This window comes from Strongylocentrotus purpuratus, unplaced genomic scaffold (genome assembly GCF_000002235.5).
Source record: "Strongylocentrotus purpuratus isolate Spur 01 unplaced genomic scaffold, Spur_5.0 spur5_scaffold_6, whole genome shotgun sequence".
NCBI classification, from domain to species: domain Eukaryota; kingdom Metazoa; phylum Echinodermata; class Echinoidea; order Camarodonta; family Strongylocentrotidae; genus Strongylocentrotus; species Strongylocentrotus purpuratus.
The window spans coordinates 60,932,220-60,995,803 of record NW_022145612.1 but is presented as its reverse complement, the minus strand read 5'-3'; the positions used below and the strand labels follow the sequence as shown (position 1 = coordinate 60,995,803).

Below are 63,584 nucleotides of genomic sequence, written 5' to 3'. Positions count from 1 at the left end.
AAGACATCGATAGATTTAGCATTTTGAAGAGCCAAAGGTAAACCATTCCAGAATGTCCATCAGCGTATCTAAAAAAAACTCTTAAAACATTCAGGAGTAAGCTTGGTTAAAACAACATTCAACGTGTTGGCAAGTCTAGTGAAAAGCCATGTCTGTCAAAAACCATTTCCACTTCATCGCATAATCATACCGGGACTTTTCCATGAATACAGTTGTACATAAAAACATGCTAAGAAATAGTCACGTCTAGTACTGTCAATGGATTGCCATCTCAATTCAAGCTATTACCATCATAATCAAAATTCCTACATAACAATACATTGATGCAACTCTTTTCTGTAGTCTTAAGAGAACATTTCTGTTTTAAAAGAAAGAGTTCCCCACAGGACGGTACAAGAACAATCTAAGATTGGCTATATGGTACATTTGTTATTTATTAAAAATGGAAGAGTTTTAAACTTTCTGAGCTTTCTTAAATTAACATCTTAAAACTTACCGATTTGCAAAAAGATTTAATGTGGATATTTCCTAAATAATCTATCATTAATTTAATCCTTATATAACTGATACTTATAACTTGTTCTATTATCTTATTATTAATATGCACCTTCAGACTAACTTCATTGTTACCTCGTGTGCTACTACTCAACGGCATAGCATTACTCTTATTGGTATTAATACGTAATTTATTTTTACAATACCATTCATTATAGCATATAGATCTGCTTAAAGCTTAGATGTAACGACATTAATATCCATATCAGAAACGTATATGACAACATCATCAGCGTATATATTACATGTATGTAACGCCCATATCCGGTAACAGGAGAGCTAGAATAATAAAATGAAGAGCAGAAAACAGTTGTCAAATTGGTGTCCATATGTTGCATGACTTTTATTTCTCATAATACCATCGCATCGCAATAAGCAAGGTATACAAACAACAATTATGAACACATGTTCAGTTTTATACAACCATGAAGCTATATCATATCAAGTGAACACTTTGTTTGTTGTTTTTTGCCCCCGGAAATGTGAAGATTTTGCCACCGGAAAATTGAAAATCGCTCAGACCCGCTATTTTTGCTCAGTGTGTGTGTGTGTGTGTGGTGTATGTGGGGGGGGGGGTAGTGCTCTAAATTACATAGGAAAAAACTCAACTCCACCCAATCTTTAAAAAAAAACTTTTTTATGGTGAGGGGTGGGGGCCCGTATTTTTTAAAGCTTGATTTTAACCAAGGGGGTCGGGCCCGTCGCCCCCACCCCCCACGTTGATCCGCGCCTGAATCCATCAACAGCTGCCCTTTTCAAAACAAATGATCCCATCTGGCATTACACAAATTACGAAATGTTACGCAACGCTGTTTGCTTCCATAAGTTCTCTATTCACTCGGTCGTTAAACAAAGCTTATAAGTCATCCGTAGCACCTCAAAAATGACGTCATGTTCAGTGAAGATGGATAGCTATAACAGATTTTTTAAAAATACAGAATCCATCTCATCTAATAATTTATATTTTCCGAAAATTTCCAAATTTGTACATGGCTAGGAAGGTAGTTCAAGGTTTATCTCCCAAAAGGCCTAAACGAATTGTTTATATGTTTGCGCATTTGTTGGATGACTCAGTGTTAGAAGTTGTGAATTCATCACCACTTTTCACCCCGCATAAGCCGCCCTGCTCGCTGGGTTGGGCTGTAGGTTGAGAGGGAGGACTTAGTGGCACCAGAGTTAGGTGATAATAGGTATCCAGATAATAATAAGGATGATAATAAGGTTTTAACAAAATAATAATACCCAGCCCCCCCCCCCCCTCACCCCGTTTCTCCCCTAAACAGGGAAGCATACAACTTTCTATGCTATCCTGCTATGAAAACCCTTTCCTCTTGTCTGTTCTTTACCCACAGACCTGCCTTGATCTGGGTGTTGCCTCTCTTGATTTCGACGTCAGGATGAACAACCAACGAGCTCGACATTTTTACTCGAGTCTTGGAGTGACTAACAACACGGAAACGAAGGGCTGGGAATATTGGCAATTCCGTGATACGAACATGAAAAAGTTTTCTTCAGAACCCGAGTGCCTCAACGGAGTGAATACACAACTTTAAGATAGTGAAGAGGAGACGAGTTTCAATTTAAAAGATTGTTTTTAAAATATTATGAAATCATGGGCTTGAGCTCATGCGTATACAATTGATGTGAATTAAATGAATGAATGAATTAATGAATGAAGTTCATCATCAATCTTTGCATTTGCCTTTTCGAAGAGAGAGAGGGGTAAAATAAGGTAATCACTATAGTGCAAACCTTATAAGAACCTTAACCTTAACCCCCCCCCCCCAAAAAAAAATAAAATAAATAAATAAATATAAAAATAAATAAATAAATAAAAATAAATAAATAATAAATAAATAAATAAAAAAATAAAAAATAATACATAAATAAAAAAATAAATAAATAGATTAATTAATAAATTAATAAAATAAAAAAATATAATAATAATAAATATGTAAATTAAAAAAAAATTGTCATTCATCTTATAAGGAATGCACTGCGATTCAAAACTTTTACAACTCCAGATTTCAACACTGCAAGAAACCCTTTTTAACATTCCACTATGACCCAATTTTTTTTTCAAGATTTCACTTTGTGTTACCCAATCGAACGATTTCAACAATGCGTTAAAGATAAAGGTGAATTCTGATTATTTAAAAAAAAAATGAATTCTCACATAATCAAACGAAACTTACACTGAATGTTCAAGATTAGAAATAAATGTCATTTGCCAAACAATTCTGGTGGAAAATATATACTGGCTGAGTAATGAGCATAGAAAGATTAGGAAATCAATGTTGGTAGCCCCGACACCATTTGTGTAGTTTCATGTACATCTTTCTGTGTACAGTGCTTGTTACTTTACCAAGACTGGGCTGAATTTATTATGATTTTGATGACTCCACAACTTTGCAGTACACACACCAATACTTACATTCTACAAGATCAACTTGTTCTGATCCATTCCACACCTTTTCTTTCAAATGCAATCGGATGACCAGAACTCACCTTTATCTTTAAACACCAAATCGGACAATAACGAAGGTTTTGTATGTCCATATCCATGCAAATTTAACGTTAACCAAGGTTTCTTCCTTTCCTAGAACACTGGAGAATGCACAACGATGCCTTATATAGTCCAATGTTGTCAGATGGAGATCTCTGTCACCAAAACTCAAACCTTTAGTGATTTTTTTTTAACCCTTGCATGGTGATAAAAAAAATTAAACCCAACATGCACCAAACCAAACTTTTGAGACTTCGTGTGTTATTTTCCGCTGATTTGGAAAGAAGCTTAGAATTAAATATTAGATTAAATAAATCATTCAGTGATTTAATTGGAACCCGGAAACGAAGGGCTGGGAATATTGGCAATTCCGTGATACGAACATGAAAACCTTTCTCTTCGGAACCCGAGTGAATGGAGTGAATACACAACTGTAAGATAGTGAAGAGGAGACGAGTTTCGTTTAAGATGTGAATTAAATGAATGAATGAATGAATACCTGAATTTCATCTTTGCATATGCCTCATCCTCTCCTCTCTCTCTCTCTCTCTCTCTCTCTCTCTCTATATATATATATATTTATACAGTGCGTCCCAGAAAAACGAAACCGAGAATTATCGATGTTTTATCATAACTTAGTCACATTTATAATTAATAAATGACACATATTTGGAAAGCTTAGATCCTCATCTTTCATTTGATGCAACTCATATGATGCATATTTCACGCATGATTTATTAAAATGAATTTGAAGAGAGTACACCATAAAGTCATTTGGCGGACGGTATCTGAATTTCAAAGAGAAAATCACATTTCTAGAAAGTTGAGTTCCTGCCCTTTCATATGACACCTCAATCAGGAAACATGAGCAAGGAATGACAAAGTTCTGTTTGTTTAAAATAGTGCTTGTTTTTCCATAATTTTATCAAACGATTTCGTTTTCACTTGCTGCCTGTCGTAGCAACAAGCAGAATTGACAACAGACTTAACTCCGTTTCGTTGACAATCAGCCATGAATTTATTTGTTTTTGGTGCTAAAGAAAGCACACACAAAATAAGTGTTCCTTTTTCCTTCTGACCGTGATTAAATGCCTTAAAACCCCTGAGATGGAGAAGGCAAACTTCAGAGAAAGAAAGAGCTGAAATGAGAAAGAGAGAGGGAGAGCGAGAGAGAAAGAGATAGAAAAGGAAGGAAAAGAAAGAGAATGTGTGTGTGAGAGAGAGAGAGAGAGAGAGAAAGAGAAAGAGATGGAAAGGAAGAGAAAGGGAGAAGGAAAGAGAAATACAAAAAGAGAGACAAAAAGTTGGTTGAGTTACAGGGAGAGAGAAAATGATTCAGAGCTATTGAGACTGAGTGAGATCATCGAGAGATGATTGGGTCGTTGATGATGGACCAGTTAGTATTGTTAGTGTGTGTCTGTCTGTCTGTGCGTAAGGCTTTGATTTATAATATTCATTCAGTATAATTAATTTGAAAACATTATGTACTGTGTAGTAAACTATCTTATATATTTTTGAGGGTTGTACAATTTTCTTTATATTTTGATATGTTATGTAAATCAATGAAACTGTATGTTTTTTATAATATATTTTGTACTGAATGAATACAATTTAAAAAATGCTACAAAAAAAATCTCTCTTTCAATCACACTTAGGCTTGTTTTTGTCATGAATTAAACTGATTATTATTCTACAGTATAGATGATGTGAATACACAACATCGGGAATATGACATTACATGGATATCATAACTTTATTCCAAATTCTGTCAAAACATGTTCTCCGACTTTGTCATTCCACACGTTTCCTTCTTAGAATGACAACAGAATCCCCTTCTCAACCAAAAACACTTACTTGATCTGAGGAGCATTTTTCCTTTTATATTTGAATATTCCAAAAATGTCTTATTTATTTGAACACATTCCAATCAAAAGAAAAAATGAACCTTTCCTTGAAAGACAAACCAATCCAAATCCAATTCAGTGCCCTGTAGGTTGGTATAACATTTATACCATTTAGTTCTATGCTTTTTCGTGTATTAAATGCGTATACAATGTATAGTATAGGTACTTTATTTATCTATTTCATTTATTATTAATTTGATAAATATTGAATACTGTACAAAAGAATAAATATGACATTTTAAATTATTTTAACTGTCACTTGTTGATTCAAACAATAAAATCAAATTAAATGTACGATATGGTGCTGATAAATACAATTTTCTGGTTTGTTTGTGTATTAAAATGAGGTACTTGGACAGAAAGAGAGTGAGTGAATGGTCTTGAAGAGAGATCGAGAGAAATATCATTTTGTTCTTGCAAAAAGATAGGAAATAAATAGGAAACGATTTCCTCTGTTTTTACAAATTAATAACAGAGATTTGCGACATAACGGTTACAAAAAAAAAGACTCAATAAAAAGGATCTTAATGGCATTTTTTTTTACAGTTCTAGAACGAAGAAATGGTCCAGAAAGAAAAATTTCCTTGTTGAATATGAAACTTCATACCACTTTTTTTTTTAGGGAATTGCTAGTTGGTCTAGCGGTCATATCCGTGAATGTTACTTTTTAAACTGACTCTTATCGGACCCCGGATTGAAACTTGAGTCTGGGCTAAATGATGAGCATCGTATCGCATTGATACACGTCTCCCACTTAGCCGAGTTGTACTGGCGAGTTATGACGAGTTGTAATGAGTTGCCTCAAAGAGGCACTCGCAATACTCGCGAATAGCTCTACTTGTAACTCGGGGATAACTCGCGACAACTCGGTATGGTTCGGTGTAACTTTTTACAACATTCCAGGGCTCTCCTCGAAGTCAGGAGCAGTTCCAGAATTTTTAACATGTTCAAAATTTTCACTGACTCGTAACTCGAGGTGAACTTGCTTACACTTGTAATATACTCGCAGTACTCGTAACAAGCTTGCACTGCACTCTTCATAACTCATAGCAACTCGTCACCTTCAAGTATACGCGAGTGCTATTCGAGTTTCCAAGAGTATTAACGCGAGTTTAGATCGAGTACGGGGATTTACGGCGAGTTTCGTATGAGCATGAGCAGAGTGCAGGGCGATCATGACGGGCATGACGAACGCACCATGGTACGTCAGCTGGCATACTTGTGCAGAGGATCCAGGCCTGTTCTTCCTCCAACATATCGAGCAAATATGCTTCTGGCATCCATCTTTATTTTGGAGAGCGCCAAAATCAGAGGCAGCCCTCTCCGGGGGGTAGGAGAGCAGGGAGGGGTGCAGGGGGGGGGGGGGGGGGGGGGGGCGGGGCGGCGCAGTGCCCCCACTTATTATAGTACTCGAAATGTGCCCCTTTATCTTTGACTAGTGCCCCTATTAATTTGTAGAAGTGCCCCTACCCCTTTTCACCTCTTAAAAGTGCCCTTTTATTTTGACAAGTGCCCCTTTTCCATCGACAAGTTCCCATTTTCCCCAGGGAAGAAAAGTTTTTTGTTATACTAACAAAGCTAAATGGGTTATCCAGCCATTCACTATACTATTGACTTTACTATGTACATGCATTTTCTTTGTATTGTTTTTAATATTGTGATATGGAAAATAAATACCAATACCAATACCAAAGATCTTGATAACTCGTTGGTAATCCGTACAGCTAAGTGGGAGCCCTGCTTAACCCTAATAAGGCCGGGGGGCATTATGCCCCACTCCACGATTTTTCCGATTGATCGGGAACGCATATGGATGGCGCCCGCCGCTCGCTGACTTTTTTCTTTCGAGTCTTGCGCAACTTTTAAAAGAATTTTTTTGAAAATCGGACCTACGGTTACAAGGTCTTATAAGAAATAAATAAAAACAACGAAAACAATGAAATACATAAGTTAAAAAAACAATGAAATACATAAGAAATTATCAAAACAAAGATAACATAAGGAATAAGCTGGCTAGATTTTTATGACTTTATTTGCATAAATTACCATAAATATGCAAATGATCATATAATTATCATATTATTCTATACACTTCACTTTACATGCGTGCAAATTTTCGCGGCGATCGGCCGCTTCGCGGCCGAGATCTTAAGGGGGGGGCCATAATGCCCCCCGGCAATTCTAAGACCTCAAATAGCCCGGCCTTTTTAGGTTAATGGATTTTTAACTCCCTCAGTTTCCATTGTAATTTTACTCTTTAAGACCTGTTCCGCTAACATGCTTTTGAGCGCCTACCACCAACGCTCTTTAGATTTCTTTCAATCAAGGTAATCTTTTTCTTTTTTTGTTCTTTCGAAATGTTGTCAATTTTGTGTGTGTGTGAAGATTTTATTGCCTTTTGCAACAAGAAGCTAAGCAGCTAGTATCATACAGTGTGCATCAAAACAAGTATACCCAACTTTAGGAGCTCAGAACTAAAAAAAGTCATTATTAATGTGCCCTTTGAATCTAATTTATGGTAGAGGGGAACTAATACTAAAACTCACTATATACCAATATAGGCTGCGAAAACATTTGGCAAACATACTTGGTCCAATAGGTATCACTGAGCCGATTGTATTTATCCAATAGCAATAACGGTCAACTGAATGGAGGAGGGGATATTAAAGTGACTTGGTAACATTGTTGAAGGTTGATGAAAAAAAATTGCTTAATTTTTGTATTAAATGTTACTTACTATATTCCTTTTCTGTACTACCCTCTGACATGCAAAAAATCCTGAAAAAATTCTCAAACCACAAAGATATCTAGGTGTTTTTTTTTGAAGGCGTCGATGTATGACACCCTCTAACAGTGATTAACAGTAAATTCTCTCAACCATTTTTGAATTTTCCCAACCGTTTTTCCATGAAAAAAAGACATAAAACAGGCTATAAAAAATCTGTCAACACTTAAATGTCTGGAATGGAATGTAGAGCCATTTATTGCTTTGTGAGATTTCCATTCACCTAAAATGTAATTAAATTGTAATAATATAGTTGGGAGAATTAAGGAATCGATCAGATCAGTTTCTCCCAATTTGTACCATGAATAATGGTCCGTTTCCACTCAAATTGTCAGATTATCTTTAATTGTACATCTAGCATTGAAGTCACTACCTTAGCACCACTATTTATCATCTGAACAATGTTACCAAGTCCCTTTAAGGTGCCAATATATGGACTAGGAGGTAAATTTGATGTATTTACAACATTACAAAAAGACAAATCCATTACTACTTCAGCCACCAATACAAAGTCATTATTAGGATATTAACAAATCGTAAAGCTTGCTGACAAGACCAATATGACTAGTGTACCTGAATGATCATGTAATTTAAAGATATAATCAGTTGTACTAAATAGAAGAGAAGTTTATTCAAAATATTGAGATGGATATAGAGATTGGTGAAACAAACAGCTTCACGTGCTCTGACAAAACTGAAACAAACAAAACTTTGAATGAAGTCAGAGACAATGTTTTTTTTCTTTCTAATACACCCTGTAAGCTTACTATGTATGGTAAAATGAAGCAGATGGACAATAAGTAACATAGTTTTTTTACAAGTTATTTCACTGCATTTGTGTATGTGGGCCATCATTTAGAAGGCTGCTGCATCAGCCCAAGGCATAGAAGGAATAGATTGATACGGAAGAAAATGACAACATAATGATTTAGAATTCTGCTACAAATGACATTCTTAACAAATGCAATCACAATATATTATCTACACCTTCTCATTAACAATGATTGGAATTTCAACATTTCATTTCAAATCCACTCTTTATCAAGTCGACTGGAAAGCCGCTAGGTCTTTTCGGGGGGTCGCAATCTTCCTGTATATTTTCGTCGCCGTTGAACTGGTAAAAGTGCGTTCTCAAGGATACGCCATTCTTTGCAGGCAGGTTGCTTCCAATGGTAGTGGATGCCTGAGATGGGTTCAGGTTACCATTCGTTGATATGACGTCACAGTGGAGAAGCTCCTGGTGTAGGCTGTGAATGAAGTTTACAGTTGTATTTCCTGATAAGAAGAAAAAAATGATTACTTATTGCGACAGAATGTATAATGTTTCAACCGCCGATTCCAATAATCGAATTTTATATAATTACCGTTTATATACCTTTATATTATACATGTCTTTCATTCACTTCGCATCCCTCTCTCTCTCTTTCTTTCTCCTTCTCTCTCTCTCTCTCTCTCTCTCTCTTTCTCTCTCTCGTCCTATAATATTATGTCTTTCTATCTCGATATTTATTCCCTTCATTACATCTTTGCTTGCTCCTTTTCTCTCCCTTTCCCTCCCACCGTTCTCTATTTCCCCATTCTATCCCTTCTCTTCTCTTCTCTTCTTCTCCTTCTTCTTTTTTCTTTTTTCTACTTCTTCTTCTTCTTCTTCTTCTTTTTCTTCTTCTTCTTCCTTTCCTCCTACTCTTGCTCCTTTCTTTTTCCTTTTTCCTTTTCATGGGTTTTACCAAACAAAATTCCTTGAATGCTGTGAGCGTCGCAATCGGCTGTCTAGCGGAGCAGGAGTAACGTTGGAGCGCCTTGAGCACCTCGCATGGTGGATATGTGCGCTATATAAATAACCAATATCATCATATCATTGTCATCAATATAGTTTAACTGAAATCATACCTAGTTTGTCCTGTGCTTCCATTCCCGAATGAAAGTTGCTCTCGCTGATTGCGTCGAAGAGAATTTTCCCGACTGACCGCTTTGAAAAATTCTGTTAACGTGAAAATAAAGGGAGATGTAGATTCCTAATGGGATTCTGCTTATTCCATACTTCAGTGTATGTCATTGTCAATATCATTATTGAGTGGTCAATTACAAACAACAGTCAATCACGCATGTTATAAGATCTCATAATGATTGTAATTATAGTGTTATAGCAAATGAGTTGAGCCTTTCACTGATGTCCAAAATTTTCCTTCGAACCAAAATAGGAAAATGATAGCTGTTGCACACGTAACCATTTTCTATTTATTTCATTTATTGCTGTTCTCCACATCAAACTAGTTTGAGTCATGTGGAGATATCAAACGGAAAAGGGGGTTTATACAGTTCGGATACAAAAAAACACACACTTAGAAAATACCCTCAAAAATTTGAATATCATGAACATTTTATATGCATGATTTTTTAACTGAAATTACGGGGGAGGGTCTATTCCTTTAGATAGCATTACATGTATAGGCAATATATTACACTTGAAGGAGCAATGGCTAATATCGAAAACTCGCAAAAATTGAATTGATCAAAAATGCTTAAGCCTTAGATAAAATCAAAGTGCAAATCAGGCAGGTTTGCATAAATTGTGTTAACTATCAATAATTGATTTGAACTATCATTGATTTTAAACCATGTACTTAGCTGTGTATACCCCCAGTGGCGTATTCAGAAATCGGTAAAAAGAGAAGGGCGGCATTCTCCCAAGACATTGGTTCAGTCAATTATCTTGGCATCCCCTTTCTTGTATCCCATAGCAAGTTTCACTAAGTATTTATTGTATGGCCCTTCAAAGAAGAGCTACACTATAGTTTGAGCCAATGCCACTGCCCCATCACCACCACCACCTCGTCCTACATTATTGCAGGTGATGTCTTTTCAGCACAGATTATGTTCATCGGTATCCATTTCTGCTTTGATAGTGTTGGAATGATTGAATGCAGGGACAGGGAGAGATCATAATATTTACGTTTTTAAAATAAATAATTCAGTAGTAGTACTACTCCTACTACTACTACTACTACTACTACTACTACTACTCTTATCACTATTGTTATTACTATTATTCCTATCATCATCATCACATCTTCGTCATATCATCATGATAATCATCAATATCATCATTATCATTGACCGTCTTTCCTCCTACTCGGCTTCTCCCACTCATGACTTTGTGGTCTGAATGCCGTAGTCAGCGACCATCACTCACCATGTCTCGAAGGTGCATGATCAGAACGATGACATCACCTAATTCTTCTTCCATCGTCGATAAGCGGACCCTGTCAGATTCCAAGGAAGTTATGTCGTCTAGATAACGACGTCGATCTAGCTTACGACCACGGCTTTCGACATCAAGATCAATCGCCAACTTTAATGCAAAGAGAAAATCAATAGCGAATGTTCTTTAGTTCTGTTTTTATTTTGTATGTGTGTGTGTGTGTTCGTGTGTATGTGAGGGTGTGTGTATGATTTTGTTTTGGTCTTATTTAGATTTAATTTGTTTTGTTTCCATTTGTTTCACTTTGTTGTTTTAATTTTGCCTTGTTTCGTTCAGTTTTTGTTTTGTCTTTTATTTCGTCTTTTTTTAAAAAGTATTTGGTTTGAAGTTAACCTGTCAACACAAAATAAAAAATCCTAGTCTACTATTCTTTTCTGTGATTGTTTGTAATCAAATGCAAGTGCATTTACCTTTCGCTTAATATCCTTTTGATAATAGAACAATAACTTTTAAATACTGCCTATACTTTATCGTTATTTTTCAATCAACAATATTTGTTTACCTCGAGAGGCACGTGAAATGAGGTGTACAAGAATCCTTCATGAAATAGAATAAGTTAACCAGAAAATTGCATTCTGAATTCCTCTCGGTAGTGTCCGCTGAACGGGCATTGACGGTTAGTCATCCATCCCTGGGTCTCGCTCTGGATATGATCCGAGGGGGTTTCCGATGGCAAACAAGCGGTTATTGTTATCTTGAGGCTAATACTCTCCGAATGAAAGCCTGCCTTACCTGACTCATATTTGCCTTGAGGATACGAACTAGAAAACAAACCCGTGCTGGAGACCATAATCACATATTAGTGGTATCACTGAATTCACACAACGTATCCAGATTCCATGTATTCATATCATTATTAGATCAATCGCCCGGGGCTAGATTTACCCGTATAAAGTGGAGATAGAGGCGAGGCTAATTATTAGAGAATATAATTAGTTGGTGTACCAATCATATCATCCTCTCTCTCTCTCTCTCTCTCTCTCTATCTATCTATCTCTCCCCCTCTCTCTCTCTCTGATAATGGTTCGCTGTTTACTTTGTCGCCTTCATTATGTTATTCAATAATACTGGCTACAAATCTAGATGTAAATACTTTAGAATAAAGCTTGTTTCTGGACATTTTGCTTTGTGCAAAACCAATTCAAGATGCATTTTTTTCTCTATAAAAAAAGAAGCAAACAAACGGAAAATCCTTCCAAACATAGAACTTTCATGGGTTCATGCCTTATGTTAACCCCCCCCCCTTTCTCTCTCTCTCTCTCTATCCCTCTCTATCCCTCTCTATCCCTCTCTATATATTTATATGTGTGTTGGTGTGTGTGAATATGTGTGCGCGTGGGTGTGCGTGTGCATATCATTCAAACCTTCTCCCATTCTTTTTCTTTCTCAAACTGTCTTCTTCTCTCTTTCTTTTACTTGTTCTTGTTATCTCTCTGCTGCTCCTTTCTCGTTATTTATTTCACTGACTCTCTCTCTCGTTTGTCTGTGCCCCACCCCTTTTATCATCCTTTTCTCCTTCTCCTCTCCCCTCCCTCTCTCCTTCTCTCGCTCTTTCGCTCTCTCTCTCTCTCTCTCTCTCTCTCTCTTTGCTTGCTTTTATTTGTTGTAATATAACTGCTATAAATTTACAATAAAGTATTATGTATAATCTTATATTAACCCCTTTTAAACTTATTAATTTGTCCTTCTATGCTTACATTTGCTTACTAGCTTCGTACGGATTTAGCTCAATTAAAATTAAAATCATTACCTGATGGGATCTCTCTAGCGCTGTATCTCTTTCGAATTCCACCTGTCGTAGTGTCTCCTTGAGCTCTTTCATTTCAATCTCTAAATTGGTAATGTTGACCCGGGTCACAGGTGAGTAGTCATCGCCAGAGTAGGGGAAGCACCAGTCTCCAGATGGTATACCTGTAAAGATGGAAAGTGTGATTGATTTTATTGGTCGATTGACGGTAGCACGAAATTATAATGTAAACTGGAAAGAAATTTTTTTAAATAGTGACAAATTCTTTTATTAATGATAACACTGAACTTGTTGATCAAATAATATCAAAGTCTCGCATTCCTCATACTAAATCCCATTAGAACTGACTATTTAGGCTTGTAGGCTTGTAGGCCTACATGATGACGTATAGTGTGGGTCCAATTATTAAGGGGCAGTGGTCTCGATGGGGGGAGGGGGGGCATCGGAAATATTATGTCGATGAAATATGAGAGCCAAGGCAATAGAGTGAGTGACGTTGTGGAAAGGGGGTCGCATAATCTTCTTTTCAAGTACCCGGCCCCTTGTATAAATGACACTGGCTCTAACACGCCAAATGTATTGGTAAAACTTCTTAAAATTAACATGATACTTCATTCATACTCATTTAATCTTACTTGTTATAATGCTATCGTCATCAGATTCTGATGTAGACTCACTACTAGACCCAGGTTGCCCTTCGCTGCTTGGACTCGCCCCTCCTTCATCTTCCGAGGCTGCATTCGGATTAACGGTTTCGTGAAGATATGTCCCATGAGTTGAAGTTGTGTCTACTCTGAAAATATAATTTGGAACACAATTTAATTTCTAAGAAGGCTTAGACCAACCTCGTTAGGGGAGGAATGCACATTACGCTATATGTTGCGTTATGCAAATTCACAAATCCCCCTTCCAAGACCTCACACAAATTTTCTTCAACAAAGTCCATTATACCATGCATCAAAACATTTTAATACCCTACCCAACGATATCAGAATCATAATGTTTTTAAATCTTACAACATTGAGATTAGTAAAATTCAAGATATTTGCTCACTTCTTTCATCTCGTAGATATTTTTTTTCCCATCACTTTGTCACTATGATTCTATTTTGTACTTAAATTTCTGTAAATATGTTCACTTATTATAACTTGCATATTTGTTTGTAAATTGTATTTTCATTGTTTTATATTCTGTTCTAATTATATGTAATCAAGGCCTCGTTGAAAAACAGCTTTTGCTGAATGCGGGCACAATTGTATTTTTGTTTTTAGCCGTGAATAAATAAAATATACCATACCATACCATACCATTTTTTTTACTTTATAGAAACCATCGAATAGTGGATCACAAGGTACGGGGTTCGAGTCCCTGCCGCGATCACTTTAGATGCTTTGGCTATGATTGGATTACCAATACGCCTGTAATGTTCGCACATGCCAATGAGTGATGGCAAATGCTCTTCATTTAGCCCTCGGTGTATATGCCAAACGTCTTTGCGATCGTCTTAATGTTATTATTACTAATTTCTTGAACATGTCAAAGTATAATGCCTACCTCTCTGATTGCGCATATTGATTACTGTATAGGGCCTACTCATATAACCAAAATGTCAAATATTAAGAAAAGTAACAATAAAAATCGATCTTTATTTCTCAAAAGTAAAATGGCGTTTGAAACTGTTTTCAATACCTAATTACTTTGGAACTGAATTGGTTCTCTATTATGTTAACCTCGACTTGAACCCCGTAAATCTTTGCAATGACTCTTTAAGTGGAGGTTTGGAGATTGACACCCCTCAAATCACACCTCATCCCAGAATGCAAAATAAGATGTACGGGATTAAATGTATCGCTCTGTGAATAATGCTCTTCGCCAAATTAACCCTAAATCAACCCTTCCGTTTCCATACGACACCGCACATCCCAAGAGAACAGTGAGCTGTGAATGTGCCCTTATCTAACTAGCAAACAACTCGGGGACTCACACGCCACGGATTCAGTCAAATTTGGAAGCATTTTTTCCTATTTTTAGACACAAGGTCCCACTTGGGTTGTAGATAGGCATATTCTAATTGATGGCACTTACTTTATTCTTGATATAATCAAAGCCACACAATTACAAGTTACCAATAGGAAGACCAAAAAGGTTTTAAGCACTGAAGACGTTAAGGAACCTGATATCTACTGGACAACATTTGTATTTACATTCGCACTGTCTACGAAGAAAGATATCTCTTCAATACTTGAAGAATTCTCTTCTACACGTGGCTGTAGTATTTAACTGCGTATGCGTAATTCAATACCTGAATCATTAATTAGTGATATGTCAGATAACATCAAATCTTTTTGCACAGAATATGTTTCATGTAATCAGGAAACCATACTAATAAATCAGGAGATAACTTGCATATTTGTTTTCCTAAAAATTACAAGGTACATTTGTTCATGTCAAAGCGTCAATTGTGTATTAACACCTATCATTTATTTGGTGATTCTGCACAAACAGTGGCGGATCTAGGGGGCACAGGGGGCACCCCCGGCAAAAAAAATAATAAAAAAATAGTGCTCACTACCCTCACCCCCCCCCCCCCTAAGAAATCCTGGATCCGCGCCTGACAAAGTAAGACAATAATAATAATGGTTACTGCATGACAGCAGATTGGTAAGTTGTACTTTTATTCCACCTTTTGGTACTTGTTGTCTTTGCTTTTGTCCTCGTTTCGAAACCAACATTCCATTCCGAAGATAGAGATTTACACGTGGATGAAATTTTGATGAAGTCAACTTTGCTAAACCCCCCAATAGGAGTGGAAAGTCAACGAACTCTGCAGCATGCAGAGGCGGTTATGGGACTTTGGCAAATTTAATCAAAAGCTTATCCTAGGAGTCCAGAAAGATCAAAATAACAACCTCACAGGATTAAATAAATTTAATATTAGTTAGAGATTTATGGTGGCGCCGTAGAAGCACCTTTGCATTTTAAAGGTGCATGATTAACTTGAGTGTCAAAGAAGACATTAAGAAATAGCATTAGGCAAAGAATATGGAGTGGCTATGACTGCGTCGCTTATATATAAAGCTAGGGGCAAAGTATTGACATTACTGCCAAATCTAAATTAAAACAATGATATTGACGTTTCTTTTGTAGATTAGTCTCTTAAGAGAGAGTATCTTTAGATTTCGAGATAATTCACACTTTCAACAAAAAATTCTCAAGTAATATTTCTCTTTATTTATCTTATGTTTAATTCAGTTCAGCTCATAATAATGATGATGGTAACTAAATAAAAATTTACAAATGCTCTTATTTAAGGAATTATTTACAACAACAAAAAATATCGATGGTTTTATGATTTAGGGGGAGTTGTAATGATTCCATTGCTTGATTCAGACCAATGCAAATGTTACATATGCAGATGTAAATGTGAGATGTAATTGTTTTTCTTACCCTTTGTCGCATTTTTCCGTAACCTCATTCTTCTGCCTTTCTTGCCAGAGTTCGGCCTCGAGGTGTTGTGTGAATAGAATAGCCTCCTCGAGCTGTTTATCCCTGTTCTCTCGCAACATGTTGATTTCTTTTACAAGTTTGACAACTCTTGTCGACTCGGTCTCACCGGAGCCGAGACCCATCTTTTGTTTATTGTAATTATCAATGAGTAGATGATTTCCATTGCTTTGGTGAAATTTCTTAATCTCAACAAGCAAAGCGAGACATTTTGCATCACATGACTGCAGAGCTCTTCGCATGTCTTCTACAACTTCTCGCAGACAGTTGTTCTCTGCTCGTAGAATTGCCACCTCCTCGTTTCCCGCCAAAATACTCATGCTGTCTTCTCGCTCGGAGTTGTTCGCTGTGTGGATATCTAAGTGTTCTCTGTTGTCTCCATCTATGAACGAAGTATTGTGGAAAAAATATGTGTTATTTAACCAGAATGTAAAGAGAGTTGAATATGATGCAATAGTTGGGGGAGTCTGTGACACTATGGTAAAAAAAAAAAATGAGCATGCAAAAAGATTATCTGTCTCATTGAGTATTTTGAAGTATTTTTTTTAATTAGTAGAAATTGCTTCTCTGTTTTTTTATCAAGCTTGACCGTAAGTATCATCTAGTAGGTTTAAACGTGTTGATGCCTCTGTCTTTCATTTTGTATATTACGTGGCAGCTGTCAGGGGCCGAACGCAGGGGAAGGGGTGTTTTGGGGACTAAACACCCCTTTAATCTTTCTGTCAGTGGCAGATGCAGGAGGGGGCAGGAGGCCCGAACCCCCCCCCCCCCGGCCAAAAAAAAGTTCAAAAAGCTTTTTTTCTTCTTTTTTCTCGACCCCCACCCCCCCCCCCCTCCTCCCCGCCGAGAAGAAAAGTAATGCTCCTTACCTCCCCTCCCCCAGCCCCCCCCCCCGGTTATTCGCCGGCTGGCTGATTCGCCGCTAGATATTTTTTCACGAAATTGGCAACAAATATATATATATATTTCGCGAGGTCACATTAATGATGCAATCCAATTATAAAACTTCCCCCTTGAAAAAAAATCCTGCGTACGTCACTGGCTATGAGTAATGTCGGGAACACAAACACATATCCATACCCTCATAATAGGTAAAAGTACTGCACGTACACAATAAATGACATGTGGTAACGTTCTTGATGAGTATAATAAGTAAGGTTGATTTTTGTTTTACCTCACTGTTAAACAAAACAGGTTTTCAAAGTGTTTTTTAAATATCTGTTTATGGTATTTTATTAGTCAAGGTAACGAAGAATAATTTTTCTTACTAACCTTTGAAAATGGGTGTTTTTCCCTGCTTGTAGAGTACAGAGTGAAATACTTCCAAGACGGATCGGTATTGGAAGCATTCTGTGCACATCTGACGTAACACCAACCCCTGTCTATCAGGAACGTTGATGCCAGCTTCAACCATCTCATCATCACTTCTCCATCTGTTCTGGTCTCCTCTTCTCTTCCCTTCATCCTCCACCTTGCAGTCCTCATCGTTGATCTCGGCGAACATATCGATCAGCCGCGAGTGGAAATCTTGGAATTCAATCCCGTCATCATGGCCTTCGAGTCCACTCTCCTCATTCACGCTGTCGTCGTCTGCTCCCAGAAGCAGGCAGAGGTTCTTAAAATCATCCGATGAAATAGTTTCTGGCTCAGCATCATCTCTATTTGTACCAATGATGCGATTTCGGTTGCCAAGGTGAAAGAAGACTTCTTGGATGTACTGGTCAATGCCGGTTGAGAGGACAACGATCTCATTGTTGATGCTGGCTTCTTGATACATCCGGTTATAAGCGTGCGACAACGCGCTTGTCAACCACTGAGACCGTTGGGTTGGAAGGATGACACTTTGGGGCTTCTTTCAAAACAAGATAAATAAATAGAAAAAAATATATAAATAAATATTATTAAGGGGGAGGGGAGAGGAGGTACAACAAATGGTTGGTGATCATAGTATTTTTGAATTGAGCCAGAGTACAACAATATCAAAATTATCTGAACTTTGATTATGACCCGTGATGACTTGTGTAGCTATACATGATATGTAGGTGGATGAGAGGCTTATTTTTGCTTCAAAATTAAATAGGGAAACGACGAATAGTGAGGTAGATCTACATGTACTTTTGGGTACATCTAATGTAACACAATTTTGTCACGAATTACCGCGTTCCAGTACTTCTCGATCACCAAATTAGATTACAAATGTGATGGGCTTTCTGGACACAATGTTGATCATCAAAAAGCCTTTAATATTTATTTTCTAATTCTAAACCATATTCTTCTCAAAATAACTTTCTTACATACCTCAACTGTCGATTGAATGTCACTCTTCATGATTGTTGTGTGTTCGTCGTCTGCAAGCATCTTTTATATATACTCCTCCTCTTAAATGACATCTGTATCGCACGATGGATGGTGAGCGAATGAATTCACTTGACACTAACTGGTCCAATACCAACGATCCAATCATCTCTCTCTGATCTCACTCTCAATACCTCTGATTGCATTTTCTCTCTCCCTGTAACTCGCCCCACTTTTTGTCTTTCTCAATCCTTCTGTCTTTCTTTCCATCTCTTTCTCTTTCTCTCTCTCACTCTCTCTCTCTCTCTCCCTCTCTCTCTCACACGTTCTCCTTTTTTTCTCGTTCTTTTTCTATCTCTTTATCTCTCGCTCTATCTCTCTTCTTTTTTTTTTTAATTTCATCTTTTTTTCTCTAAAGTTTGCCTTCTTCATCTCTTCATGCATTCGCCTTCTCATTGTCACACTATATTCGTCTGCTCCTATCTCTCTCTCTCTCTCTCTCTCTCTATCTATCTCTCTCTCTCTCTCCCTCCCTCCTCCTCCTCTCTCTCTCTCTCTCTATCTCTCTCCCTCTCTGTATCTATCCTTTTTCATTTATCACTCTTTTCTCTTTGTCTTAATTTCACATTTCTCATGTCATGGCATTACAAACGACCTCTCCCGCTCTCCCTCTCTCTCACACACACATCCACTCACAAGGCACACACTCTCTTCGTACCATTTTTGTATCGCCCACTCTGCGGTTTACCCACTTTCCTAATGTTCAAGAAAAATATCCTACTTGTTGCCCCAACATGATATTCATATATATTCCGATATTCTTCAATTTAAAAAACCTAACTTGCTAAATAAAAAAACAAAACAATCGTTTTTGTGTAGTCTGGTTCTTGCCAGAAATATTAGGATTTAAATACACTAAGGTAATTATTGCTTGCTAATCCCGCGATTCCATTCTATGCATATAGAATACCATTCCGACGAATTTCACACATATACTTACACACACGCGCACACGCACATGCTATTCTCCCGTATATAACACAAAGGTGTTACTTTCATGATGAATTCATCACCTATCACTCATCCCAGGCTCGCAGACATAGCCCCTTGTGGCAAGACTGGAAGAGGGATAACGGCGTTTGGGGTTTCCCAGAGGCGGGTACACGTTGCGTATTGCATGCCCGATTAGCCGCGCGATAATCGCCTCATCATTGGCGCCTGGCTTACGCTGCAATTGCTGGAAATAATCAGTTTTTGTATCATCAGGCGTCATATTTTCCCCGTCAAATTCAAGCTTTGTTTTGTATTTATGATCACATTAACTCATATTCTCAATTCGATTATTAGGTTTTCAATATACTATTATATTTCTTTGTATTGTAATGTGCATCTTAACATTTCTGTATTATTTTTTTTAATTATTGTATGTTCTTTAATAATGAGCACCATGGTAGGAAAATTCTTTGCTGATCTTGTTTTTTTAATCCTTTATCAAGGAATAAATGAATAAATGAATAATATTGCATTGAGAAAGGAATCCCGTCCCAAAGTTTTCTTACTACTAATTGCCTAATACAGGATTCTTTGGCAAGAGCACAAGTTCTAAAATTAAATGAAATAAACCAAATGTTATAACAAAAATTGTGTATGCTATTTTGAGTAAAGAACTTCTGACATCTTTTTGGAAACCAATTCTGCACTAATGTTAGCAACTCGTGTTTACCCTGTAAATGATTATGTTTAGACCTTTACTCTGACAATTTATTTGTATATTATTTTAATTTCCGTTGTTGTTTGCAACTACATGTACGAGATAACTTCGAAGTTTATAACCACGAATATCACTTCAAGTTGACATATTAGCGTGTGTACCTAGTTATATATTTGATAACTCAGCACCTCCTAAAAAGAGATCAAATTACCCTGGATCTGCCGCTGTTTGATAATAATTATAGAAGATATACGGTTGAAGAGCTGGTTCTTCTGAAGTAGTGTACTAAATGTCGTTTTTATCCTAGCCTCTTCGGTTAACTTGATTGAAACCCATCAATAAGTTTTCGTGACCATGCTGACTGAAATTTGTTATCCCGTTAAAACTGTTAAAAACGAAAAAATCAGCCCCTGCAATCCTTGTAATTCAAGTGAAACTCACAAGGCTACACCATCGTTCGCGTATAGTCTGAATAATGAATCACAGCTCTCTGCGTCAATTCCGGTCCTGTGCTTCACAAAAGGCTTTGGCGGTCGATTAGACACATAAACGAAAAGGGCTCTACTCGGTCTTGAATCGTTTTTTTTTTATCACTAAAATCCTTCTGGATATCCCGCCAATTATACCTTCTATTTTGTTGATACATATTTGACTTATTACTCATCATGATCATGATCGTGTATGACGATTTTTGTTTTTATTGGAGTGGAAAAATTGTTTCACAAATAAAAAGGAATTTTGTGAAAATTGGCCTACGTGTAATCATATTCCTTTTGCGAAGCGGTAGACTCTCATTCGAGCCATGTATACTAGTTCTCAATGAGGGTTAATTATTTAATTTGAAAGCTTTTTTCTAAAAGAGAATGGATTTTTTTCCCCTTCTCAACCATAAACTAAAGGTGTAATATTCAATAAACAACCATGCAGTGTCAAAAGAAATCGGCGAATCTGAAGGGGCCATTTTAAATTGGGAAATGCGTACAATTGGGATGATCAGACAAAATTTAATTTAAGAGCGAGTTCCAAACATTTTATAAATGTGATGAAATTGGGTGTCTGTTTGATCATATTTGCACCAAAAGAAGTGAAATAGAGGTAGGATCATTTCATATATGCAGAAATAGTACATACAGAAATAAACTAAGGAGTCAAGATTGAAAACATAACGATTTATTACTTCTGATATCCATCAAACTATCATATTACAAAATGAAGATTGTAAAGTATCATCACAAACAGGATTCAATGAGACATCATTAAAAGAATAATTGGAAGATCGATCAAAGGTAATAATATCATAACGCGATAATAGGTGTGAAATCTCATGTAGAAATAAAAAAAGATTAAGAAAAGGAGAAATTGGAGTGGAAGAATAGAAGGAAAAGACTAGAGTGAAAGGAGGTAATATAATAATCTACGCCTGACCATGATTTCGATCAATGTAACAGAATTGACCATGGAACATTTATGTGCTTGAGCATGGTTCGTAGAATTGTATCGAAATTACAAAACCGGATTTAATTCAACATTCATGGTCTGAGCTCAAAATGAAAGGACATCCTATCATCAACAAATTGATAAATATACAGTAATAGATGATTCAATATTTACTTCGATATAAGACGTTCTTCTAATATCTGTTGATGATTGTAATAGTATGAGGCCTATGTTGATGTAGAATCAGTCACACTCAGTCGTATCCAAATTATACGGTGAACCAAGAACTTTTCATGACTAGTTTTCACCTTTCCCATTTATGAAACAGATATAACAGTTTCTTATTCTTATTATATCTACAAATTATCATAATGAGATATCTAAAAAAAATAGTTTTTAAGTGGTTGATTTAATCAAAAACACTGAAAAGCGCCTAATAACTGTCCTAAAGGCGCTTTACATTGCAGTTATTTCCCCAGTCAGTGTGGCAGTGTGCACACTCTCTCTTTACTTCATGGGGGAGGGGGTTCTTGCACATACGCACAATCAAATATATATGTATGACGATTGTACTCGTTCGCCTAACTATTTATAAACCTGGGAAGAACGATGCAATTAAGATAACGATACCTTCCTGATAAAAATAATAAGCCACGAGACTACCTCCAGTATTCACTTTCCTTTCGTACATAAACCAAGCCTCTGCAGAGCCGCCCTTTTTTAAATTTCTATTAAAAGAAACAATAAGTAGTCTTTGAAGTGCACAATAGTTTAAAGTTTCTAGAAAATATATTTTGAAGTACAGCAACTATAGCAGCATAAACGTATGTCTACATGAAACATTATCGTACTGTAACAGTTAAAATGGTAAAAGAGCACGTCTTTCTATGTAAAGGTGAAACAACTATTTCATCTCATGTTAATTGTCTCATTTCTTTACTATTTTATTTAAAATGTTTACATGTGTTTTATAATGACTATATTTAATGCATGATTATGATCTCACGTTTACAGGCATCAACGCTTTTCTGTTCAACATCTCACACATTCCCGTCGAATAAACGATGTGACACAAAATTATAGTGGCAAGACATGCTGGATTATGATAGGACTAATCTGAGATGTTCCTGTCAATCCAAGAGTGGAGTCGTAAGATCTTGGTGTAATAGCCGTACTTGCTATCCCTTGCACAACCTTCTCCCCAGCTCACTATCCCTAGCTGATACCACCTGTTTTCATGAAGCATGGCAAAGGGTCCACCACTGTCCCCCTGGCACGCATCTTTCTTCTCCTCAGCACTGGCGTACCCCGCGCAGAACATGTACCTCGTCACCTCAAAAGTGGTGGCATCTTTACACTTCTTGCTTTTAACGACTGGCAGGTCAACCTCTGTAAGATACCTTGGGTATGGCCCGCCCTCTGCGATCTGCCCCCAACCCGTTACTCTTCCCATCATGTCGGGCTGCAGTAGCATTTTAGCCAACCAGGCAGGTGGAATGCATATCGGGCGAATGTAGTCCGTGAATTCCGCAAAAGGTTGCTTGAGGCGGATGAGAGCGATGTCCTTGTCAAAGCTTTCTTCGTCGAAGTCTTCGTGCTGGATGATCTGGTCGACCTCGGCAATGACCTGATGGTCTTCGCTCGTCAGGGTGTCGTGGTCGCCGAAGTAGAGAAGAATGTCACGAAATTGGAGCTGGTAGAGGACGATGCAATGGGCTGCAGTAATGACCCATCGCTGGTTCAGCAGTGTGGCGCCGCATACGAAAGTTCGGTCTGCTTTGTGCCAAATACGACCCATATAAGGAGCAGAGCCAGGGAGGGACTGCTGCCCACCTACCACTCTACCATCCCTGGGTCCCGGGGTGGTGAACATTGTGGCTTCAGGGGATGTGACTGTCCCACAAACTGTATGATATAACAGAAACAGTAAAAAGAACAGGTACTGGCTGGCACTACATCCACAAGGTCATCGTCGTTACTATTTTTGTCAATATTGTTGAGATCCTAACACAACCATCTTCACCAACATTTTTACCACTATCGTTATCTTCATCAAAACCATCATCACGTTCACCGCCATCATCATAATCATTAGCCTACTTATTCCTAATCATAATGACCATCATTCTCCTCAATATCACCAATCATTCTCAGTACCGTCATATTTTTGATATTATTCAAAGCACTCTCATAGTATCGTTGAAAAAATGAATTATTTCTTTTAATACAAGTTGGTTGTACGACGTGTATGAATGCGTCATACCAAAAGGTATTTAAACAGTAAGTCTTTTTCAGTTTACCTTCTGTTATGTTAATGGTGGGCGGGTTCATTGTATCTGCTACGGTGAGCCAGGCATAAGCCTTTCCCCTTTGATTGCCCCGTTGGTCGGATACGATACATGTGTACTTGCCCGAGTCTTGACGAACAAGGTTCCTTATCAGAAGGCTTCCTCCTGAAATCTAAAAATGGCATTAAAGATACATCATGATCAAAACCTCAATATTTTCACGTAGGCACCGACTTAGTGCGCATATGATACTATTTACAATCAACAGGGCAGAGATCCACCCTTTGTTAGTTTAAACTAAAAGACACTTCTTATCCGCAAAATATTCATAACAATGTTTATTGTGAACTGTGCCAGATGCTCCGACCAAAAACGCTTATTAAGCTACCTTTTTTGGTTGCAAAACATCAGGAGACTAGGAGAATATGGTTTAGTTTCATGACGACATGACGACCACTGGTAGGCTAACCATTTCCAAAATCTAACCAATCATGATGAACTCCTTAAAAGTAGAACTTACTTAACTCTTATTAGTTGCCCTAAACTATCCTGCTCTATTCTAAAGAGCTGCATTGGATTTTACTATGCTTTCAGTAAGGACATATCCGTGGATTTTATACAAGAGGGGGCACAATGCTGGAAACAAATCCAAAAAATCAATCTTCACATTATGTTAATATCAGTTTTATTAGTAAATATGGTTAAAGTATCTACGAATAGAAAAAGCAGAAGTTTTTCCCAGGTGCATTTAGTATATTGTTGGTTAAACACTTGAAAGCAAGGCACAGCAATACTACAAGGGGCACATGTTTTGGATCCGCCATTGTTGGGGGGAGAGTACCGGTAGGATTGAAGACACTAACCAGAATGATTTGGTCTGTTTGATGGACTCTTGAACCATCCTTCCACCAGGTGACGGAGTCAATGGCTGACTGGGCTTGACATTCAAACAGATGGTGATCACCAACGTCCAAGGACGCGTTGGCGGGAACGGCTTCAAAATGGCGGTATGGATCGAAAGCTGCATAGAAGTTTCAGAAAATATTTCCACATTTACTGAATGATGTGAATTAATTAACATGTTGTTTCAGTCTTTTTCATAAATCGGAAAACAGAGGTGTATCTAAAAATGTGAGTACTGGGGGTGAAAAAGTCCATGTACTCGGTTTCGGGAGGAATACGGGTGCCCGTGAAATGTAAGGCATTGCTGTAGACCCACTACAGTTGTTATCGGATAAAACGAGGGCTTTACTCTGTAAACCAGCTCCTCCTTGCTGGATATGCCACTGTATGTGGCTGCTGGCTGCTGCCATACTATACATTTTCAGTTACTTAGGTATTTGGAATGTTTTACAGTATGTATCTGAATTATACCCCAGTCAACTCGTTAAGACGGACACGAAACCGATGATAGACCGAACCCTTTCTGAATAATATAATAAAAAAGCACTACTAAATAATCAGTACACAAATTTAACGATTATTTGGTTATCGCTTTGTTTTGAGTCTCTTTGGCGGGTTTGCCGTGTAACTGGGGTATCAGGTAATCACATAAAATATCTCGTCGATATGATCTACTTAAGCCCTTATTTGCTTGCAGTGTTAACTAATGAACGATGAGCTACTTACCAAAGTCAACCTCCACTCTTAAGCATTCTCGACCTGAAAAGGAAGCCACGCATGCGTAGTGACCTTGGTGATGAGTGTCAAAACCAGGAATAAGGAGGTCATTAGAAGGGAGTATGTAGATTCCGTTAACAGAACCTGGCGTATAAAAAAAAGGGATAGAACAAAGTACAACAGAAAACTGTATTAGCCATGCATTCAACTTAATAAGGAGAATAGCTCGCCCTTTTTCCTTCTTTTTGGGAGGTTTCTTTAGTTTATCCCCTCACTTTGGGGTATAATAAAATACATTGTTTGAACAAAACAGAAACAGAAAGTTATAATTTTATAATCTCACAGAAATGAAAAAAGAAACAAAAAGTCGTAATGGCTACATTGAGTGATTTGAAGTTGGGTGTTTAGGGCTGGTGTTAACACTAACACCAGCTTAAACACCGAAATGGAAATCAGCTGGTGTTAAGGCTTTGACCTCTGAATATCGTCAACTTCCGGTAGCTAGTGTTATTGATATTGCAAAATTGTCGTCTGCTCAACTGACCTTTGTGGCTGGTGTTAATATTTTACGTACAAATGCCCTATTCACTAACACTACCCCTAGGAATTAAGCAAATGTTGATTTCCAGTTCGGTGTTAGTGCTGTACCAGCACAACAGTCAACGCACGAACGACGCTAATTCATCGTCTGACGATCAAATGAAAATATGTGAAACAGGTCTTTTACTATGTGTTTCATATATTCCTTTGTGTGAAATGAGTTATTTTATAAGACCAGAGAAATAGGTGTAAATTTATTCTGTGCTTTTCCTGATATCTCTAGTTTTTATGTACTATTTTAAATCATCGTCGTGAAATCGAGTCTGTGTGGCGATACCACGGTGCATCGATATTGATATTGGTATCAGGCCCTTAATTTCATCACCAAATTTTTAGCTCGATTTAAGAGTCTCTGAATGCTCTAAACACTAACACTAACTAACACTAACACCCAACTTGAAATCACTCATTGTATATTAATCTTCTAAAGAATTAATTTTCAAAGGTGGTGTATCCCTTTTGCAGCCAACATCAAAGTATGTAGAACTTAGCAGGAATTAAGAATTTGCCACGTATGTCCTATCTTTGATATTTAAACGTTCGCAGTGTCCTAGTATTCAAATTATGCAAGGAAACCCGTTTACTTGCTAGACTTCACTGTCAGACACTATTGAGTTACTGACTGACTTTTTTTCTTTGGTAATAACATACATAAAATGAGCCGTAAAGGGTACATGAGCAGTTGCCTACATCAATAGCCCACTTCTTGTAATGGCCAAAATTAAACTGATTGAATCTTTGTGCAGCCCAAAACATACGACCATTCGGTACAAGGGTCTGAAAATCACACTATTTAATAAAAGGACTGCGATCCCTTAATGCAATTCGACAACTAATGATCGATATTTTCCCACCAATTTTTTTTTTAAGCACTTTCATTTTGAGTGAAGTCCTAAATTAGTGTTATCTTTCAAATGCCGTTGGTATTTAACCTTTTGATTTTGTTTGGCCTGCAAATGGGACAAAGTACCTTTAACATATGCCATTTAGTTCAGAATTTGCTCATTGTATTATTATTTTCCAAAGCCACTTGCTTTTCAAGCTCAAAAAATTTGAAACATCTAAACAATGGTCTGTTTCCTGTATCTGTTATCATATAATATCATTTTTTTCTCACTAAGATTATACAAAGGTTTTTAAAAAATTGTTATTTCTTTTATATCCAAATAATACAGTGTCAAAATTCAAACTTATATAATTACATGTACTAGTAATATCTTTATACCAGGCTCGAAACTCTGACCATATCGGCCTTACATATTCACACCCCCAAAATATGCTCCATTGTTTCCGGGAAATTTTCATAAAAATTACATAGTTCTGAATCAACCAGTTTCATTTGATGTAATCTATAATTAGTTGGAAGACAGTTTGTTTAAATTTTGTACTAAATATGTCTTGCTTTAACTTCAATAGTTAATATAAAAGGTAAGATTTATATGTTATGTCTAAGTTTCTGTTTCCAAGCTATAGGTATGGCAAGAACAATAGTCCTCCATAGTATTAAGAAATTCGAGGGAACTCCTTTTTCAACCCGATATATCAAATGGACTTATTGACCCATCATTTTTATATAAATCACTTACTAAGTTTAAACCTGACTGTTTTCAAAGAAATTTCAAAGAAATAACTGTTGTAATCTTGAATTAAGAGGAACTTAAAATAGGTTATCATTAATTGTATAGCTTCCACTTGAAACTAGGTTTTTTTTTTGTTCATTATATATATATATATATATATATATATATATAACAGTGAAAAATGTGTATTCGAACGTGTCACGATTCGGACGCCATTATTGTATCATGTGATGTCTATGTGAAGATATTTTCAATACTTCAATAATTTCATTCAACTTACAAACCTATATTTGACTCTTTTCATAACTTTTCTTTATCAAAGAGCAGCAATCGAACCTGTCATGAGACGGACGCCATCTTGTTGTACCACGTGATGTAACTACCTTGGGTCAATCTTGAATTAAAAGCAATGTATTCTACTGACACTACTTCATATCTACGTATTCTGCCATCTGCTGCTCATAATGTCCCTATGTGTCGACAGCTACGTCCCACAATGTATCACCAAGTGCGTGATTATGCTTGGGTACAGGAACCGGAAATTGCTCTTTATATATGTATGTACGGCTTCACCAAAAGATGGCGCAATTGAAGAAAAAAACTTACATCAACGGCAGCAGCGCCTTCGAGAAGAAACTTCAATTAAATATTTACGCTTACAAACTATATTTTAGATTTTTAATAACCTTTTATTTTGTACTGAAAGAGTTGGAAACAAACCTGTCATGAGTCGGACGCCATCTTTGTACCACGTGATATCGGCCTGCGGTGAGTTGGTAGTGCAGGATTGTTGGACCAGGTCGTCCTGTACGGGTGAGTAGTCTTCGGGGGTCTCCTGGAAGGCCAGTTCACTGCTACATTCACCCTCGGGCGGCGGTTCTACCATTTCTATTATTTGACACAAATGATGAATAATGACTGGTAGGAATAACCGTCTTCTTTATCGATACATTTTACATTAGCACTTTAAGTATTTCACGTTAAACTTGTTATTAAAAGATTTTCGAAGTTTAGTTTGTGTTATCACTTGTATTACTTGTATATTTCAGTTTAGGACGATAATTGATCATGATAATGCCGGTTGTTATTGTTTTTTTTATATCACGCAGTCTCTATATAAGTATACAGCAATGTAATTAAATCAAGGAAAAAGAAAAGAGAAATAACACTCTTTAAAGACTATGAATCATTTTGTTTAATTTATGAATATTTGAAATAAGTTTCAACTGGAAAGTGGCAAGACCGACGTATGATCCGATTTTATTTTCCTTCACTATGACTGCATTGTTTTCAACTGCAATAGTATATCTTTAACTGATTACTTACACCAGTGCCGAAAACAAGTAGCAGCAAATGAACAAACAAATGAATAATCCACCAACCAACCCACATAAATCGTAAGGGACCATGTAACGTGGAAACCAAATATAAGCAGGCACGTAGCCACGGGGGGGGGGGGGGGCACGGGGGTGGGGAGGGGCACGTGCCCCCCAAAATTTCCAAGATCGGTTGAACTTTTTTAGACCCCTTTTTTTTACCTCGATCGATTACATGTATGTGACCCCCCCCCCCCCCCCCCAACATTAAACTATGGCTACGTGCATGAATATAAGGCCGGGTTTTAGATTGTTGCATCGCGTCGGATAAGTGGACAGTAACGTTATGACGCCACTCTACCACCAGGTCATCGATCAAGTTGATCAACGATTACATTTATTTTCAATACACACTTTAATAAAACTTGTTTACATTTATCTTTAATAAAATGTTTCCTGTTCGTTCCCAAAAGTTTGTATGACTTACGATAAAACGTATCCTCTACGGCGTACAATTCAACTTTGCTTTTACCTAAATTTCCTTGATAACCTCAATATCCAATTTTACTCAGTCCTTAATTAACAAATATGTACAAGCAAACCAGCTGATATGTTATGCTCTGTATTCGAAATGCATGCGTATTATTATTTTTATCATCATATTATTGGAAACAAAACAGACAATGTGTAACGTGAAATATGAAATATGAAACCAAACCGAAATGGAACTGAACTGAAACCGAATTGAAGTCGACTTAAACTGAAAATAAAACATAAAGCTTATTACCTTCGCAGACGATTGGTGTCCCAAGCCATTCTCCACCGTGCGCGCATACTCGTCTTGGTTTCCCGCTCGTTCTGACGTAGCCGGGTTCACATTCTAAGATACACAGCTTGCCCTGATCATACGGTGGGTTGCATGGCCCTGAGAATATGGCGTGGTTTGGCACATCCAATGCCTCGCATTGCTCCTCTGTCAACAGAATGATAAAGTGAGATCTTACAATTGATCCAAAAGTATAAGATTTGGCTTAAAAATATCAAGTTTAATAGTAACTCTCTTTTCCTTCACTGAACTATTTTGCTGGAGAAATAAACAAATAGCATAGTTCGGTTTAATACTCCAGTACATTTGTTAAGGATTGCATTGCTCCCCCTTCTCAGAATGACAAAAAGAGTGAACTCCATTGAAGTATTTTTCTAACTACGTCGAATCAATAAAGTAACAGAGTGAAGTATTTCTCACAAACATATCAATATTAATTCCCCTTTCCATAAGTTTAAATAACAATTCTTCCACCCGCTCTTTTCTAATACAACTCTTCAAGCAGATTGATACAGGTTAGCGTAAAAACACCTTAGGTTTTCGAAAATGTTATATGAAGATGCTAAAATGCCCCATTTTGCTTTCAATGTTGCAGGATGGAGACTATTTATGCCTCGCCAAATATAGTTTAAATAATATAACCATCTGATATTGACCTTCGAAATGTTCATTGAAAGTGCCCCACAACCCACCATTTACTTTCGTGGGTGAAGGATAACAAGAATCATGATATCAGCCCTTACCTCTGCAAATAGCACTTCGTGGTATGTCCCAGCTTCCCGAGTTCTGGCAGATGACGTAATCCACGGCCGGAACGAGACCTGAGTAACATATGACCGAGCAAGTACTTCCGGCTGATCTGTCACATGACTCCTCTACGCCTCCATATATGAAGTCTAGTGGACACTGAATGTCCAGTTCTGAAAGTATATTCGGCATGATTATGAGAAGATTGTGTTACTATAGTGAGATGCCTCAATATGTTGGACTGGAACATATGGGACAGAAGCGCAATTATCGGATGCTGGATTTGTTAACCTATCAATGTTTTGTTTTCATAACACACTAATTTTTTAACCAAATTGTTAATTTTGCTACAATGAAAACGACATCACTTTTGTAACAAATGTCCATTATGCGCTTAATTTTACACACTGTAAAACGTTTTGTCTTCGTATGACATTCAGTATGAATCTACATATCTACAGTACTGAAAAAAACATTTAAAGCACGATGACTGCAAATGTTCCATCTGTATCTCACGTTCAATTGATGTTAAACTAAGAATGGTAAATAAAGATGTAAACGGGAGTAATGATAGATTTATTACCTGAGACGCATGTTAAACCATCTTGTGCCAAATCTACTCCATCTGCGCAAGCGCATGATCTACCAATGGCTGTCGGCAAGCAGAGAGTTGAACAGCCTCCGTTGTTCTCAGAACATGAATTGATTCCTGTTGATCAGATTGATATTTCATCAGTAATACTGAAGTATGGAATATCTATGATCATTAATGAGGTGAGAATATCTTTTTAAACGTTTTATACAGAATATCGGACATGTCATTATCATAGTCACTAATATGAGGAAGGCCTGCATGAATTAGACATACGGGCAAAAAAATGTGGTTGCACCTCGAAGCCTATCTACAGTATTCAAGTGCAACGAAGCCTTCAAACAAGTTTCTGTTTAGCAGCTTTCTTGGTAGTCCGGAGAATAAATCAAGAAATATTATCTTTCTCTCTTTGTTCCAAAATTGACAACTGTATGAAAGTATTTCATTGTATTAAATATTACCTCTTTTTCATTTCTCAATGTTCTTCGGATTTGAGTGCCAGACAGACGGCGTACAATTTGATCTTACACAAATTTGTCATCGCTTCTCCAATTTAATCCTGCAAAATCATAACTTTGTTACCATCTAGTTTAAGATGAAATAACAATTTTACCGTCTGGTCACACATATGAATCAACACAAAGCTCATAATTCATAACTCAAATGTTAAGATGTATTTTTTCGGGATGGTATAGGCATTCAGTTCTAAAATCTAACCTGATGGAAGAGACGCGTTGGTGACCACAAAGAGGGCGTTTGGTCTCGTAAAGTCTCTTTTACCAAGCACCACGTTATTCTGTCCGGTTAGTTTGTCCGCCTTCAGCAAACCCTTGACCATCCAGTCCGTCCAGTAGACCGACTGATCGATGACCGATATTCCGAAGGCGTGACGTCCGTCACCGAGGTTGAGAACGACGCGGCGGTCACGACCGGAGAAGTCACTAGACTCAATCACATCTAGACCACCATCACACCAGTAGAGACGATTTTCTGATTGAGAAGAATTAGGAGTGGCAAAAAAGAGAGAAATAGGAGTGATGGGTTGCACTCACAACTTTAGATATATATGCTTATGATACTACTAAGACAGTGTTGATACAGAGGTTTTACATTCTCAACACTACAATTTTTTTGATATCCTGCTTATTGGTACATTGTGTGTGACAGTGGATTGTTATACATTTAATTATTCTCTATAATAGTTACCATTGCCACAGTTCCTTATATACTCAGTAAGGGAAAATATGAAACATAGTAGAGCATTTACCACGTATTTCCTGAAAGTTTTGAACAATTGCTCAACACACATCCTATGGTTCTAGAAAATAGCTGATAACCCTAATAAGAACTTCTTCCCAACTTACCTTCAAAGTCAATGGCTAACCCATTAGTCCATCTTAAGCCTGTGTTTATGATGACTCTGCGCATGTCACCGTCCATGTACGACCGTTCAATCACAGTACTACTCCGCCAGTCGCTCCAAAACATTATCCTAACGGCAATGGGAAGTATGATGTTAAATGATCATTTGAAGTTCTTGAATTTCAAATAATCTGATTATAAATGTTTTGTTAACACGAAAATTCATATATTTTGTACATTACTTGTCCATAATTTTCAAGCATTAGAGGGAAAATACGTTACCATATGTAATCATCATAATTTCAAAAAGAGTCCACTGAAATTGTTGATCTACATCAAAACTATGATAAACCTGTGGGAACACTTCATAAATATTAGAAACATTATGCTACGATTTAAAGCAGTAGACTTTTTAGAATGTGATTTAAAAAATACTAAAAGCGTACACTATAAAGAGAGTTTATCAAAACGTCCCTCCCTTCTAAAATACAGCAAAGAAATAAAATAACAGAAAGTGAAAAGAGAGAAATTGTTGGTATAGGTCAGGGTCTTTACTTCTAGTTGGGTTAAAATCGTAGAAGATCGCATGAATTGGCTTCGTCATCTTTTTGAAAAGCTTTTTTTTTTAAATAATAATTCGTTCCTGACACTCTTTTCCTTGAATTGACCATTACATTGCATTTGGATCACTTTTGTTTGTAAATAAATCTTCATCAATCATTATTGTTATATGCCTTACCCTTCAACAGGATGCAGAACGATTGCTCTGGGTTTAGCGATGTTTGTAACCAGCGTTTTACGGTCTGAGCCATCAAGGGTAGATACAGATATAGAACGTGTTGCAAGATCCGACCAATACACCAGCTTCGAGATGGAATCCACTGCAATGCCGTCTGGTTCTGAAAACAGCATGGGTACAAGCACTCATTCTCAAAATGATTACTCCTTAAATGAACATCAGTGGAAATACACTCTTTTTGGACTCATATTACGGGTCACTTCGTTATTGAGATGAATCCACGCTAAGATTTTAAAAAAGAAAGCAAGTAGAATCCACCCACTAAAGAGTAGTTCAATCTCTTTTGGAGTGGATTGACTACAAAGTGAAGTGATCCTTTATTAAGTGATTCCTAAGATAGTGAATTTCCATTCCACTGCATAAAAAGAGTACAAAAGCATAATGGAGGTAGTACTGTATCGAAGTCATACCCTTATACTGCCCTTTAATGACACATTTTGTTGATACCACTCAGAACGCCTGAAGTGGGTACCGAATTGCAAATCAATCTCCGACAAGTTAGGGCCTACCGTACGAAGTAATAACTTATAAAGGCTGGTAATGTAATGGTCGTAAAAATACTGAAACCAATTCTCATCATAATGTACAATCGCGGGTAGAAATTATGTATTACATGTTTAAAGAAAGATCATTTAACGAATCATTTTCTCCCAGATTTTTGTCATTGCTGTACTTTCTCTGTAACAAAAAGAAAAACAAAAGAAAAGGTAAATGCCAGTAAATTAGCATTATTATTCAAATCTAAATCCATTGAAACCATGAAGGGCGTTAACTCTGTATGAAAGTATATTAGTAAACGCCCTCCTCGCTTTCTGTAGTCTGTAGACGATTTGTCCTTCTTACGTCCGATGTTTTCTATGGCTATAGTGTCTTGTCGGCTACCATCTAGAGACGCGCGGTTTACTTCCCGCTTTTCGACGTCTGTCCAGTACACCATCCTTTCCACGGGATCGAAGCTAATACCGATGGGATTTTTGACCCCATTCAATCGTAGTGCTTCCGGTTTAAAGTTTGAGTAGAGATCAACTTGGTAGATACCCCGATGATACGTGTCCGTTACAAGGAGGAAATCATGATCTACCAAATCTGAATGAGAGAAAAGGACATAAATTGGTCTGAGAATTGAGCAATTCTATACAACCAAGTTTCGCATACCAGATAATATAACACCGATATCCTCTTTAAAATACAACCTGTCTAAATTGATAACTAAATGGTGGTGAAACGTCCATTTTGATTAATGCACAATGATGAGGGTATGATGAAAGATCAACTCATTTTTTCTTTCCGAATATTGATTATTATTCATGAATTTTAAAATATACAACTTACCTGAGTGACAGTCCCTGCCATTGTCTGCTAAATAGTAGCCCATTGAGCAGTGGCAAACATATCCATTCGTCTGCTCGTAAGAGTTTAGACATAGCTGTTGACATCCACCATTGTAAGATCTGCATGGATCTAAAAACAGATTTCCTTTCATTAATCATGTTATTAACACTAATAGTACTATTATTATTATTATTACCGAAACTGAAATACTAATCTAAATGTCGCTCTGGTGATTTAGCATTCGAGTGCTTCAAACATACTGTTGTCAGGGAATGCTAAGTCGTCCGAATCGATCCCCGACAAGGCACGCACGCACGTCCTCTTTAAACAATGCAATTACCTGTATTGCTGATAATAAAATTAACAATATTTTTGAAAATGTATAGCATGGGTAATACAAGCCAATTGCATGCTTTGAAATGCCATTATTATTTGAAAGTCGTTGCAACTTCTGAATAAAAACGTGTATACCATGATAACTTTGAAATAAACTAGTGTCATCGTAAACATTCGACGTACCGTATAATGATATCACTAGATCATAATTATATGAAAACAATGTTTTGCCTAATGAGGAGGTTTCATTTCATAAGGCAGTGACAATGTATTTAGTAATGAAAGAGAATCGAAAGAAGTGATTTGATCTTACTGTGAATTATTTTCTGCCTTGTATCCGCATACATGGTGATACCATACACCTCTTCTGTCATTGGAAATGCTCTCACTGCTTCACCAGTCTCCTTGTTGCTTATGAATATTCCCTGGTTCGGTCCAAGTTCAGTCCACATGATGTAATCCTACAAGAAAATACGACTAAACGATATATATGTTTATATTGTAAACGTTAACCCCTCTATGTAACTGATAACTATCACTGGATATTTATTAAAAAACAGCCACGCATTGCTTATCATTCATTAAATATATAAGTTATGTCTATTTTCTTTCAACAGCCACATGTATCAAGATTATCTCATGTTTTCTTTGTATTTTATTTATCTCTTATTTATTTATAGTTAATTGGGAAGTTCCGTATGTAGTTCGACTACTGTTGTTCTTGGGTTCTTGTCAAGCAACATACAAATACCTATTTAAAGTCTTATGCACTGGAAAGTGACATGCATTTTTATGTTTTTGCAATCGTCTACACGTCATCCCTATTTAAATACACACACACACACACACACACACACACACACACGCATATATATATATATATATATATATATATATATATATATTTGTTAAGCGTTTTAATGATTTCTTTATGTCTGCATTTATTGTGTCATTTCATGATACGTCCTATCAAATCCTTATGGCCCGGTCCCACTGGCCGATGGACACAACACGTATGCATAGAGGACACAGCGGACGAGCAAAATTTCGAGGGCGGCTCCATCCGTTTTCATCTGCTCCAGAAATGGACAAAATTTGCGAGAATTTGCCAAAACGGAACGGAAAATAACGGACGTGGGTAGTATGTAGCGGGGATGTTAAACGGATGTTCATCGGAAGCCTAGCGGATGAAAGCGGATGGAAGTGGATGACAGCTTTGAATACTTTATATACGAGATGCATACGCTTACATCCTTTCTATTTCCGTGCTGCTTACGATGTATAGACGTTCCATGTACCTTATCTTTACTTCCTCTTTCAGTTTTCAGCTGCAGCGGATGTGAGTTGCGAGGATGCCCAGAGGATGCACGGAGGATACAGCGGACGTTTAACGGATGATAACAGACATAGAACGTTTGTTGCTCGTATTTGTCGCGGATTTACATCGTACACGGCGGAAGTTCATCCGTTCTAAAAGTTTTGTGCAGCTCAAAACTTTTTGCGCGGATGAAATCACAGTGGACGGATGCTCGATGGATAGAGCGTATGCAACACGTATGCAATGAGTACACAATGGATGCATAGCGTTTTCCAACGGATGGCAAGATTTTTTTACGTTTTACATCCTCTTTGCATCCGTAAGTGGGACCGGGCCTTTAGCAACCATTTTAACAGCTATCCTTTCATGTGTTCTGCCTGAATAAGCGAGTTCGTAATTAGGATTTGCGCATGGGCAGTTAAAGGTCATTCGTACCCAAATTGTAAAACCATTGAGACGAATACTCGGATCGTGTTCATGAAAGCTATGTAATCAGTATTCATTTATGCACCAACAGTACATTTGTCTGATACACAGGTGGAAGTATTCTTCTCAAGAGGCAAACAAGAGGTATTCATGAAGCACCTCCATCACTTTGGCAGTGATTATTCTAAAATGCACAGGTGGAAAGTATCCATCGTGTCTAAGATCTGTGGATATTTTGGGGTCATGCGTTCCAGAGCTATTTACGAACTCGCTTATTAACTCGACTTGTAAATTGATTCTTTTGTTGTTGTAGTTGTTGCTTTGTTCATACCTTGTAAAGGGTGACCTCGAAAAATAACGAGTTTGGTTTGGAAATGACCTGTCTAATTCCTCCACCGTCATAGTCAACACTGCTGATAATCCCTCGAGCGATGTCGGCAAAGTAAAGTCTATATATTGATGCAAGTAAACAAATATATAAAAAATCATATATAAGAATGTCTTTATTACACAATCGTAAAAGACTTTCAAAAAATCAATCGTACGCAAATACAATAGTCTTGTTGGTAACCTATTGAAATATATGCAAACATGACAGTGATATAATTTTATTACGTAATCAATCTGAACGTACGTCTATAGGCAGTACTATAGATTATTAAAATTGTCCATGTTCATAATTTGTATCCTCAACATTTTGACGATCGTGTTTTATGAAAGCAGTCATATAGAAGAATGTAAAAGATTGTATATATTGTTTTGTGCAGATGCATATATATATATATATATATATATATGTTGTTGTTGTCTTTTTACATGTTATTTTAAAGGGAATAAAGAAAATCTGGTATAAAAGGGATCGTTATTTCTTGTTGTTTTCAAATGCGATCATCATTTATCAAACCATTTGAAGTGTTAGCCCCAGGAAAAACTCATCCGTACCTTTCTTCAAATCAAGTCCCAATAACTGTTGTGACGTTTATATTAGTGGTCTCCAAAAGGAGAGCTGCGATCCCTAAGCCGGATGATTTGAGAACAGAGCAGTTGCTTGCCCCCTTGCCCACGATGCGTTTAAAATAATATATATTACGGCATTACCCAGACGTTTATCTGTGCAGGATGAATGTCAGGAAATGATATCAGCTCACTGCTTATTTACAAGCATCTTCTTGCTGCCATAGCACCCCTTGTTGCATCTATCAATCTTGTTATTACTAAATTATTACACTATGTTTATTATATTGTGGGAGAGGAGGCAATTTTATCTTTATGCCATTCATATTTCAGATTCAGATTTCATTTCACTTCATTGTCTGTTTTATTTATTAGCTCTAAGAAGCGCTATTAAACTTGAAGGCAGGGTAGTCTACTGACGGCTTGTAAGATTTACGTGTACTGTCATCTGCTACTCACAATGACCCGGTGTTTTGACAGCCATGTCCAACAATGCATCACCAACTGCATGGCCCGCGCATGGTGATGCTTGAATAAAGGAACCAAAAATCAGTCTATGAACGCCTTTACCGAAAGATGGCGCAAGTAAAAATACATTAGAGCAGTGGTAACGATGTCGGTAAAATACCCTGCTCTTAAGACAGTGAACAGACAAACTAAAATCTTGACTTGCCCCTAAACATATCGAATGAAATAAAATCAAACCTTTTTTCTTTGTAGTCAATGACAAGACCACTCATTTGGCCTACCCCTTGAGTGGGACCGATAATTTCCATCCTTCCTGTACCGTCCAAAGAGGCTCGTTCAATCTGAGTAGGCGGTCCAAACTCTGTCCAAAACATGACTCTACATCAAGACATAACATTTCAAATAAAAGGTGATATATTCCAAATATTTTAGTTTACATAAATACGTAATATTTGTGTGAGAATATGTTTAATACGAGCAAATCCTTCCTAAGAAATATACATCATTCATACTTATGTTAATAAAAACAGAGATCTAGAGAATGGAAGAAAGGGCAAAAGATATACATGATACTCGTTACCTTTAAAGTGGCTAAAAACACTGACTGTTTTGTTCAAAATAGACTTGTATGACAAGTCAAAGTTATTACCCTTCACGAATGCATTTTGAAATACTTTTATATATCACAGAAAACTTTCACTGGTTGGAGTTTAATCATGGTATGTTACCTAAGCTTAACACAATCTTTAATTTCAGCAAGCTAGTTAACGCCTCCTCCTGTGGACATTCCCTTGCCATGGATTCTTGCTCGCTTAGCTTTTGCATCGGTATGAGTTTATGCTTCATGTGACATTAATCTAGTTAGAATATAGTCACAAAATAGGTGGAAATCCATTGGGAGTATAAGAACCACTATTTTGTTTGAATTATTTGCTGAGTAGCCTATGACCTCTCCATGCATGAGCACCAGTATTTTAAAGCATTATCTGGCGAAGTCGTAAAAGACAAAAGGAGTTGCTTGCTTCATAGCTAGCTACAAAAGAAAACGGTGAAAATACTATAAACGAAAGAAACCTACTTTTTGGCAGGATCGATGGCAATACTTCGTGGTCTGAGTACCTTGTCTTTAAGAAGAGTTGTCCTGTAGGATCCGTCGTAGCGAGATACTTCGATGGTTCCACGAGGATTATCTGTCCAGTATAGATGCTTCGTCAACCAGTCAACAGCCATGCCTATAGAGACAAAGGGCTAACTTCATCATTACGAATCGTGAATGCACCGGCCCGTGCCCCCCTCTAAAACGAAATTGCATAACTGCAACAATAGTTTTTGAACGGTTTTGACATAAGGAACAATTCACTGGTTATTTTCAAAATGGCGTCAAATATGGCCGCCAATACCTGAAAATAGCCATACATTAAAATATGTTCATCTTAGAGGTATGATTCTAATGTATATCACCTTGGTTTCGAAAGTCGAGCAATCCATTCATACTACTTACAAGGGGCAAAAGCCACCACAAGAATGGCGTCCAAAATGGCCTCCGGTTTACAAATAATGACCGGAAGAGAGTTATTATTTACAGTAAAGCTGTAATCATTAACATAGAAAAATATGTCTTAGTAAAATGCTACCTTCGACTGAGCCGGTCGCTCCCGTGATGTAGCGGACAGTCGAGCCCACCCTCAAGCTCGCCATTCCGATGGCCTTTGATGCAACATCGCTGTAGAACACCAAGCCGTCTTCGAGGTCAACGGCGAGCGCGACGGCGTGATTTCGGTTTACTAACATGTTCGTGATGTTGAAATCATCAGGGATGGTAATGTCGGGAAAATTACTCGGGTACATGGAAAGCTTGGTTCGAGAGGCAACAAAGAGCAGGGGTGGACTGATGGCTCTTTCTGGAAAAGAAAGATCCATTTGCAAACATTATCATGAAGGACTTCCTTCGTATTTTGCTTCAACGCTGTCCATAAAACATTGATACCTTATTATACTATTATATACCCATTCCCGAAAAGATAATATTAAAATCTACTTATTTATCATACGATTAAAAAAAAAAAAACTACCGCTCTTTTTCTTTATTAATTCTACACGGTTATATTTACTTCTAAAGCTATGTACTTATCCCTATGTGTACAGATCTTCTTTGGACTACATATTATGTGATGCACATAATACGCGACTCATTTTGTATTGCATGCAATTGTTTCCAAGTGACGTGTAAGCAAGACATGTAGGCGATACTTTCGTTCTAGTCTGGGTTAGATTAACGATAACTCGCAGTCTAACCAAAAAGGAAAAATGAAGTTTCACATGAATGTTACTAATAATTTGCAGGTTAGGATTCAGACATTCTAAATAGACCCGTACCCTCTTTTGTTTGTATAAATGAAATAGTAAAATTAATTCCTACCATCCCTGCAAGTTCTTCCGTCTGCAGCTAGGAGTCTTCCAGTTCCGCAGAGGCACGTGAATCCGTTAGGCCCACCACCGACACACAGGTAGCTACATGGGTTACTGCTACAATGGGCTTTACAGGAAAATAGATAATACAAGACATGGCAACTGAAATCTTGGCAAATAGTGATATCCGTAATGCACTTACTCAACCGCGGTAAAAACTGAAATTAAGAAGTGGTCAAGACTGTCTCTAATATATTCTAAAGCATTAAGTCCTGGTTAATGTGACTTGATAGTCCTCAGGGTGTTGATAATACAGATGTGAGCAGCGACCTATATGAATGTGAAACTCAGTAAAAGACATGTAAGTCTTACAAGATCGTTTCGCAAGGTGTGTAATAACACCGTTTCGAATTTCTTTATCTATTTAACACTGGAATTCAGTAAACAATGGTTTGATCTGTTTGATCATAAGCAATCTAAATCCCAATATTGAACACTACATTGTATCTACAAGTAGTATTGTGGCCAAGTAGTAGTGTGCAAAACAAAAATCTATCACGTTACTTATAGGTCCTGAACGTTAACAATCTTCACTTTGATAAGGGAAATCTGTCGAGAGTGCCAAAATCTGATACGTTTTCAGATCTACAGTTATTATGACGCAGACCAACACGTCTGTCTGTTTGTATATTTGTTTGTGTCTTTCTTTGTTTCTTTTCTAAATTACCTATTATGAGCTCATAAAATGTTTTGTTCGATAGATGACTTACACACTGCTGGTGGTTGTGTATCGGGAGCGAAAGTGACGATGCCATAAGGTCTGTTTGGAAGATTAAGGCTGAAAACAAACTGGCCAGTGTCCTTCTTCAACAAGTGTAGGGTGCTCGTATTTTCTCCAGTAACGTATATAAAGTTCTACAATAAAAGGCCAGTTAGAGGTGTAAATATTCAAATATTCAGTGTCTTATAAAGGAATCCTGTAACATGCCAGTTACAGCATAGCAGAACTCAACAATTTTCAAAATCATGATTGTCCTTTTTAGCACTTTTGTTAAAAGTTATTTGGCTATCACTTAAAATTGTTTCTAAAAAAAGAATCTCACTTTGAAATCGTAGAATTTCTAATATAACACATAACATCGCACCATTACCGTCAATACTCTCTTATCACTCAGTAAAAAGATTCTGTTTTTCTAACCGTCCTATCCTCACTCTGCATCCGTGAGTAGATTCGCCTTTTTAATTGAAAAACAGCTGTTCTCAAGTAACGTATATACGAATCTAATACTGTCAAGAAGGCAATTAACTTAGAGGTATATTAAAAGATGCGTAATAATAAAGTAATGAGGTACAAAGTTTTACATAATTAGTGGCCCATACCACTGAAAGCCAGAAACAGTGCCAAACTTACAACCCTGACATTTACACAAATGGTATTCGTACTTCTTTGGTTCTTTTCGTGATGGCTTGTCGCAGCTTTACTTCTTAAAGGGCAATCCGAACCACGGTAATAAGTTCATTTATGTGAAAAACAGAAAATAATAATAATGATAATACATAAGATTTGTATGGCGCCAAATCCACTTGACAATCAAATAAGAGAAACATAATGATGAATTAACTTTGTGATGTTCATAAGATACGATTCTGTGCCCCGTCTTTAAGAGTTGATATCAATGTATAATTGTCTTCACCATCAATTTTTTTTCATGCACAATTCAGTTACTTGTAACTGCGATACATGGAAATGAATCAATAAATACCTTTTATCTATCTATCTATCTATCTTTCAAACAACTTATTTGTGATTGATATCAATCGCAACTATATACATAAGAGATACACTGCAAATTCGTTGTGTAACGACTTTACACAACAGTTGGGTGGTTCACTCCTTACATAGGGGTTGTGTTAAGTTGTGTAAACAAAATACACAAGGTTTTTTTCTTAACGCAACCCCTATGCAAGGAGTGAACCACCCAACTGTTGTTTAACTTCGTTACACGACGAATTTGAAGTGTAGGAGACTGCAAACTTGCGATTGAATTGAGGACTTGCGATTGATTAGGATCAATCGCAACTCTTTGCATAAAACGGGGCCCTGGTCAGATCTGCATGTAAACTATTTGAACAATATCTCAGTCACACCTCGAACCGAATCCAATATGACCAATGACCACAATATGGGTAATGTGAGAAAATGGCAATTTTTGTTATTGTCGGTCTTGTGTCGCCCTCATCGGCGAAATACCCAAATTACACCGGCCAACCCTTACACCAGACCGCTATCGGATCAAACAAATGATTGCAATATCCTGAGCCTGAGTAGCCCCGAAAAGGGTAAGTTTGGAGTCGGTTGGAAATCCATTTTGCAGTGTTATACTGAAGTATGAGTGCATTATCATTACTAGATGACAACAAAATCATTTCAAGAATTGTTTCCTCGTTTACCGTAAAGATAGTTAGATCGAAGAAACCCTCGTAGGCAGGTGTACGGTACAGTTGTCGTCTGTTTTCACCAAGGATATCACAGACCTCGACACGGTTGCCAGACGGATCGGAATCCACCCAATACACTCTAAAAGATGTCAGTAAAGGGGGAGAGCAATTTTAAATATAATGTCATCACATGTTCTCCGTGGTCATAAACGGCATCGATCATGAGGTTCCGTCATCACGATAATCCAAATAAACTTAATAAAAGCTCTGGTAGAAGTTACTAACGTATTTGCAGGAGGGACATATTTCTGACCAGGAAAAGGAAATGCAGCAACTATTTAGAACATAATAGTTAGCAGATCAGGGACTTGGTATGGGACAACAATAACGCACAGAATAATTCACAAAATAAGTCAGCCTATTAACTCCTCGGTCATTTGTGCGATACCCCCTCCCCAAGGCCCTCGGAAAGTGAATTCCTGATCGAACATAGACGGATCACAGTAAGTATATTTTCCCCTCCTCAGAAAATTGTCTGGATACGCCACTGTATGCTAGTCCAAATGTTAGTATTCCGAATAAAACATGTCTTATAGTTATACATTTTAGAACAAAGTGGTCGTTAACTCTTTGTAAAATTATACGAAAGATCTATTAGCAGACGATTTGTTTTCTGAATAGTAATAAGCTGAAAATTTGGACTTTATTAATGATTTTGGAGTTGATCAAATTATTCATATAAACCATCGTGACCGACTCGGACATAACTATGAAAAGGATATTTCTATGAAGTAAGTACGAGGTAGACATTCACAGAAACATACATTACTTTGTGACATGATTGTCTCATATACCTAATTAGAATAACTCATTTATAACATGTTTTATAGGTCATAATCATTGACGATCCCGTTGCATGAGTATGAATCTTAGTACTTTAAATAAGATCAACTTCATGTTCATCGCCACACACATTACTTTGAGAGGGCGATGCCAAACCCTAACACACAGACATGTAATCTTGTTAATAACGTCGGAGAATCCAACTTACAGGTCAGTGTCGTAATCCACTGTGATTCCGCGTGGAGTGACCACGTCGGTAGTGGCCAGTTTTATTCGATTACCACCGGCAAGATCACTGCGCTCAACTTTAGGTTCGTCTCCAGCATCCGTCCAGAATAGGAGGCTTATCAAAGAAAAAGAAAGGATGATTATAATACCTTTAACAATTAACAAATTGTTTAAAAATTAACTTTAAAAAAGCACATAACAAATGGCGAATGTGATTTCCATGTCTTTCAGTTACTGTTTTTTATGAATAATTTGTTGGGGGAATGATCAAAATGGTACCAGTTTGGCTATGTAGAAGGTGACAGATGACGAATTGAGTTTTTAAAAATGAATATATTTGTTCTTCCTGTGGCGTAGCCTGAAGTAGGGTAAGGGGCACTTATCCCTTCGATGGAAAACAGAAAGAAAAAGGAAAAGAAATTAAATGGAGAAAAAAAAAGACAAGGAAATGGAAAATAATGGGAGAGGGGCAAAAGCATGTGAAAAGATATTATGACCCTCCCTCCCACACTCTCCCCCTAGCTGACTGCCTTATCAATTTGCCATTCATACATCGAGTAAATTCGTGCTTTCGCCCATTTGATGCTGCTTCCCCACTTGATGTCTAGACCTACGATATTTGAATGCTCTTTACCAACCTTCTGATAGGATGGACCGCTATGCCTCCTGGTTGATCTAGTCCCTCATCGACCACGATATCGTACCGAGATCCATCCGAACTATGTAACAGGATCCAGTCATATACAGCATCGGTCCAGTATACGTTACCCGTCAGCCAGTCGACGGCGATTCCATTGACGGAATCGGAGGTGCCTTCGAAAAACGCCCGAGCCCGAGAATTTTCTCCAATTGTCCCTGAGCAGCAATCGGAAAGAATTATTATCTTCTTTCAAAAGCAATTTTCTTTGCTTTTGCAATAAACCTATTTATTATTGTTGATCAATGTATGCATGTTTCTCTCTGGAAATAAATTACGTACTCACCAGCAATGATTCTTTTCAGCCCTCGGTCGCTCCAGAAGATGTGCTGTTGGCCATAGTTGATGGCCACTGCACCCCAGGACCCCCGGGACACTCGATAGTGGAACTCGGTGGTGATTGTCGATTGGAGAGTTCCTTCGGGTGTAATCATGTTGAGCGGATCAGCACCGAGACTGGATAACCGGACCATCTCGGTGTCCGGATGTACTTCCGTCCATACTATCCGTGATCCGAGTATATCGTCCACTGAATGGGGGAGAGGACATTAAGGTGCCTATCAATACGACTACGCAGATTTGTGGAGTATGAAAAGAGTAGGGCTATTACAAAGAATATAGACATATGTAATCTAAATGGAAGTTCCAGACAGCAAAAATATTTAAACTCCAATGGGCAATTGGGCATTTCACCGCAATATCCGAAATCATTGGCAGTTTGATCATTATTCAGTAAGGGATATTTACCAATGCATTTTCTTCTTTTCGGGTCGAATGGGTGGGGGTGATTCTGTAAAATCTAGCTTTCAGCAAAGAGGGGGCTCATGGTAAATTCCTGGAACAGCTCTATGTCACACCTTCAGAATGAACATCCCAGGACACGAGGCCCAAGATGAGCCCAGTCATACCGACAAGAACTATAATGGACAGAACTAGCATCGTCAAAGATTGTATCGATTATCTGCCATGCCAATATGAACTGATGACAGTAGATGAGGGCCTATACACAATTCTAAAATGGATTTGTAAAATCTTTAGATATTTAAAATGATAAAAACTGTTAATATCCTCTTACTTACCGACCTCATACGTGAGAACGAATCCGTCATATTGTTCTTGAAAATCTGACACAAATCGTACAGTCATCAACGAGGAACTGGACTCCAACATCGGTGGAAGCCCACTTCCACAAAAACGGCCTAAGAACGGTGACCCGCTGTCACCAATTCCGTCGTAAACAAACAATGCATCTGCACTGTGGGGGAATTAAAGGCTATCATAGTTGCATCAATATTTTGGACGAGAAGGTAAATTTGATGTATTTACAAAGCACTTGGCATACATGTACATGTGAACTAAGTCATGGACTGAGACTGAACATTGATATTTAACTAAAGATATGAAAAATCTCTTAAACTTGCCAAAGTACTTTTAAAAGATAATTTAATTATACTACATGTACCGACATTATTTATGGCGCTTCTACCAAACATAAGTTAGGTGAAGCATAATCCGCCAACGGGACCCCCCCCCCCCCTTCACCTTTTACTCTCCCACACACAAACATGCCTGTAACACCATTATACCTTTTAAAAGTAAGTGAGCCATAAACCAAAATCAAAACACTTACACACAGTCGTCACTTTCTTCCAATTTGAAAAGTAGGAAGCGGAGCCGGATGTGTGTGTTTGGTGGACTCTGTATCCTCCATTCGATCAGCTCTAGATTAGGGTACCAGCGTGGAAAGTTTGGAGATTGGATTGTTCCCGAACCAGCCGAGACATTATGGATTTGAGCGTCGACCGCTTGCCTTTACAAAAAAAAAGTGTTTCAAGACAAGTTAGAAGGATAACAAAAGGACACATATCCCTAGTGATGTGCTCAAATGCATGGAAAAGTAATGATTAATTGATTTAAATGTAACTTTCTCTCAATAACTTTTATGTTTGATGTTTCCTATTCATTACACGGCTCGCTATTAAACACGGATAAACTTATATACTATAGTAGTTGATTAAAAGGGGTACAGTTAATTTTGGGGCGATACATTTAAATTCCGACTTGTTATGTTACACTGCCCTGATCACATATGTAGAGAGAGAGAAAAAAAGAGAGAGAGAGAGAGAGAGAGAAGCATGGAGAGCGGAAGGAGGGGTGGAAGCGGAAGAGAGAGAGAGAGAGAGGGGAGCCAGAATATTTTAAATGCATATATGCATACATGTATTACAAATATAGAAATAAATATGTGGGTACATGTATATAATATCTTGAATGAACTAGAATGACTCAGTGAGTCATATTTTTGTTAATAGAGAAACCGGTGTACAAAGTCAAATGCGCTTGTGTCCTTAGGATGTTACTAGAATCCGTACGTCCCATGGGGCTTTCTCTAAGAATTGTATTTACAGCAGCCAGATAAAGGGCAAGTCCGATATAACGTTTGTGATATTCAGAGGCTTGTATCGTTTAGGTATGATAAACAAGGCTTCAATATTATATCTTTGTTTCACCATTGTGCACTGCACTTGTTAGTAGAGTACTGTGATCATAAATATAATGAACTTTTACCTAGACACGGTAAATGTCCTCTGTATGGCATTGGGAAATCAAACAAGATATTAGCTATCTATCATTTGTATTTAAAGGTACTATGTCCCATTTGCAGGCCTAAAAAATGAAAAGGTTAAATTCCAACGGCATTTGAAAGATAATACTAATTTAGAACTTCCCTAAAAAAGGTGGGGCTCGAAAATTTCTTCAAGTGGGAAAATAATGACTATTAGTTGTCAAATCGACTTAGGAGCTATAGAGCCAAAAAGTAATAGTCTCGATTTTCAGACCATTGTACCGAATGGTCATACGTTTTATGCTGCGCAAAGATTCAATCAGTTCAATTTGGGCCATCACAAGAAGTGGGTTATTGATGTAGACAAATGCTCATGTACCCTTTACAGCTCATTTTATGTATGTTACCAAAGAAGAAAAAGCTAGTCACTCACTCAATAGTGTCTGACAGTGTCTAGCAAGTCTAGCAAGTAAACAGGTTTCCTTGCAAAATTTGAATATTAGGACACTGCTAACGTTTACATTTCACAGATAGGACATACATGACATATTCATAATTCCTGCAAAGTTCTACAGAATTTGAGGTTGGCTGCAAAAGGGACATAGTACCTTTAACACCAAATACAAATTACTTTTTGTCTTCTTCGGGTTTGGGTCTTGCCCCCAAGAGTCAATAACTGAATGAATTTGGAAACTATCTTTCTAAAGAGAGGAGATCACGAAAATTGAAGTTTATTATGAAGTAGTCTTGGTGAAAACACTGGCCATATTCACACAAACATAATCAGTTATGAAAATAAATTCCCTTCGCAGATTTGGCCCAAATCAGGAAACTGAACTTCCCTTCTGTTCTTTTGTAAATTTCCGGGTTAGATTGTATCAATGCCATGAAACAGGAAATATAGGTAATGCTACAGCTGGAGTGAATCAATGAGAATCTTTTCTGTTTCGAATACGTATGTAGGCATGTAGTAGTCCATGACCAGAGTAACTCAGTCTCAGGCATTTATGTGTTTGTTTTAGAATTAACTCAGATCAGGGAGGAATTAAAATAAGAGTAATTAAAAGAGTTTCCAACCTTACTAGACAACTACGCTAAAAGAAAGCAGAAACATCAGGGAAGCAGACAAGTAAAAGTTTTAATGAAATCGGGAAGAAAAAAAATGTATGACTTTTTGAAAGTTGTAATCACCATGATCACCAAACGCTTCAGTACTTCAAATTGGCTTGATCGGTACTGTCACTGTGACAAGTGCCGGTCTGCTGGACAACTTTTTTGATTTGTTTTAACACATAAAATGACAAAAATTATCTTCACATTATAAAATATAAGACTCAGGAGAGGGTATTTTATTGTTTAGAAGACCAATGAATTTGAGTAATACTCCACAGCCAAACCACTAAGGAGAAAACAGCCATTAATAAATTGTTGTACGCGGCAAACGGGAGAGTTGTCTGTGACTACGTCACAATCCATTGACCAAATTGCCAATTTGAGATTCGAATAGACTTAGTGATCTCATATTTCAAACATTAAAAACTCCCCTTATTATTGGACCAAACTATTGAAAACTCTCGCCACCTTGTTTCACTATATTTTCTGCTTTCATTAGGTTGGATTTCTTTTAAAGGTACTATGTCCCATTTGGAGGCCAAAAAAATGAAAAGGTTAAATTCCAACGGCATTTGAAAGATAATACTAATTTAGAACTTCCCTAACAAAAAGGAGGCTTGAAAATGTCTTTAAGTAGACAAATAACGACTATTAGCTGTTGAATCGACTTAAGAGCTATAGAGCCAGTAAGTAATAGTCTGATTTGTAGACCATTGTACCGAATGATCGTATGTTTTATGCTGCGCAAAGATTAAATCAGATTAATTTTGACCATAACAAGAAGTGGGCTATTGATGTAGACAAATGCTCATGTACCCTTTACAGCTCATTGTATGTATGTTATTACCAAAGAAGCAAAGAAGCCAGCCAGTCACTCAATAGTGTCTGACAGTGAAGTCTAGCAAGTAAACGGGTTTCCTTGCATAATTTGAATATTAGGACACTGCTAACGTTTAAATTTCACAGATAGGGCATACATGGCATATTCATAATTCCTTCAAAGTTCTACAGAATTTGATGTTGGCTGCAAATAATACATAGTATCTTTAAAGGCATCGTTTAACGATGTTAAATCTGAGATGCACGGCCCTACGTGTTATCAGTGTCTGTGATATGGTGTAATATTGAAGCCCTATAAAAAAGAAATCGCGATTCAAAATGATCAAGAAGTGCCTCAAAAAGTAAAAAATCTTTGAGTGACCGGTTTTACGCCACTCGTTTTCCACAATAGACTGTAGAGTTATGAAAACCGTTAGGAAAACGCAAAATTTGGTTTCGATTTCCACTCATAAATATCTTGATAATCAGACAGAAGATCAGCTTGTAAAAGTCATGGGGTTCCTGACTGAGCTAAAGGTTTATAATTATCATTGCTGCATGAGCAGGATTTTGTTTGCAGGATTTTGTTTTAGAATCTGAGACAAAGTTATCGGATCCCTTTAAATGTTGATACCCCTCACACGATCCGCCACCGGTGTACAATATAACTGTGGTAACTGCTGCCTACTTCTTCTTTTTTTAAATCTCCATATGTATAAAAATATTTTTCTTCAGTCATAATTATACATGTATGCATTCTTGCTTCATTTATGATTTTGTTTGAATCTTTAAAGTGTCCAACTTACAATGCGAGGAAGATATAGGCTACTCCGGCGATTAGCAGAGTCGTGTACACCATAGTAGGTCCTCGTCGGACGATTCCTTGAGCAGATCCTGAACTGATGATATCACTGCAACATCGAGAAATTATGAGCACAAATAAAACAGGAACTATAGATATGCTAGTTTAAACATAACTGACATTTAGTACAAGATTGTGTTTTTATGTTTGTTTGTTTGATCAAAAGTCCAATGATTACGACTGAATAGATATAATTATACGTATTAACTTTTTCATTGGTTTTTGTAAAAATTGTGACTTAGATTCTTCTTGTACCTTTGTGTATTTGTGCTTGTCAGAGATCATGTTATTAGAATCAACTTTATAACCTGACAGTGCTTCCGTTCTCTCATAGATCTTCCTTAGCAGCTTATACAGTAGAATTAATATGTTCAAATTTCAGTTAGTTATGTACGTCTTACTAACAAAAGAAATACTTACACTTACACGCAATGAACAAAACTTAAAACACATATAAACAGGTATAACCATGGAAAATATAGTTAGCTCTAACAATACGTTTAAGATATACTGTTTTGCAGTTCATTGTAAATGGCATAGGAGTACAACAATGTGTTATTCTACATACAGATCTCTTAAACATTCATCATAAAGTACGTGTACGCTTGTTATCGTGTTATAATTATATTGACTGTATGAATCATCAGTATTATGACGTCAGTTCTCAAGTGGTATTATTTCTCCGAATCAAGTCAAAGGTCACAATATAACGATTCATTGAGCTAGTTTAGGGAAGTCAATTTTATACAACCATTTATGTACGTGACTACTGTGGCTTATTTGTGATGGACGTAATACCTAGAACTAGACCTACATTCGACAAACAGCCCAATCTAAAAACTTGGTGTTGAATGTTTATCAAGGAAAGTGGTGTAATGTATGTTGCTGGTTCGTGCCAGCTTAAGAAAATAGCAAATTTTGTCAGAATCATTACGATGCTATTTTCTCGGACACCGAAATAAAAGAGCGATGAATACCTTTGTATTAAAAAGAGATATAACTGTATGTATACTCGGAGTGGTACAATATTAAAACAGCCAGAACGGCTGGTTTGGAATAATCCCGATGAATTAACTGACAGGATAGAATTTTTTCAACCATCAACATGTAAAAGAAGAGCAATGGAGAAGAATTAATCTTTTCTATACGCATTCACTTCTTTCACTAAAACTTTTACGCATCTTTTCACTTAATTAATTGTACTGTGCATGATAGAATTAATTTACAGTTGTTTTTACAAACATAATATTGGGTATAAAGCGCAACTAGTAACAAATTGCATGCATAACAATGTATAAGACGTTTCCCAATCTCTCATATTGTTAGACCTATTTGTAACGTTATCATAATTATCGTGAAACGATTATCAATAGCTCAACGATCGTATTAAACAATGATTACACATTTGATCACCATACCCCGAAAGTAAAACAATCAAACTTACCTATTTCACCGCTGAATTCAAGGTAAAGTCCATAAATAATTTCCAGAGAGAAGATTCAGAATGCCAAGAGAAGAATCTATATTATCAGTTTGATTTCCCGGCCACCACTATCAATGACTATCGGGTCCAGAGATCATTGTATTAAAGTCTAAATTTGCCGTCTCGCTCTCCGCACACACTACAATCTACAAACACGTAATCTGAGCCGTGTTGATTATGCCTCTACGTACTTTATGCGGGAGGGTGTTATAGACGAGGACCGCCGTAATACCGAGAATAAGGTTAAGTTTCTGTTATTGTTGTCATTTTTTGTTTTATCAGCAGAAAGCGTTAAAGAATGTAAATTTTACCTGATCACCATGAACGTTGTGTCAAATACCTGTTGCTGTGTTATTTCTCCTCTAATCTTCAAAAGGTTTTGCTGTTGATATTTTCTCGCTTGTCTTTCACATATTAGTACCACCTCATCATTTGACCTTTTATTTACTTTTAATTGTATAATCTTCTTTTATTATTGGGGGTATTTTTGATTTTTGACTACCCCTTCTACATTTGCTGATTTGTTTTTCTTTTTAAACATGCATTGTACCATATGGAGTCGCTTTATATGTGCTGTACATGTTTTATTTTTGTATCGTATATATGTATTTTTTTTAATGTATTTTTCTATGTTTGGCATTAATTTGTGGAGAAATAAATTGAATTGTTTAAATAAGACTTATTCTCATATTTAAAAAAAAAAATCTAAAGTGCATGTCTATATTATAACAAATAGGCCTATTAGCGTCGTTATTATTTTACAGGAAGTACTTACTTACATTATTACGCTCGTTAACGGCCTTAATTAATTATCATGATGATTATTTCCTTTTATAAGACGGGTTTTGGAATCTAAGCAATCCGATTGGTGACATCACGTGGGCGTGTGTTAGTTTTTCCCACCGTGCAAAAAAAAGCTCCCATCAAAATTTGATAAGACACTCAATACCTGCCGATGTCGCTTTCGCGTAATTCAATCTGTTACTTTTGCAGAGTAACCTGATATATCTAGATCTAAAGTTAAAATATTCTAGACCTAGATCTAGTGAGATCTAAACTTAGATCTAGATCTAATATCTATCTATACTCTAGATGTAGACTTTATTCTAAGAATGAATTGCTAACCCGTCTTATAAAACAAATAATACACTGTTTCGCTCGTTTGTTAGGGCAGTTCCAGTGCGATAACGCAGCTGCCCTGCAGGCGCGTGCATTATCACGTAATGTATTTGTTTTGAGAACTGTTGAAGGTAGAAAGAAGGGGAGATATGGCATAGTCTTGAATTGTAAGCGTTATACAATGAAGGCAGGATAGAAAAGTTTTGAATTGAGATGGAGATAGCATAGAGGATGGTTTATCCTTTTTTTTTTTTTTTTTGATTAACCTTTACATGGAAAAAGACCATGATGTAGTAGATTTGCAGGAAGATATTTTTTTTATTTTTTTTTAACAAGGAAATGTAGAAACAAAGGTCAGACAGTGCATAATTTTCAATTGCAGGCGCGTAACAGCTGCACTGCTAAAGCCAGGGTAATTATGTTGCATTATTGTAGAGCGCTTAGAGACTTCTGACAAAGTAAGTGTTAGGCGCTATATAAGCACTGTAATTATTTATTATTATTTATGACAAATAAGTAGGAAAGCTAAATTAGGGGAGAGGGGAGAGGGGGAGGGGACTGCCATGCAACGTTTGCAAAGGCAGTCTGGCTAATCATTATGTATGATTCACCACGCGAACTCTGTTATTTGTCTGTTTCATGTAGTCATCTTATGTTTCCTTGTGTTCTTTTCCTTTTCTTTCCTTTTCTTTTTTTGTTTTTCAAATGTGGGTTCTCGAATATTTGTAGTAGTCTCAGGTATTTATACATATTCTTTTTCTTTCTTAGTTTCCTTTCTGGTAGGGGAGAGGGTCGTGAAGTTGTTTCATTAAAAATATTAATTTGCCAAGAGATGATCCCTTTATCTGCAAGGTCGGAATTTATAGAGGGTCCCAGCTCATATATAGATACGGGTTTATTTCAACAACAAAAAGATGGATAATAAAGGGAACTTGTTTTCATGTAACTATCTCACACTAAACGTGAGGGGAATTAGAGATAGAAGCAAACGAGAAAAAATGTTTAATTGGTTTAGGACAAAGTCTATAGATATAATATACTTACAAGAAACATACAGTACACCTGATATCGAAAAGAAATGGCAATTGGAGTGGGGCGGGAAATGTATCTTTAGTCATGGTACAAGCCACAGTAGAGGAGTTTTGGTATTAATAAATAGTAAGTTAGACATTGAAATTAGTGACACTTGTGCAGACATAAATGGAAGATATTTATTGATTAAAAGTAATAAACAAGGTCAGAAGATGTTGCTAGGAAATGTTTATTTTCCTACTGGAAATAACGAAGGGGAGCAAATAAAATGTTTAATGGATTTAAGGGAGTTGTTGTATAGAAACAATTCAGAAGGGAACCAAGTAGTTCTTGGAGGTGATTTTAATGTTATTAGAGACAAGAACTTAGATTATTTTGGACAAGTTACAAAGAAGCAATCAAAATTCAGTAGCAAATTAGAAGAATTCATGGATGAATTTAAATTAAGAGATGTATGGAGAAATAAAAATAAAGATAAAAAACAATATACTTATAGACAAGGGAATCCATTTATGCAAAGCCGTTTGGATTATTTCATTATATCAGAGAATTTAGAACAGATAACATCCAAATGTGACATTATTCCCTCCTTAGCACCCGACCATTCAGCTGTTAATTTGGTTCTGCATGATAGAACGTCTGGACAATTTCAGGGTAAAAGGGGTTATTGGAAGTTCAATAATAGCTTGGTAAATGATAGAGACTATGTTTTAAAGATGAAGGAAGAAATACAGACTTTAAAGAACAAAATGTTATCTGAGATAAAAGACAAGAGAGTATTATGGGACTATATCAAAATGGAAATACGCAGGTTTACAACTAAATTTTCAAAGAAAAGGCAAGGCAAAGGAAGGAAAAAATAGAAAAGCCAGAAAAAGAAATTGAAGACTTGGAAGAGAATTTACTATCAATCAATAATGTACATTATAAAGATATCCTTGAACAACTGAAAATTAAGAAACAACAACTAAGAGTATTTTATGACTATATTAATGAAGGTTTAAAAATACGATCAAGGGCTTCTTGGTATGAATGTGGAGAGAAGAATACAGCATTTTTTAAACAGCTCATGGAAGCAAATAGAAAGAAAAGTGTAATACAGAAATTAAACGTAAACGGAAAGATTGTAACTAAGGAAAAAGAAATTGTCGAGGGAATAAAACAGTTTTACAGTCAGTTGTATAAAAAAAAATAAAAGTTGTACTAGATGGAGGTTTAGAATTTTTCCCTAGTAACATGCCAAAATTGAACGAGACCTTAAGGGGTTTAGGTGAAGAAAAGATAGTAGAAAGGGAATGTATAGAAATATTAAAAAATATGAAATTAAATAAATCACCAGGAAATGATGGCTTAAGTGTAGAGTTTTATCTTAAATTTTGGCCGGTAATTGGAGATCTAATCCTTGCATCTTTTAATGAAGCCTTTAATCATGGAGAACTATCAGCCTCTCAGAGACAAGCAGTTATCACCTTGATACATAAAAAAGATAAAGATTCAGACTTTATTAAGAATTACAGACCGATTTCTCTTTTAAATGTGGATTATAAAATTTTAACAAAGATACTTTCAAAGAGATTGCAAGAAATTTTACCTGATATTGTATCTTCTGATTAACTTGGCTATGTTAAGAATAGAAACATTGGAGAAGCCATAAGAATAATAGATGACATGATTTTTCATACTTCTTTTTATAAGGAAAATGCTTTTTTGATGGCCTTAGATTTTGAAAAGGCATTCGACTCTGTTTCTCATTGTTTTCTATACAAAGTCTTAAATTCATTTGGGTTTGGACCATTGTTTTGTAAATGGGTGAATATACTTTATACTAATACTGAAAGTTGTGTTATGAATGGAAACGCATCAACAGGTTATTTTAAAGTTGAAAGAGGAATTAGACAAGGAGACCCATTATCTCCATACCTGTTCATTTTATGCATTGAAATTTTAGCTCATATGATTAGAAATAATCAATTGGTAAAAGGAATTTGTTTTGGAAATACAGAAATAAAGCAAGTATTATATGCTGATGATATAACACTCTTCATCAAAGATATGAGTTCAGTTAAGGAAATAGAACACGTTTTAGAAGGTTTTTATAAAATATCAGGATTAAAGTTAAACAAGGATAAGACATATATTCTGCCCCTGGGGCCACAGGTGTTTAATAATACATTTCCGTTTGGGAAACTTGTAGATGCTGTTAAAATATTAGGTGTTTATTTTTCAGTTCATGTAGATATCAAGGAAAAAATGAATTATAAGGAAATATTGAGCAAAATTAAAAAACTACTGACGTGGTGGAAACAGCGTGACCTAACTTTAATGGGTAAAATTCAATTGATGAAAGTATATGGATACTCTAAATTGACAAAAATATGTAACATCACTAATGCCAGTTCCAGAGTGGGTATACAAAGAAATGGAAGTAATATGTTTTGATTTTTTTGTGGAGAGGTAAAGATAAAATTAAAAGAAGTACAATGATGTTAGACTATCAGCAGGGTGGGCTCAAAATGATGAATTTTAGGTTGTTTGTAAAAGCACAAAGGATAATGTGGATAAAAAGGCTTGTAACAGGAACTCATGATATCAAATGGAAACAATACTTTAAATATTTAATGAGACCGATAGGAGGTAATTTAATATTTTATTGCAATTATTGGAGAGATACAGTGAAACTTATGTTACCTTCCTTTTATCAGAATCTTCTGAAAGCATGGATAGATATGAAAGAATATGTTAAAACAGAAGAGAGATACAAAGGGAATGAAATATTGTATAATAATAATTTTATTCAACTAGAAGGTCAAACCTTATTTGAGGAAACTTTGTTTTTTTTAAATATATATCGAATTCATCACATTTGTGAAGAAAATGGAGAATTGAAACCTGAAGCTCATTTTATAATGTTAGGTTTGAGAAGAGTGTAAATTGATAAAGTAAAACAAATTAATAAAGTAGCCCCTTATGAATGGAAACAGAATGTTCAACCTTTTAGAAAGGCAATTCACACTGGCTTTAGTTTAGAATTTATTTTTTCAAAGAAAGTGTTTAAATTTGAAGATTTAACTGCAAAAATGGTATATAAGAGTCAAATTAAAAAGAATGTAGAAACAAACTCGGCAGGCGGCAATTTAATGACACTTTACAATATTCAAAGAAAAGAAGTAGAAAAGATATATGTTCAACCAAGGATGTGTACCTTAAGTAGTAAACTGCGAGAATTTCAGTTCAAATTATTGCATAATATTTTATATACAAATCATCATTTACATAGATTCAGGTTCCATAAAAATGGTTTGTGTTCATTTTGCAAAAATTTTGAAGAAACTTATCAACATGTATTCTTTGAATGTAATACAATAAAGGAAGTCTGGGGGAAATGTGGAGATAGACTTAATTTACCAATTTTGAAGAAATTATCCTGGAAAGAAATTCATATAGGAATAGATGACACTACTTTTAAAACAGAGCAATTATTGAACCACTTTTTAATTTTGATTAAATATATGATTTTCCACAGTAGAGAGAAGGGAAACCCTCCAAAAGCAATAGAAATAGAATATAGATTGTTGGAAAATAGAAATGAAGAGAAAAAACTTTCAATGGAAAGAGACACACTTTCAATTCATTTAAGGAAATGGGAAGCTTTGGAAAGTTTAGAATAAATGTTTTCAGTTTTTTTTCCTCAATATACAACTTCCTGACCCTCCTCTCTTCTCTCTTTTTTTTTTTTTTTTTTTTTTGCTCGTTCTATGTTAGTGTGTGTTTTGTATACTGTTGTACATGTTATGTGTTTAAATGTTGTGTGGGTGGGGGGGGGGGGGGGTAGTAGGTGTTTTGTAGCTTTTTCTCTTTTTTTATATATATAATTTTTTTGTCTCCAAAGGAAAATGAAGAGGTGTAACTTTTGTATGTAAATGTAAAAGATCATTGGTAAATTTATAAAGACCTATGTTAAATTATTTTGTTATTTTGTATCCAATGTTATAAATGTACAATTTTTCTTTGAGAGAAAAGAATAAAAACCTATGAAAACAAAAAATCCAGTAAAAATAAAAATTATCACCTATGCGCACTGACTAAACTCCGTGCACTAGCCGTGCCCTAACACACTCGCAACAGCGCATTATTTGTATATTAACCATACTATTTGTGAAGTGTGAGTGTGTCAGTGTTGTTGGTTTTTTAAAGGTATAAAGTCCTACACATTCAAGATTTTGAACCAAAAAATACCAGTTATGAAATCTCCCTATAAGATAATATTGGTACATGTAAATTAAAGTTTAAAATAAATGGTATACTAAATTCGCCTCGTTCGAAGTCTGTAAATGCTAAATTGTGGTCCATACGGTATAACAGGGAGGTGAAAGAAAAGGAGGCGAAACTCTTGTAATTTATTCAAACGCATTCTTGAGTTCTAAAGCGTAACAATGGGATGTGTAACATTCCACTTGGCTTTGAAGTTCCATGCTCCGAACCGCGCTTCCACTGCGGGGACTTTCGGAAGCCAGGCACCAGTTTTACATTTATTACAAAATATTAAATTACCGGCAAAATTTCAGTGTAAATCAAAAACTTTATATGGGGATTTTATTGGGAATAGTGCATCAAACAAATTTTCAAATTTAAAACTCCGTCCTTCCTTTAATTTGTGTGCCAGAGTTTGTAAAAGAAAAATTACATCCTGTCAAAAACTCAATATTTTAGGATGATGCGCTAATTTGTGCATGCTTTAATGTCCCGTTATTTGATCCATGGTTTACAATCTTCAATAACATTAAGTTTGCTAATGCGTGTTTTCGCGTGTTTTTTGTATTTTTCAAGTTTAAAAAAGGATGAAAGTACACAAGTTTGTGTTCGCTTGTTCTACTCTTTACACATTCAACAATGGATGAGAAATCATTGGAAGGGACAGCGAACAGTTGCAGTGATACCATTTTCTGATGTAGGAATTCTAACTCCTGAAATTTCATGCGCTCTTTTATCTCACCACCTGGTCAACAGTTGCAGATTAGCGCATAACTTTTCGGCGGCTTGGAGCATGGGGTCAAAGGAGAGCGGCTTGATTCCAGTCCTTCTCTCTCACGTCCCTGGGTATAATCAGAAAAATGTGAAAATGTATGCGATTTACATGTAATTTTGTATTCGATCGAGTACGAGAAGGAAATAAATATTTTCTATCTGAATCTAAATCTGAACAAATTTATTTCTTTATTTGTATCAAATAAGGAAGTGGACACACTACCCTTACCGGTTTATGCACGTGGCTTGTGTGTTTTTTCTACATGTACAACTTTAGACTGGAAGCAACGGTGCTTGGCGGAAATATCGCACATGTTCATAGGTATTTTTAGCGATCATGACACTGGCAATGAAAGGGTAAAAGAAGAGGTTGTGTTCTGGTAATGATGATCATGATTTCCAGGCGTTCTGATTCCTAGTATGTCACACTCTAAAATCCAAAGCGTTGTGCTTGCATTACCGGCGAGAGGACTATTTTTTACCAATATCTTTAAGCTTAAGCACCTGTGCAGGTGCTGCCTGGTTAACCAAATGTGCTACTCATCCTACACTCAGGGTACTGATGAACAGATTTAGAGGCTATTAACAGCACCTATGGCAAGGAGCAAGGAGTAAATTAATAACATTTACAAACTCACTGACCGAATACTGTATCAGATTTGTTGTTGTTTAAGGGAGAGCGGGGAGTGTTCGCCCTACTTTTGATATCACTCTTCTAGAGCCGTCATTTCATACGCAGGAAGACCATGCTTTTTCATGTATCAAGTCATAGGTAATGTCTAGCTAATATTCCACTCTCACTGGGGTCAGACACACAGTTTTCACAAAAACGAATCATAAAGTTAATTACGACAAAATGGCGAAACTGCCCCACCCTGGGGCTGGTTCGTCTGTTTGGCGGGGTAAGTACGCCCTGTTACGGAAAATAAATACACGAAACAAATATAGTGTTTTAAAACTTCAAAACATTTATTTAAAAGGAACTAGAGCCAACGAAATAATCTCTGACGAATGATGGGAACAAATAAGCTGAACCAAGGTGTACTGGGCGTAGAACAGCTGGTGATAACACTAGGCGGACTCTGAAAAAGGAAAACAAAACTTGTGTCAAAATAAATAAATATTATAAGTCATAAAATTATGAAGAATCAGATCAAGTTGGATAAACGCAGTCGTCACTAAACGTTACTGAAGTTGACAGGTAAGGGCCTGTATTTTCACTTTCAATAAAATCTAATAATTTTTAAGAGCCCCAAAGGTAGGAATAACCACATTGAATGGGGTAAGTTCGCCCCTCAATGCGGGGCAAGTCCGCCCCGGGTGAACATAACCCGTCAAAAATGGGCGAACTAGCCCCATGGGGCTGTTATCGTCGTTTATCTCGTTCTGGGCAAAATGTATAACCGATGTTGACTTGTTCCAACATTTTTTAGACACACACCATACCTTTTTAGCAACAAAAACTACCATTACCACCTCCATCAATGTCTACAGGTAAATACAAGAAATGTAAAGACAATTTGTTTTACTTATGTGGCCTTGAAATGGAAATTTTAGCGTTAGTTTGTTTATCAAAAAGCCATTGTCCTCGTGCTGTTGTATCTTGTGCGGTGTGGCTAGTTTGTCATTACATCACCGGCGAAAGTTTTATCCAATCACCGCAAGGCTGAGAATCAAGGGGTGGGCGGACTAGCCCCGCTCTTGGAACGGATATATTTGAGACGATGACTAATTCAAAAGATCTTTAGATTTATTTGAAGTCTAGCCACAAACATTTAAAACAGGTAAGTTCTTCAAGCAATATGCGTGTGATATGCAAAATTGCCTTCGGGCTTCAAGTGCTAAATCCTTTGGCTCATCACACTATGCCATGAATGCTTTGGGAACTACGTTTGTACAAGCCCTAAGGGATTTATTTATGTAGAGCCCCATCTCATTTTCTAACGTTGTTTATATTGGCCTTATACAATGTGAGGGGCGAGGTCTGCCTCTTACAGAAATATGAACTTGCCAGTTTATCCAGTTCGTAAGGGAGACAAAACGAGACTTATTCATAACTGAAATGTTGTGTCGTCATAGAAAATGTACTAGATAAGATAGGTAAACAGGAAAGATAAAAAAAACTCGCTGCCCGTGTGTAAGCGGATGGTTGCCCGATATTAGTGAATTCAAAATAGGGGGGGGGGGCTGCAACCTTAAAACCTCAATATCAACTTTAAAAGTAGTTGTATCTAAACATTTAAAAATCTTGACCACTACTTTCTGTAGTTTATTTTGGTATTGTATTGATTGAAATGTATTATTTGTTCATCTTTATTACCATCTTGTACTTGTCATACCTGTTCGTTTGGCTCACTATTGTATATTTTCTGTAACTATCCGACTATATTGTATTACTTGTAAACATGATCAGTTTGGGTCCTTGGACCTTTGAATTATGTATATTTAAATGTCTTTTTAAACCGAAATAAATACTCTTTTTTTTTTAATTGAAAATGCAAATGTCTTATTCCAAAAAATGTTATGTAAACATCGAAACATAAACAAACTTTTAAATGGACTTTGGGTAATGTAATGTACATTAACAAACGCGCGCTCTCTCTCTCTCTCTCTCTCTCTTTCTCCAGCGCGCGCTTTTCATCGACCATACACGCAAACAATAAGACTAAACTTCTTATACCTGTATCATTTGAAAAGAGTGGAAATATACATAAAATGGTAATCATAGCCAACAGTTTCTTTCCACTCACTTAACAAATAACAATATGATCACATTATTGTTGAATACGGCAAAGAAATGGTTACTTAAATGTTTTCTCAAACCCTATAGTAGAAATACCGATTACGTGAGGACAATTTATTGAGCTTCTCGTTTTCTGATTAGCCATAGAAATTATTTTTAGTCTGGACAAGCACTTGTTAGCAAGACACTGATCAATATTCCCCTCTGATGCTGCCGCAGATAATCAGTTTAAAGATGCAAGCAAAGACCTAGAAGTTCCATTGCTCATTCTTATTTACCCCCTCCTGCTCGCAGGATTGTTTTCTCAGTGCACCATCTCTCCTTTGCGCCCGTTACCCCCCCCCCCCCTCAAACACACGCACACGCACACACACATACACACACATTTCATTCTGCTCATAAACATGTTTTACAAACTTAAAAACACCAAAATGAAATTCAAATAAAACAATTTTATTTAAAGGAGGTGTAAACTGATGAATCTGCGTCTCCTTTTGGACAACTGCACGTAAACAAATGGACTTGATTAACGGTAGTCAGCGACTTAATCTCTACATATAGTTAGCGTTCGTTAAACAGACCGAAGTTCTACTCACGCTTTGGTTTCGAGTATGTTGCAGGTACGTGATTGCAGCTGCGGTCGAGTCCGTAGTCGTATCATACCCGATTGGCCCCGAGTCGGGCCACGGGAAAGACATGTAGTCTCGTCAGTTTACAACCCCTTTAAGAGAGCATTGATCTAGACAGGGGCGTACGCAGGATTTTTTCAAGGGGGGGGGGGGTTTAAAATCTGGCCCAAAATATTTTGCTCCCGAAAATTTGAAAATCGCGCCGGCCGAAAAGTCGCTCAGTGGGGGGGGGGGGGGGGGGGGGGGGGGGGGGGGGGGGGGGTAAGCGGACACTTTTTTTTTTTGTTGGTAGTCCAAAAAAAAATCGCGACGACTCAGCCAACCGAAAAGTCGCTCAGTGGGGGGGGGGGGGGTAAGAGGACACTTTTTTTTTTTTTTTTTGATATCGAAATTTGAAAATTTGAAATTTTGCTCCGTTGGGGAGGGGGGGGTAAGGTCATCTTTTTGAGGTCGGCCATGGAAATATTTTTTTTTATTATTATTAAAAAAATAAATAAAAAAAAACGAAAAAGGGGGGGGGGGTTTATTTAGGGGGGGGGGGGTTTACACACAAAAAATTACCAAAGGGTAACCCCCCCCCCCCCCTGTGTACGCGCCTGGATCTAGATATATATCGAACAAAATGTCCCAAGTACTGAGTACTTTGCTGTCAATGTCCGCGTGTTTAGGTATTGTTCTAAAAACTTTACCAGCTGTTCACAGGAAATATTTTGATAGGCCTTTTATGTTTTAAAATACAGCTTTTATTCATAAATGAAACACAGCGGTATGGTTTAAAGCCCCACTGTCCTATTTGTAGCTACTTGCTCCCTCTATTTAGAAAACAATGCCTAATCGGTGACATTTGGTCCCCCATGATCCTCTTTTTCTTATGTTAATTGAGAGCTGAGTTTATGAGATAGCCACCTGTCACTAACCACGCTGTGTAGTCTAATCCCTCCTGGCCAAACTAGTACATCCGGCCTTTAATAGGTAAATAGTTGCGCAGTGTCATCACATATCACTTTAACAGTATACAAAATAATATACAATATTTTTCGAGGTTCTAGCAGAAACTATGAGCTAATGAAGTGGCATAAATAGTAACTTTCCCCGAGGGTAAATTAATATCAAATTTACTATACCCAAGGTTTGCCGAAGGTATAGTAAATATGATATTAATTTACTACACCCGAGGCTTGCCGAAGTTATAGTAAATATGATATTAATTTGCCTCGAGGAAAAGTTCATTGTTATGCCTCTGAATATCGCAATGCAAAAAACTATACATGAGGGATATAATATTTTGTATTACATAACATGTTATG

The 63,584-nt window shown here is 36.8% G+C and overlaps 4 protein-coding genes and 1 long non-coding RNA gene across 6 annotated transcripts; all 5 read right to left on the bottom strand.

Annotated features, from left to right (window-relative positions):
• Positions 1–8,133: 8,133 nt before the first annotated feature.
• On the bottom strand, positions 8,134–16,751 carry LOC115929960 (EF-hand and coiled-coil domain-containing protein 1-like). 2 transcript variants are annotated; one of them, XM_031000159.1, is made up of 5 exons: positions 16,207–16,751; positions 12,763–13,552; positions 10,944–11,102; positions 9,641–9,731; positions 8,134–9,025 (listed from the first exon to the last, which is right to left on the bottom strand). In XM_031000159.1, the coding sequence occupies exons 2-5, from the start codon at positions 12,832–12,834 to the stop codon at positions 8,763–8,765; spliced, it is 585 nt and encodes a 194-aa protein (XP_030856019.1). In that variant the 5' UTR covers positions 12,835–13,552; positions 16,207–16,751; the 3' UTR covers positions 8,134–8,762. The 2 variants fall into 2 exon arrangements, with proteins under 2 accessions (XP_030856019.1, XP_030856018.1); XM_031000158.1 differs by lacking the exon at positions 16,207–16,751 and having other exon boundaries at positions 12,763–13,911.
• Positions 16,203–18,040, bottom strand: LOC115929945 (EF-hand and coiled-coil domain-containing protein 1-like). The gene is made up of 2 exons (XM_031000111.1): positions 17,536–18,040; positions 16,203–16,645 (listed from the first exon to the last, which is right to left on the bottom strand). Exons 1-2 carry the CDS (start codon positions 18,038–18,040, stop codon positions 16,203–16,205), a joined length of 948 nt encoding a protein of 315 aa, XP_030855971.1.
• A 3,377-nt stretch (positions 18,041–21,417) lies between these two features.
• On the bottom strand, positions 21,418–40,143 carry LOC115919109 (low-density lipoprotein receptor-related protein 5-like). Its single transcript, XM_031000110.1, has 18 exons — positions 39,905–40,143; positions 39,349–39,502; positions 38,508–38,648; positions 37,180–37,297; positions 35,418–35,565; positions 34,769–34,897; positions 34,280–34,522; positions 33,377–33,536; positions 32,640–32,767; positions 31,993–32,265; positions 31,267–31,392; positions 30,680–30,856; positions 29,898–30,083; positions 28,515–28,682; positions 25,624–25,758; positions 24,858–25,015; positions 24,007–24,166; positions 21,418–23,611 (listed from the first exon to the last, which is right to left on the bottom strand). The coding sequence occupies exons 1-18, from the start codon at positions 40,116–40,118 to the stop codon at positions 22,818–22,820; spliced, it is 3,612 nt and encodes a 1,203-aa protein (XP_030855970.1). The 5' UTR covers positions 40,119–40,143; the 3' UTR covers positions 21,418–22,817.
• A 1,297-nt stretch (positions 40,144–41,440) lies between these two features.
• Positions 41,441–44,296, bottom strand: LOC115919217. The gene is made up of 3 exons (XR_004061750.1): positions 44,170–44,296; positions 43,131–43,257; positions 41,441–41,594 (listed from the first exon to the last, which is right to left on the bottom strand). It is a non-coding gene; the product is annotated as an uncharacterized LOC115919217 (long non-coding RNA).
• A 272-nt stretch (positions 44,297–44,568) lies between these two features.
• On the bottom strand, positions 44,569–51,931 carry LOC115929944 (neuropilin-1-like). Its single transcript, XM_031000109.1, has 7 exons — positions 51,691–51,931; positions 50,191–50,295; positions 46,517–46,696; positions 45,966–46,141; positions 45,173–45,415; positions 44,824–45,044; positions 44,569–44,574 (listed from the first exon to the last, which is right to left on the bottom strand). Exons 2-7 carry the CDS (start codon positions 50,241–50,243, stop codon positions 44,569–44,571), a joined length of 879 nt encoding a protein of 292 aa, XP_030855969.1. The 5' UTR covers positions 50,244–50,295; positions 51,691–51,931.
• Positions 51,932–63,584: the final 11,653 nt, after the last annotated feature.

What these genes read in the sequence shown, in the direction of transcription:
- LOC115929960 (XM_031000159.1), bottom strand. Translation starts at nt 12,834, where the DNA reads ATGAAAGAGCTCAAGGAGACACTACGACAGGTGGAATTCGAAAGAGAT. An exon ending in CGCTAGAGAGATCCCATCAG is followed by an intron (nt 11,103 to 12,762) that starts GTAATGATTTTA and finishes TTTGCATTAAAG; the next exon opens with TTGGCGATTGATCTTGATGT. An exon ending in GGAAGCACAGGACAAACTAG is followed by an intron (nt 9,026 to 9,640) that starts GTATGATTTCAG and finishes TCTTCTTATCAG; the next exon opens with GAAATACAACTGTAAACTTC.
- LOC115929945 (XM_031000111.1), bottom strand. Translation starts at nt 18,040, where the DNA reads ATGTATCAAGAAGCCAGCATCAACAATGAGATCGTTGTCCTCTCAACC. An exon ending in AAAAACACCCATTTTCAAAG is followed by an intron (nt 16,646 to 17,535) that starts GTTAGTAAGAAA and finishes CTTCGTTCATAG; the next exon opens with ATGGAGACAACAGAGAACAC.
- LOC115919109 (XM_031000110.1), bottom strand. Translation starts at nt 40,118, where the DNA reads ATGTACCCGAGTAATTTTCCCGACATTACCATCCCTGATGATTTCAAC. An exon ending in AAGGCAGAAAATAATTCACA is followed by an intron (nt 34,898 to 35,417) that starts GTAAGATCAAAT and finishes ATCTGTTTTTAG; the next exon opens with ATCCATGCAGATCTTACAAT. An exon ending in AGCCATAGAAAACATCGGAC is followed by an intron (nt 33,537 to 34,279) that starts GTAAGAAGGACA and finishes TGCTGTTTTCAG; the next exon opens with AACCAGACGGCATTGCAGTG.
- LOC115929944 (XM_031000109.1), bottom strand. Translation starts at nt 50,243, where the DNA reads ATGGTGTACACGACTCTGCTAATCGCCGGAGTAGCCTATATCTTCCTC. An exon ending in GAAGAAAGTGACGACTGTGT is followed by an intron (nt 46,142 to 46,516) that starts GTAAGTGTTTTG and finishes ATTCCCCCACAG; the next exon opens with TGCAGATGCATTGTTTGTTT. An exon ending in GCTGAAAAGAATCATTGCTG is followed by an intron (nt 45,045 to 45,172) that starts GTGAGTACGTAA and finishes ATTGCTGCTCAG; the next exon opens with GGACAATTGGAGAAAATTCT.